General features: G+C 31.9%; 8 protein-coding genes, 1 long non-coding RNA gene and 1 other non-coding gene across 14 annotated transcripts in view; 5 read left to right on the plus strand and 5 right to left on the minus strand.

The window, feature by feature from the left end:
- Positions 1–6,656: 6,656 nt before the first annotated feature.
- LOC117920694 lies at positions 6,657–9,648 on the plus strand (the record flags this gene model as incomplete). The annotated part of the gene is made up of 2 exons (XM_034838287.1): positions 6,657–7,109; positions 9,424–9,648. Coding segments are annotated over 2 exons (498 nt in total), but the record flags the coding sequence as incomplete, so codon positions are not given.
- Positions 9,649–9,871: 223 nt separating this feature from the next.
- On the plus strand, positions 9,872–13,463 carry LOC117920850 (protein WHAT'S THIS FACTOR 9, mitochondrial). 2 transcript variants are annotated; one of them, XM_034838512.1, is made up of 2 exons: positions 9,872–10,047; positions 10,506–12,707. In XM_034838512.1, the coding sequence occupies exon 2, from the start codon at positions 10,571–10,573 to the stop codon at positions 11,846–11,848; it is 1,278 nt and encodes a 425-aa protein (XP_034694403.1). In that variant the 5' UTR covers positions 9,872–10,047; positions 10,506–10,570; the 3' UTR covers positions 11,849–12,707. The 2 variants fall into 2 exon arrangements, with proteins under 2 accessions (XP_034694403.1, XP_034694404.1); XM_034838513.1 differs by lacking the exon at positions 9,872–10,047 and adding an exon at positions 10,297–10,441 and having other exon boundaries at positions 10,506–13,463.
- A 1,246-nt stretch (positions 13,464–14,709) lies between these two features.
- LOC117920849 (DEAD-box ATP-dependent RNA helicase 37-like) lies at positions 14,710–21,702 on the minus strand. 2 transcript variants are annotated; one of them, XM_034838511.1, is made up of 7 exons: positions 21,424–21,702; positions 20,195–20,983; positions 20,007–20,090; positions 17,044–17,286; positions 16,264–16,431; positions 15,948–16,061; positions 14,710–15,745 (listed from the first exon to the last, which is right to left on the minus strand). In XM_034838511.1, the coding sequence occupies exons 2-7, from the start codon at positions 20,960–20,962 to the stop codon at positions 15,254–15,256; spliced, it is 1,869 nt and encodes a 622-aa protein (XP_034694402.1). In that variant the 5' UTR covers positions 20,963–20,983; positions 21,424–21,702; the 3' UTR covers positions 14,710–15,253. The 2 variants fall into 2 exon arrangements, with proteins under 2 accessions (XP_034694402.1, XP_034694401.1); XM_034838510.1 differs by having other exon boundaries at positions 20,195–21,108.
- A 1,371-nt stretch (positions 21,703–23,073) lies between these two features.
- On the plus strand, positions 23,074–26,443 carry LOC117919987. Its single transcript, XR_004652162.1, has 2 exons — positions 23,074–23,252; positions 25,803–26,443. It is a non-coding gene; the product is annotated as an uncharacterized LOC117919987 (long non-coding RNA).
- An 809-nt stretch (positions 26,444–27,252) lies between these two features.
- On the minus strand, positions 27,253–32,315 carry LOC117920753 (lipid phosphate phosphatase delta). Of its 2 annotated transcripts, XM_034838362.1 has the most exons (8): positions 32,002–32,314; positions 31,806–31,901; positions 31,600–31,674; positions 31,268–31,398; positions 30,146–30,249; positions 29,908–30,036; positions 29,087–29,202; positions 27,253–27,934 (listed from the first exon to the last, which is right to left on the minus strand). In XM_034838362.1, the coding sequence occupies exons 1-8, from the start codon at positions 32,161–32,163 to the stop codon at positions 27,524–27,526; spliced, it is 1,224 nt and encodes a 407-aa protein (XP_034694253.1). In that variant the 5' UTR covers positions 32,164–32,314; the 3' UTR covers positions 27,253–27,523. The 2 variants fall into 2 exon arrangements, with proteins under 2 accessions (XP_034694253.1, XP_034694254.1); XM_034838363.1 differs by lacking the exon at positions 31,600–31,674 and having other exon boundaries at positions 32,002–32,315.
- A 4,815-nt stretch (positions 32,316–37,130) lies between these two features.
- On the minus strand, positions 37,131–40,144 carry LOC117920130 (fatty acyl-CoA reductase 2). Its single transcript, XM_034837489.1, has 9 exons — positions 39,636–40,144; positions 39,420–39,523; positions 39,144–39,343; positions 38,945–39,045; positions 38,639–38,849; positions 38,073–38,234; positions 37,905–37,986; positions 37,432–37,829; positions 37,131–37,350 (listed from the first exon to the last, which is right to left on the minus strand). The coding sequence occupies exons 1-9, from the start codon at positions 39,988–39,990 to the stop codon at positions 37,185–37,187; spliced, it is 1,779 nt and encodes a 592-aa protein (XP_034693380.1). The 5' UTR covers positions 39,991–40,144; the 3' UTR covers positions 37,131–37,184.
- A 404-nt stretch (positions 40,145–40,548) lies between these two features.
- Positions 40,549–40,620, plus strand: TRNAG-UCC. Its single transcript has one exon. It is a non-coding gene; the product is annotated as a tRNA-Gly (tRNA).
- A 3,478-nt stretch (positions 40,621–44,098) lies between these two features.
- On the minus strand, positions 44,099–48,463 carry LOC117919646 (histone-lysine N-methyltransferase ATXR4). Of its 2 annotated transcripts, XM_034836853.1 has the most exons (8): positions 48,021–48,463; positions 47,860–47,915; positions 46,169–46,295; positions 45,793–45,862; positions 45,514–45,693; positions 44,836–44,904; positions 44,671–44,742; positions 44,099–44,525 (listed from the first exon to the last, which is right to left on the minus strand). In XM_034836853.1, exons 1-8 carry the CDS (start codon positions 48,378–48,380, stop codon positions 44,407–44,409), a joined length of 1,053 nt encoding a protein of 350 aa, XP_034692744.1. In that variant the 5' UTR covers positions 48,381–48,463; the 3' UTR covers positions 44,099–44,406. The 2 variants fall into 2 exon arrangements, with proteins under 2 accessions (XP_034692744.1, XP_034692745.1); XM_034836854.1 differs by lacking the exon at positions 44,836–44,904.
- Positions 48,464–48,543: 80 nt separating this feature from the next.
- Positions 48,544–51,076, minus strand: LOC117919645. Its single transcript, XM_034836852.1, has 3 exons — positions 50,797–51,076; positions 50,335–50,682; positions 48,544–49,272 (listed from the first exon to the last, which is right to left on the minus strand). The coding sequence occupies exons 1-3, from the start codon at positions 51,007–51,009 to the stop codon at positions 48,745–48,747; spliced, it is 1,089 nt and encodes a 362-aa protein (XP_034692743.1). The 5' UTR covers positions 51,010–51,076; the 3' UTR covers positions 48,544–48,744.
- A 19,180-nt stretch (positions 51,077–70,256) lies between these two features.
- The window catches only part of LOC117921129 (F-box/kelch-repeat protein At2g44130-like), a 1,259-nt gene continuing 1,109 nt past the window's right edge, over positions 70,257–70,406 (plus strand). Inside the window, exon 1 of the mRNA XM_034838924.1 lies at positions 70,257–70,406. This exon is cut by the window's right edge and continues 1,109 nt beyond it. Coding sequence (XP_034694815.1) covers positions 70,273–70,406 — 134 coding nt within the window. The 5' untranslated portion in view covers positions 70,257–70,272.

A 70,406-nucleotide genomic window follows, 5' to 3' on the forward strand; every position in this document is an offset into this window, starting at 1 on the left:
AGTATGGAAATTACATTTTTTACAATTAAATCCCTAAATAATAAAGCTTGTTTTAAAACACTATTTTTCATAAAATTGAACTTTAGTTTTATTTTTTTATATTGACTTAATTGAATTATTGCATAAATCAAAATAAATTTTTTACTAAAATTTTTTTTTTTTGTTAGCTTCTTTCATTTTATTTATCTTTTAATGAATAAAGTTTGAAATTATTTGTCCAACAAATTTAATGATGGAAAACTATAAATATTTGTGTATACTACAACTTTATTTAAATAACATAATATTAATCTTTGATATTCAAGGGTGGAAAGTGGTGGAGAGGGAGAAGATAGGGTAAATACCTCATTTCCCTGAACTATTAAGTCCTATTGGATGACTATTTTTAAAAAAAAAAAAAAAATTGACCATAAATTTTGAAAATCATTGTTTGATATTTTTATTATTTTATTTTAAATCATTTTCGTATTCCTGTCATTATTTTTCAAAACATCCATTGTAAAATAAGTGATAATTTTGAAAACAATCAAAATTTTTTTTCTAAAAACACTATGTTTTCTATTTTCTATATACGAGGACATAAAATCGTAATTGATAAATGTATTTTTCTATTTTGTATAATATAATTTTATTTTAAAAAACAGTTACTAATCATATCCTAAACATCCTATTTCCATTTTCATGTCAGATTGATCTTAGAAACCTCACTATGTGTAAGAGAGGGTTTCAACAAGACAATTAACCAATTAATTGACCAAATAAATTAACAATAATGCTAATACTAGGGATTAAAAAATACGTTTCAAAACTAAAAAGGAAAAGAAGATAAAAACTAAACATGTTTGATAATTATTTTTTAAAACAATCATAAAAATTTGTTTTTAATAACAATTTTTAAAAACTGTTATTTGATATTTTGTAAAATAAATATTTGTTTAAAAACCTTAAATATTTTTAACTTGTTTTTAATGTTATTAGATGTGTTTTAAAATGTGTTTTTTTTATATCTAGTGTTTTATTTTTAATGATTTTTCAATATAATTATTTTTTAAAACGATTATTGAAAACAATACAAAACAATTAAAAAATATATTTTTTTTTAAACATTGTGTTTTTTGTTCTTTAAAATAGAACACATAAAACAATTTTTTGGTTACCTAACTTATTTTTTTATTTACAAAAAAAAAACCATATTCGAAAATAATCGTCAAGCATATTGTTAGCCCAAAAGTTCTCTTTAAGTATGTTTTAATGATAACAAATCATGATTAAATCACTAATAGTTTAAAATCAAGTTTAATTTTAGGTTTTAATTGATAAAATCAAATGCAAAATCAAGCTAATTATAAAATGATCCATGGAGAGCAAAATCCATGATGCATAAAAACCTCTAAAGTTCAAGAACACGATGTAAATGAATACTTTGGTGCATATAGGATTTTTACTTAAGCATGTAATTTTTTAGTGTCAAATATTGAAAACCTATAAATAGAATTCTCTCATTCATTTACTGACAAGAAAAATATTTGCTAACTCACTAGTTACTTGTTTCTCACATTAAAACTCATTATTGATGCATTAATTCCATAATTTTCAAATCATTTTTAATACACCCTTATTATTCATCATAACCTTCTTTTGTACTTGTTTATTTATTGCGCTATGATTTAGTGATTTAAAACTCCTATTTGTTGTGCAAGGATTGAGTGTTAAGACTTCAAGTTGGAAGATAAACTCAAAGAGAGACTATAGTGTCGATTGGAGTCGATGAATTCAATTAATTGAAACAACTTCGAAGTTTCATTATAGTGAAAAACTGTAAGTGGAAATTATTTGGAGAATTATATGTATATATATATCACCTGTAAAACAATATTAAGCTTTGATATCCCAGAGAGAGAGAGAGAATATCTGAAACCTCCCCAGGTAGGAGAAGGAGAAGAATTCAATAAGAAAATTAACCAATTCACTTAGCAAAAAAATTACATTTTAAATCCCTAAAAAAAATATAAAAAAATCGAGGGAAAAGAAAATGTAAAACGTTGTCTTTGCCTGGCTCTTCCCATGTATGCCACGGGAGAGATGTTCTTCCACCTCACGTCATCTCCTTCACTTGATCGGCAACGTGATAATGCAGTACCATCACCCACAGAGAAACCTTGCCTTTGCCCACAAGAGATCTGCAACATCATCTAATTTTTATAGTAGAACGCACCATCGCCCTCCTCTCCTCGCTTCAGAAAAAGGACCAACTCTTGAATGTTTCTGCCACGTCGATAAGGAGTGGGTTCAAATGGGTCAAATGTGAGTCTGAATGCATGCATGCAACTCTGAATCGAAGACTCGAAATAATTCTAAGTGGGTGAATGGGGAGTCAGATTGATGAAGCTGGTGGCAGCTGGAGCACCATTATTGCAGCTGTCGTTGTAACATTTGAACAGTACTGGTTTCCGATATGAGAATACTGAGAAAAGGATGGTTTGGGGGAGCACTGAGTCAGTGACTCAGTGAAAGGATGTATTTTGCTTTGGGTTGCGTTCTTGTTTCTTTCGTTGGCGAACTTGTAAGGAATGGGTAAGGTTCTGTGCGGCTGTGCCCGGAACAAGACTTTTTTGAATCCTACCAACAGTACGGTTATGGGAAAATTAGGGTGAAGACTCGGTCCTTTCCATATTCGAATCTAACCTTGATTTGTTATATGTTACATGCCCACGATACCTTTAAAGTGGTCCAACACCTTGACCAAGTCCTCCACGCATCTTCCACCTTCCCTGCAGTCTAGAAACCTGACCCACAACCGGTGTGTAATGGTGGCAAATGGCAACGACCTGGTTTTGATGGGAAGCCATAGCTCTAAGGTCCCGGAACTCGTCTCTCTATTGTTATCTTCTTCAGTGATACATCATCTCACATTAGAGATCATAGTTTGAACTTTGAAATAATCAAAGACTTGCAGCAACTAGTAAGTACAAAATTCAAATACCAATGGTCGGAGGTAAATAGCTGATCCTAAACTTGTTTTAGTTTTAATTCGTATGACAGTGTTTTCATGCACTTTTTGATTGTATGTATTATTACATGATTAACAATCATTTGAGAGTGTTTTTATTTAAAACATTTTTAATAAAAATATTTTTTTACAAATATTTTTAGGATAATCATTTATCAAATATTTATAAAAATTATTATAAGATTATATTTGATTTTTAAAAATAAAAAAATATATATTTATAGTTAATAAATTATTTTAATATACCACTTCTCATTTCATTTATTTAATTATCCTATATAAATATTAAATAATATTAAAATATATAAATTTCTTAATAATTTAATTATATTTAACATATATTTACAATAAAATCAAATATAAAAAAATGATATCCCTTAATATATTTTTATTTATTTAATATTTTTTTTAAACCAAACATAGGTTAAATGATTTTTCATTTCTCTTAAAAGCATTTTCTAAATTTTATACTTTTAACAATGATTTTAAGTAGTGTTTATAATGTTTATATATATATATATATATATATATATATATATATATATATATATTAAGTATTCAAATAGTATTATCAAATACAGTATAAGAGTGTGTTTTATGATTTTTTATTTGAAGTATTTTTTAATTGAAGAGTCCATTTAGTAGTGATTTTATAGAGTGTTTTTAATATTTTTAATACTTAAACTTTTTTATATTTTAAGTATCAGAAAGGTTACAAGCACTTTTTAACATTACTATCAAATGCACTCGAAGTATTTTATCTAAAAGTGTTTTTAAGAAAATCACTTACAAAATGTTTATTTAATAAACGCTAAAGAGTGCGTTTAATAATGATTTTATAAAATGTTTTTAAAGTGTGTTTGGTAACGATTTTATAAAATATATTTAATTATTTTAACACTTGAATAATAAAAATTTTCAAATATTTAGGATATTAGAAGTGTTTCCTAAAATCATTATCAAATGAGCTCTTAGTATTCATAACACATGAAATTTTTTATCTTTAAAGTATTAGAAAATTTAAAAACGTTTTATAGAATCATTGTCAAATGGACTTTAATAGTTCATTGGGCAATGATTTCAAAAAACACTTTTAATATTTTGAACACTTCAAATTTTTTATCTTTTTAAGTTTAGAAATGTTAGTAACGTTTTTTATTATCACTTTCAAATGCACTTTACGAGTTTATTTGAGAATTGTTTTCCATAGCATTTTTCTATTCTTCAAAAAAAAAAACATTTGATAACAAAAAATTGTTTTTTGTTTTATATTTTTAAAAATAAAAAATAAAGTATTTTTAGAAAACATATTTTAATTATTTTATATTATTTTCACTTATTTTTAATATTGTTTTAAAAAATAATAATATAAACATGTAAAATGATTAAAAATAAAACACTATACATAAAAAAAAATTAAAAAATTAAAAAATATTCAAAATAAATTAAAAACATTTTAAGTTTCCAAACATACTTTTATTTTATAAAACACTATATAACATTTTTCAAAAACTATTATTAAAAACTATTTTTCAAATTTGTTTTAAAAAACAATTTCCAAACAAACACTAAGTGATTTTTCAACATTATAAATAAAATTTCATATTCTTAAAAATGTTTCATGAAATTTATCAAATATCTTTTTTTTTTTCTTAAAAGAAACATTTTTTATATTAAAAACAATTTCTATGACCACTACCAATTCAAAAAGGTAGTTTAATTTTCAATAATCATAACAAAAATTTAATGATATTTAAAACAATAATGTCACACTTCAAAACAAAAATTGAGTATTAATTAAAATATTAGTAAGTAATGGATGGCTTATCATTATTTCGATATTAACAACATTAGTTTATAAGATATTTAATATTAAGTATGTTTAAAAATATACATTATTAAATACTTTATATAGAATTGTATTTCATATTTGGATAGAGAAGTAATTTGTTATATTTGGAAAACAGTTGGATGCAATGATGCAATTCGTTGGTATTAATATAGTAGAATGATTGTGGTTAGGTGCAACATGTTGCCTACACCCCACCACTAAAACTAAAAGAAGAAAAAACATTATATTGAGCTTAATTACATTTAGCCTTTTTTTTTTAAATTATTTTTTGGTATCACCTGTCAATTTTTTATTTTATTTTATTAAAAATGGGCAAAAACCGAATTTAAGTAATAAGTATAAATAATTAAGTTATTATTAAATCTACATCTTTATTACTTTTTTACCCTCATTTGCTCTATAATCTCTTTTGTTATTTGACTTCATTTGTTGTAATTATAATTCATGATAATAAATATATTAATTTGACTATTTATATTAAATTTTAATTTATTTTTATCAAACAATTTTAATATTTAAAGTAAAAATCAAATAATAAGTTTTAAATCAACAACTTAAATATAATTTAACTTTAAATTAATTTAATTGCTAAGTAATAAATGTTGGATTTTATTAAACACCCCTTTAATATTATACCTTTTTTATTTTTTATTTATCTCTATCAAGCATTTCCCATGTATTACATTACAAATTATGTATTATTAAGTTATTAAGTAATAAGTATTAAGTTTTATTAAATACCTTATTAGATTTATACTTAAAAATGATAATTTATTTATGTTTATGATGAAGTAGAAAGTCTTATGTACTCGATTTTAAAATGACTTTTTTTAAATGAATGATGTGATGGAAGGTATACTTTTTTGAAACCGAAATTTATTTGTTTTTTAAGTAGTGGCGTGATTTAACAAGAAATTTCCTTATTCCCCCAAATTCTAAAATGACTCAAGATAGTAATAATGTTAAAATTCAGTCTTAGGATTTGTTTGTTATGTCATGAAAGATTGAATTGCTTGATTGTACCAATTAATACTTTTATCTGATCCCAAAATGACATATTTCAAAAATTATTTCAAACCATATTATAAAAATAATAAATATTTGAATCATTAAAAATAATTATTCTATCATGCATTAAATTATAAAATATTATAAACAATGAATTATTTCCAAAAGCACTATAAAATTAATAAGTAGTTTTAATTCAATCACTTTCAATAATTTTTCAGTCATGCATTGGTTGGTATAATAGGATAGAACTAATTATTTTTTAAATAATATTCATTAATTTTATAATCCACGTGGCCACTTTGCAATAAAAAAAATATTTTTGTACACTAAAAAACAATAAATGTTTTAATAGTTGAAAATATAAATTTCATACATTCATTGATGATGCAACACGAGTCAATAAATTATTTTTCAAATATAATCAAATTAATTTTCATTTACACGTGTTATTTTAAAAAAATAAAAAATATAAATTCAAATATTAAAACATGAATTTTAAAAGAATATTAGGAATTAAATAGTTTGAAAAAAATAATAAATTTGGTTCAATTAAATAATTTTAAAATAAATACTTATTCTTTTGATACTCTGATATTAAGATGTTAAAAAAAAAAAAGAAAAGAAAAAAAGAAGGAAAGAAGGAAAATTCAGTGGCGTCGATAAAACGACGTGTTTGATCAAATTCATTCTTTACATCCAAACGATCCATAGAAAATCTCCATCCAACCTTCTCTCTTTCTCTGAACATTCTTCTCCGAAACCCTAGAATCGATAAAGCCCTAATATGTCTCGCTGTTCAGAAACCCTAGCATTCACCCTCTTCCTTTCATCTCTTCTTTTCTCTTTTCCGCCGCCAACGACGAAGTCCACAAGCTCCTGTTGGACCACGGCCTTCCGGCGGGAATCTTGCCGGACGCGGTAAGCTCCTTCAATATATCCGCAGGCGGCGACTTCTCTGTCGAGTTGTACGGTCCCTGCTACATCAAGTTTGACTACATGGTCTACTACGATCGCGTCATCTCTGGTAATCTCAAGTACGGCTCCATCACGAGTCTGAAGGGCGTTCAGGTGCAGAAGTTCTTGCTGTGGCTCAATGTTGATGAGATCAGGGTTGATTTGCCACCGTCTGATTATATCTACTTCCACGTGGGTATGATTAACAAGAAGCTCGACGTTAAGCAGTTCAAGAAGGCTCGATCTTGCAGGAAGCCGGCTTCGTTTCAAGAAATTTGGGAGGTATTTACTCTTTTGACTTTTTGTTTTTCTAGTTATCTTCTTGCTCCATGTTTTATTGCTGGTTGAAATTATTTTTCTGTTATTTTCTTGATTATATTTATAGTTTTGTTTGGGATTCTATGTTATTCGGTTAGGAAGCATTATGTTTTGTTTGGCTGCTGAGAAAATCAAGGCCAAGAAGAGAAATGTCGATTTCGTATTTTCTTTTCTTGGTTTCTGAAGTGTAAAAATTTAATGAAGCCAATTGAATAATAAAGAATGAACTGGTCTAGTTCGGTAGCAGAAATGAAAGTGGTTCTTTTCAGCAGCAATTTTTTGGGAACGTTCTGCACGTGTTTTTGGAGTTATTCGCATTTTCTTTTTTCTGTTTTTGTTACAGAAAGCAGTTTTCTTTTGGGTTACAAACAAGCTCATAATTTTAAAATTTGTAGTTTCTTTTCTTTTCTCATGTTTTTCTTGTTGATCCCTATGTTAAGTGGGATCGCGTATGGGCATCGGGTGTGCTGCTACTTGCCTAGGCATGGGATTACTTTGTATATCCACTTTTAGGATAGGATGTGGGACTCAGCTGAAAAATGATCTTAAATGGTACTTGGATAGAAAAATCAATTAAGTGCAGAGGATTAGCATATCCTTGAACAAAACAAAATTCTCTTTCTGTTTGCTGATCCTTATTCTTAGAAAAGACAGAGAAAATCAAAATACGTACACTTGTCATATCTTGTTGATATGAGTATGTTGAGTGAAGTTGAAGAGTCCAATTATCACATGATCTAGATGTGAACAAGAGGTCAAACACAAAATTTAACATCTACCCACCATGAACAAATGCAGATCTCCCCACCCACCTCTTATTCTTCAAGGTGTACATTGAGCTTAGAGCTGCTCTTTTTTCTTCTATGTGCATGTTGAGATAAATGGTTTTTGGGAACGAGTCTTGTGGCCAAGGCTGCAATAACTCAGCATTATCATGGTTCTCCCAGTAAAATAATATCTTGCAATAGCTATTCACTTATTCCCATAACATTCAGCTTCCTGGGGTGACCCCAATTGTTCAGAGCTATTGAATAAACACGCGCCACTGTTACAAACTCACAATTTCAAACTTCATTTTATAAAAGATATACACAATTAAATTTTTAGGTTTCTGCCAACAAAAAGTGTGTTTTTTAATGTTAGCAAATCCTCATTACTTCTAAAACATTTAATTTTTCTTCTTTTATGTGGGTTTGGGCAACCAAATTAATGCTCTTTTTGGCATCTTATCTTTCACATTGCTTGCTCTCAGCTTGAAGAAAGGGGAGATGTCTGTGTTTGGCACATGACTGACCAGTGTAAAATCTTTAGTCATAATTGCATAAACATGGATCCTAAATTTGTACTCTTATGGTAGTCAAATTACTTTTTCTAATGACTAAAGTAGGAAATTCGAAGGAAAGGATCGATGGTTATTAGGGAAGATCCCACATTTTGTAGTGATTGCATTCATATTATGTCATTGTCCATTTGACTATGCGTTCCAGTGAGACTCCTTTCTTATTTGGAGTTGTAATTGCCAAGGCAAAGGCTTAAGGTTATAAAAAATTATGGTGGTCTTTCACTAGAAAGACCATTACATAGCTCCAAAGTGATGCTCTTACATTGACTACCGCAAAATGAAAAGATATTTATCAAAGATGAGCTTGTAAGGATCATATAAGCCCTATTTGGGACGGTGGTTGACTTTGTGTTTGAATTATTATTGCTATATATTAAAGGCTGCACTGTATTTTAAAATTACTTTTAAAGTTAAAATCTGATTCCATTATTACTTCTCAAGGAAAAACATGTGTCTCTGTATATATTCAGAAGATGGATCATTTTTTTTTATAACCGTGGATGTCCGGGCCAGCTTACGCGCACCTCGACTAATCCCACGGGGCCCCGAAGTTAAAGACCGGGTAAACCTCCAGTGGCCCTGAGGGGACTTGAACTGATGACCATTGGGGAGTAAACCCAAGGCTGGACCAACTGAGCTACCCCTCAGGGTTCAAAACATGGAACATTTTTTGGGAAGCGTAAGACCCGTGATTGGGAGTTTTATCCAAACACTCTTAAAAGTTGCACTTGACTGTCATACATTGCTTTTAGCAATTGAGAAACTCTCCTAAACAAGGCTATAGTCTGTTTTTGAGTAATGCTTTTTACAGTTTATTCCAAATGCATGGTTGTTATTCCTCTTATTCATCTAAGCAGTTTGGCTGGTGAGTAATTATGATCTGAGAGCTTGTGTTTTTTTGCTGACCTGGGTTTTGTAACATTTGTGGATTTGCAGGTTCCAGCTTCTGTGAATGAAATCCCAATGCTACTTACTGAGTAGATGCGATGAAACAATAAGGGCTTGGCTGTCATTTGTGGATTCTCAACCATTGATCAGCATTACCTTGTTAGATTTGTACTTGAAAATCAAGACTTTGATAAATTTCAAAGACTGAGATATGTAATCAAATGATACTGCAAGTGTGGTATATGTACATAGCCAAAAAAAAATTTACCAGCATCCTCATGCCATGTTTTAGGTTTACGTACAAAAAATACCAGGAGAACCTGCCCAAGTTCAATATAATGAATGTAGTTTTAGAGTATGCTTTTCTGCGCTTGGTTATAGACTTTTGGATATTTGACAATTATATAACGGAGATATCCACCCGGGTAATTGTTCCTTGAATGGAAATACAACTGGCTTTTATCAGCGCCAAGCTGTAGCTGGATTCGTGAATTTCAGAGATGGATCCTTGTGTAACAGGAGATCAAGCAATATCGAGCTCATGGAGCACGCTACTAGCATCTGGTTGTGAAGGACCCTTCACGACAGCTGAATTTGATAATTTTATCTCCTCATTTCGATGTTGAAATCATCTGGGAAAACCACTAACCAAATTAGGGGATTGGGAAAAAGGTAAATTTGATTATAAAATGAGTTCAGATAAATGTAAAAGATATTGACCATTAATGTATAGTAATCTACATTACTGATAATGTACGATGGTCAGGATTATTTTGATTTTTGATAGCTTTAAGGTATAGATGATGGGCTAATTTTAATAAGTTATGCTAATAATTTTTTTAGTTCGTATTTCATTTTTAATAAATAATAAAAAATATTAATGAATAAAATGGCGTAGACCTGCCATTTTCATCCCCTGTTTCAGGGTTTTCACTCTTAAGAAGGCCTTAGACCTTGCAGAAACGTATAGCTTTGTGGAAGGGTTTAAGAGTGGAAAAAGAAGAAAGCCAAGAAAAGAAAGGGTTTTAGGAGTGGCCAGAATTTTCAAAGAATTACAAATTATAAGGCAAGAAATTTACTACATCTCCATAATTAAGGGTTTTAGTAATGGGTTATTCTTATTCTTTCAGGGAATCAAGGGTTTTAGCGATGGGATCCTCTTTCGGAGAATTATAAGGTGGAAATCTGCATCTCCATGAACCTGAGAAGCGCCATCCACTATGGTTTCTCCTCCATCGTCCCAAAATTCCTCCACCACCACCACCTCCAATGTCGAGGCATCGTCAGGGTTCGTCTCAAATGGGTGAAGAACCGAAGCCTCGACCATATCATCGACACCGAGACCGACCTCAAAGCCGTATGCCTCCTCAAAGACGCCATCAAACGCTCCTCCAGCGGCTTCCTCGCTTCAAACTCCGTCGCCAACTGGCAGAAGCTTCTGGGTCTCACCGTCCCTGTTCTTCGCTTCATGCGCAGGTACCCAACTCTCTTTCACGAATTCCCTCACCCCAAATACCCTAGTCTTCCATGTTTTCGCCTCACTGACACTGCACTGATGCTTCACTCACAAGAAGAGAGCATACATCAGACCCACGAGGCTGACACCGTTGAGAGGCTTTGTAAGGTTCTTATGATGATGAAAACTAGTATGGTTCCCTTGCAATCGCTTTCCCCTTTGAAATGGGATCTGGGTTTGCCTGATGATTATCATAGAACCTTAATCCCCAAATACCCAGATCATTTCCGGGTAATCAAGGCCTCGAATGGGGTTCCCTGTCTGAGACTTGGTGAATGGCGTGAGGAATTTGCGGTTTCAGCTTTGCAGAAAAGCCATGAGAGAGGTGAATTGGATGGGGGTGAATATAGGGAGTTTAAGAGGGGAAAATCCGCATTGGCATTCCCAATGAGTTTTCCGCGGGGTTATGGGGCACAGAAGAAGGTGAAGGCTTGGATGGAGGAGTTTCAGAAGTTGCCTTACATTTCACCATATGAGGATTCCAGGCTGATTGATCCAAACAGCGAACTAATGGAGAAAAGAGTTGTTGGGGTTTTGCATGAGTTTCTCAGCTTAACCATTCACAAGAAGACCAAGAGGAACTATTTGAGAAGCTTGAGGGAGGAGTTGAATCTTCCCCATAAGTTTACACGAATTTTTACGAGGTACCCTGGGATCTTTTATCTCTCCTTGAAGTGTAAAACAACAACAGTAGCGATTAGAGAAGGGTACAGGCGGGGTAAGTTAGCAAGCCCGCATCCCCTTGCTCGCATTAGGGAAAAGTATAATTATGTGATGAGAACAGGTGTTCTTTATCGGGGCAAAGGAACCAATATGATGCCTCAGGAAGATGTTTTGCTTGATGATGGAGAGGATACAACAGAACAAGAAGAATCTGTTGAAGAAGACCCTGACATTGATGATGAATGCAATAAGGAGGACACCTCAGAGGAGGACCTGGACTCTGATGAGGACTAATGTTCTTATCCAACAAAAGTGGAGAAGAAACAATTGTCATCATTACTTGAGGTGAGAAAATTTCACAAGGACCCTTGGATTTACATATTGGTCTTCTATCTGAATAAGTTGTGTAGGATAGGTTTCATGCCTTTCCATTGATTCCATCTTGTGTTTTTTTTAAATTGTTTGCTAGTAAGAATAGGATGAGATTCTAAGAGATGCCCCTTGCAAATTCCAAAATCAAATCTTCCAAATCATCATACAGAAGTTTTCTTTGTATCAATATGCATTTTCTTTTTCATTCTGTATGGGAAATTCTTGGTTAAGCTACATTCCTCTCATTAGATAAATAGAAAAATCAAGTTGTAGCCCTGCTTATATTGCTGTTGGATTTGCTCGATTCATTTTCTTATATACATTCAATAAAAGGTTTCTATTCTCTCCCTTCTAGTATCTGGTGGCACTTTCATTCATTTTTCGCATTGCTCTAGGAGCTGGCCTCAGAAGTTATTCATGCCCCATTGCTGTATGCCTGTTTTGCTTCTTCCATATGGTATGGTTTAATTTTCTGTATTCTGCTAAACCAACTTAGAGCAACCGAGAAGGCTTTTAAGTCAGTACCCTTGGTAGAAATGGCTTCCATCTATTATATTAGAAATTGCCAGTGTCAAACCTTGCCATCGCCAACTTCTCTATTGCTTTGTTTGGGATGTTCGACCTGGTTTGAAACTAAAGATCGATTCCAATGTCCTCTTTTATTCCAGTGTTGATCCTGAGTTCAACATGTAGTCATCCATTTAGCTCCAGTTTATTGTAAGTTACATTCAAAGGCAAGGACTGAAAACAGGTAGGCAGGCATGCTTGCTTTGCTGATTTAGCATTTCCTATTTCAGGTGCAGTTATATTTGTAGTGATATATGGGTTTGTGCTCCTCTTTTTGGTGCTCATAGTACAAAATTTTACTTATCAAAAATTGACAAAAAAAAATAAAAATGGAAGTGTTATATCTCACATGTGACCAGAGGATTCTTCATTCTTCTGTGTGGTGCAATTCGATATTGGTGATCAAACAACAGAGATCCTTGGTGCTGCTCTTAGAAGCAATTAAGCTAATGTTAGATTGGGTACTGAGATTCTCGCGGGCAAGGAAAAGAGTTTATCGAGTTGAGTTTACTAGCTTTTATCGGAATATAATTCCCCATAAAAAAGCCCATGACCAGATCAACAACATGGACCAATCCTTTTTTCTATGTTTTTGATATATATATATTATTATTTTTTTCTTTTTTCTTTTTTGTCATTACAATCACTAAGAAGAGTTAAGTTATAAGAATAGATCCTTGATGCAGAAAAAGTAGGAAACACCATAGTATTTGCTTGATTTACTTTATTGTTGCTGCTTAAGCTGATTGTAGTTGGATCACACAGATCAGATGCTGAAAGACTTATTCTTCAAAAAGATTTTTTGACTGGGCTAAGGGTACACCAAGAGTTTGACCACACCCTGACGGATTACACTTGGGGTTTGGGATTGTTTTTGGGTTTGTTTTTTCTTTCTCCCTCTCTATATATATTTTGTAATCCCTAGGTTGTGCCCCCTACTTTTGCCATGGGCTCTTCTTTCATTTGCCTATAAAAAACCAAAATCATTTTACATCAATATTAGTATAGTTATATCGGTAGAAAGAAAAAATTGGGAGTCTTGAAAATTACATGCAAAAGTCTCTATCTCATGAGATGTAAGCACTTAAAAAGTATATTGTTAAATTTGGATAATTGAATGAAATTATAAAAATATGGGGTAAATTCAAGAGTACCCATGGGTACCTGCCGAATTATGTTCTCACCAGATGCAGCAGCTACTGCCTCAGCCCCCAGGCGACCCTATTTTACAACAACAATCACACCAACCAATTGCCTTCGATCAGATCTGGACAGTGATCAAAATATCATAATATGAAAGATGAGATATTCAGGAGAAATGGGCTGGCTAATCAGTATTTGAGTGGGGTGTGGATTGTGGTAGAATATTCCCAGAGAATTTTGGAGATCAAATGATATCATGAGCAAGGAGTGCATAGATGCACTGAATGGATTGTGGCCAGTGAAACTTAAAAGAGTACCAGGCGAGTGCAGCAATCAGGCCGAAGTCTGGAGATATCTGCGTCTTTGAGCTTCATCCCACCTCAATACAAACTCTAAAGACTCTACTGGATGTTCGGACCTTTCCTTTACGGGGTAGATGCTACTAAGCAGTTTTGAAGCATTTTTGGATGTTCACTTTGTGCTGTGGAAACAGAGTGGAGTTGGGAATCTGATGGCAAACCTCAATTTTATTTTGGTTTTTTTCATTTGATGCCGTTGAAAGCCAGAGGTTAAAGAAGGGGATGAATTTTGCATATATTTTTAATTTCTGTTTAATTTTGTTTGCATTTGACTACGATTTTACAATTCAAAACATGAATGTGGAATGGATATAAGTTGATGTAACTGATAAAAACTTCTTTCCCACTGGTAATAAAAATAAAAATAATTCCATCTAATAAAAGGCAAGTCCTTCAATTCCTGTTTAAGTTAATTTTCTCGTACTCTCTCTAATCAAATTTCCACTTCTTTTTCATGTAGAAGGAGAATTCACTATCTTTACGTTTCCTGTTAAGTTACAACGGTAAGTCAATACACGAGACGAATACATACTTGCATTCAAGCTCCCACTAAACTCTTACTGTTTGAGAAGCACGTCATCCAATTAAACAACTCCGTGTTCCGTGCCCCATTTGTAAGGTTGTTCACGGAAAAAGCTCCAATAATCATTCCCGTGTTTCCAAGACTGCAAAGAAACTCGGAACATATTTTCTGTAACACATTCTAACTTCTCGTTACAACCATGCCTCACAAAAGGCTCATGAATTTAAGCACTTGAGTTACCAAGAGGTTTGTGGATTCATTTAAGTTAGCAGTGTACCATTACAACACCCAAAAAAATAAACGATAAGGAATAAATTTACCCCCTCACCCTTAAAAGAAAGAAAGCAAAAGGGGAGACCGACCAGCAGAGAGCATGACTACCAAAAAAAATGGCAGGGGAGAACCTCCCACCATGTCTCATCCCGTCCAGTAAAATATTCTAAGACCCACCAAAGATGGTATAATAGACACATTCACAGCCCTAGAATCTTTGTGTTTCACCACCAACCTATCTAGCATTGTACAAATATTCCCTGTTGTACATATAAACTAGGTGGTGCTAATATCAAACCTAGGTGCCTTTCTATGCCACTTCAAGAGGCAAAGCCCTATATGTATCCCGGAGGATCTCGCCAAGAGTGAAAATAAGGGCAAAAGACGAATATAATCCTTGAATACTGAAGAGAAAAAAATAATATATACCAAGTGAGAACAAATCCAGTATTTGGCTGGAAACTAATCCCAGGCACTGGTCACACCAGGACCATATCCCCCACCGTAACTTCCAGGAATTCCATATCCACTGCTAGTGTTCCCTCCATAATAGTCTGTAGCACCACCACCCCTATTGAAGGACGTATCCTTTCTAAAGTCACGGCCTCCAAAACGACCTCCCCCAGACCGCCGGTTTTTACCCCCTCCATAAGAAGCCCGTGATGCATACCGAGTGAGCCAAGCGGGTACCTCTTGGTTTGCTTCCTGCATCAGATCTGCTAATGGCCTTGCCAGTGAAGAATTGTTCTCATTGAAGAAGGCGGTGGCTAATCCTGTTTTGCCAGCTCTTCCTGTGCGTCCTATCCGGTGGACATAATCATCAATGTCATTGGGAAGGTCAAAGTTCACCACATGAGCTACATGGGGAATGTCAAGACCACGGGCTGCGACATCAGTTGCCACTAAAATTGGTGTGTTTCCGCTCTTAAATGATCTCAATGCGTGTTCTCTTTCCTGCATAAAAATGGATGATAGTTATTTTGGAAATAGTCTCCTTTCTCATAACGGAAGTTGAAACAGAGTCAGGCAAGACGAATTGTGAAATAAACTAAGTCAATAACGAAGACCTATAAAATGCATAGACATGATTCAAAAACCATGGTTTTAACAATGTAAAAGCAATCGCATTAATCAAATATGCTTCAAACCAGCTCACCTGCTGTGTTCTATCACCATGAATAGTAGTTGCAGGAAAACCATTCATACACAACCAGTGTTCCAATGAGTCGGCACCCTTTTTTGTCTCCACGAAAACTAAAGTCAGAGATTGCTGCAAATTGAGTGACAAGCAATAATCAACTATATTACTAAATATATAAACAACTTATTAAAATGCATCATAATAAATATCCTTTAAAGTAGCCATTTGAATTCTAAATACCTAGTTACAAGATAAAACCAGCAGTAAGTTCGCACCTACTTTCATATGCAAGTAAAAATTGCAAAATACAATTAAAGCATGCTGATATTACCTTGCCATGAGCTCCATTGGCTCTCTGGGCATGAAGAAGGTCCATGAGGTGGCTTCTCTTGTCAGACTCGTGAACAAATTCAACTCTTTGAACAATCAAATCAGTACTTGAACCAACCCTTCCAACAGCCAAAAATATGTAACTTGAAAGAAAATCAGACGCCAGTCTCTGCATACCAACCACAAATTGATAAAAACCATCAAGGTACATCTTTAGAAACCATAGGCCACTTAAGTTTCAAAAAATTAAAAAGAAAAATATGCTCTTCGTTACACATGAGAAATGGCACCCCTTCCTCCTCCACGCTGTCTCTCTAACAAAGACCATAAATATGAAAAGAAACAATGAAACAACAATCCCTATTTTTGTGTGCTTAAAATAAAAACAACTAGCAAACAAGGAATCCAAACCAATCCACATTTGGATATAACAATGATATCAAAACTAGTACCAAAAAATGCAACATAATTTGACCAGTCAAAACACTCCATAACTTGACCAATCAAGATACCTGATATCATAAATATAACAATGATATTGAAACTAGTATCAAAACACAACACAACTTGACCAATAAAAACACTTCATTTCATAACTCAGCAAATCAAGATACCCCAATCATAAGAAGAACAAAAACCATAACCTTTTAATCACATAATAACATTAATCATCCAATAAAGAATGTAAAATATCAAAAAGATATAAATGGCCACTAATAATGATGGATATAACAAGTTAATGGAAACTAATAAGAGGCTTTACAAACAAATAAAAACAAACCTGTATCTCTTTGGGAAAGGTGGCACTGAACAGCATTGTCTGTCTTACACCTGGCGGAGGCATGTCCATTTGTTCTACTATCTTTCTAATTTGAGGCTCAAAACCCATATCAAGCATCCGGTCTGCCTCATCAAGAGCTAAGTATCTGATCATCTGCAATGATACTCTAGCCCTCTCAAGCAAATCTACCAATCGCCCTGGAGTTGCCACAAGAATGTCAACTCCTCTCTCAAGCTCTCGCAACTGACCACATATGTGAAATAACACACCATGAGTAATCAATAACACCAATAAAAGAATTTTCACAAAATGCCATTATTATAGTTTATCAGGATGCACAAAGGAAAACACTAATTAAGAACTAAGATCAATATGTCAATACAACCAATCTGATACTATTTAAAAAAAAAGTCAATATAACCAGTAGGCATATATCTGATGAAACATAAAGATATTGACCCAAACCCAAAGTAAACTAGATGAGAAGAAAATGGTTGAGTTTTCAGGATAAGAAAGCATTAAATCTTGCATTGTTTCCATTTTCTGAATTTCTTATTGCTTTATTGCTTCATTACAAGGCATAGTGTCATGGAACTTCTTGGGAATACTGGGTTCCTTCATCAAGTTCAAGAATGTTGCTCTAGAACTTTTATTGTTCCGGAGCCTCCTAGAGTTCCTTAATAGGATTCATTTTTTAACCTTTTGGACTTTTGTCTCTTGGCACTCATCACTTGCAATTTTGTCTACTTTGTATACCCGCAAGTTTACCTTCTTTCCTATCTTTAATGAATTTTATAAAACAAATTATCAAGCAACTAGGTATGAAAAGAAATCAATCTAGAACCAAAACCAGCATCCTCCTTCTTCAGAGATTGATGCAACCAACAAGGTGATGTGAACTCGACCTAGAAACTGCTCCCCAAGATATCTCTTTGTAAGTGTTCCAGCTTTTTCATAACCAAGTTTAAGATAAGGAAAAGAGAGAAGGTAGGGGAATTATAGAAGACCCTAAGTAAGATTAGGTCTAGCCCATGAAAAGAACCTTTATTCCAGAAGGTAAGTTTCTTCTCACATCAACCACTTGCCCCCATTATAAACTAAATATGATAATAAAGATGGCCAGAGAAGCAAGCAGATAGTGGACTCCTAACCCCTACAACTCAAATTGGAGACTGCCACAGATAAGTGATTCACCTTTAAGACAATCAACATTCAGCATTACAAGACAGCAAAGTACCATTTATAAACTAGACATAAAATGATTAGATCCCATTTCCATGCTGGAAACACTTAAGCAGCTCCTGGCTCTACTCACCTACAACAAGATTAAGCACAAAAAAGAGGGGTGCAGGGATCTTCCTTCCTCAAGCAAAAGGACTATAAAAGTAGGTTGGCTTACCAAGACTTAGAAACTATGCACATACAATTGTCCCTCAGCACCCCTGTGCTCTGTAACACATAAAGGAGAAGCTACCAATTCAAATGGTGATGCTTCTTCTCCAGGTCTATCTTACAAGTAATGCAAGGGCTATGGTGCTTTGCCTTTTGCTCAAATTCATATCAACTAGCACAAGGTACACATGCCATGAGTGCTAATAATTTTTAAATAATATAATCAATTTTACATTTAAAATAACATTAAAAGTGACATATGAAAACTTAAAAACTGTTAGATAAGTAGAAAAACTTAAAAACTGTTAAATAATGATTGAATTTATCCTTTTTAATATTAAAACAGGTATTAAGAGACCCAAAAAAAAAAGGAGAGAGAATCCCTGAGAATGAGAAAAATACAGAACTTGCCGTTTTCAAATTCTCTGGAAATTCCATTTTTTGATAGGCAAGTTCTCTGACAATTCCCGTAAAACATATTTGTAGACACTCATGATTCACAAAGTTAAGGCCAGGAAGGCATCTCTACCACCTTAGATACATGTGTGACAGACATAAAAGTTGCATGGGACCCATGCCCCAGTCATCCATGCATGTAGAGTCCAGCACTTCCAATATAATTCCAAGGGACCCCCAATCATCCACAAATAATCCCAATCTGATGAATAATCCTCCCAGTGCGAGAAATAGCACCACAAGTCAACCTATCTAGGAAAAGTTTAATGATTAAAATCTTCTTAGAGTAATCCAAAGACATTTATGGTGTTCTCCATATTATAACCCTTCCCACTTACTACCCCTGCTCAAACACCCCACTCACAAGATAAACCCTACATACAATGTCTAAAATGTCATACAATAGTGATGCATACAGGAATGTGGATTCCTGCCACATTCTAACCTTCTCACAAAAACCTCCCCAAGCAAAACAGGATTCCTGCCACATTCCAAACCCCTCTACGGAAATCTCCCCAAACAAAACAGCCTATCCAACCTTTTGCATAACAACCATTAGGAGAATGGAATTGTAATTAAGCATATGAGGCCATAAAACCTGGAAAATATTGGGGAGGAAAACCATTTAGTCAATGAAATGGCAACCAATGAGCAATTGAATATAAAGAGTAAAAATGGAATAAATATATAAATAAACAGTTCATTTGAACTGTTGGTCCGAGTCCAGAAATCCCTAAGAATATGCATGCTGCTATAGATATAACCCCAAAAAGAGCATCATCCTAATAGTGATTCAAACCTGCCACCGAGATACCAGCTAGAATAACAAACCAGATAAAATTCAACCCCAATAAATTGAAGGAGGTGGCAAATAAAAACATAAAATAACAATAAAATCTATGTAACACAGTTCTTATATCTCTCACGCATACCAAATACAACAGATTGCACCCACCACAAATTACTAGCAACATGGAGAACTGCATGAAGGGCACTATCACCTTTTGGTTATTAATTTCTATGTCAAGCAATGTATGATTTAACAAAATGACAAACCAAATATTTAGGTGAAAGAAGAAAATTGACAAGCACAACCAATGCTAGATAATAAAAACCTGTTGGTTGATTGGTGCTCCTCCGTAAGCAACTACCACCTTAACACCGGTTTGATAGGAGAACTTTCTAGCTTCATCATGTATCTGCAAGTCGAATGCAATGGCAGTAACATAAGTAGACATGGTCCACATAGAAAATTGCGCAACCTAAGATGCATAGCATGCAATGGTATAAACCAAAATCCCACCTGACATGAGAGTTCCCTTGTGGGAGAGAGAATAAGAGCAAGTGGATACACAGTCCGTGCTCCACGTGGTCTTTGCGCAAACTGCCCCGTCATTATTCCGCTGATAATTGGGAAGCAAAAGGCTGCAGTTTTGCCTGATCCTGTCTGAGCACAAGCCATCAAATCCTTCCCACTAAGAGAAATTGGAATCGCATGACGCTGAACAGGAGTTGGCTTCACATACTTACACCGCCTGATGTTTTGATTCAATGCCTCCCCCAAGTCAATCTCGGCAAATGTATTAACTGGGGGTGGCACATTATCCCCACTTGTCTCCACCGGTATATCTTCATACGCATCAAAGTTGATACCTGTATTTTCCTGCTCACTGAATGCAGGCTCTGCATTATCATCATCACCAAAGGGGTTCACCTCGCGATCCCTCCCACGGTCCCACCCCCCACTTCTAGTGTTCCAACCACTGCTACCACCAACTCGACCACCACTGGTCACACCTGTGGTCACACCTGACCGCCCGAAATCGGCCCGAGAACCACCACCCCAGCGGGTTCCACCTGAAGGGCCACCATAACCAGCTGATGCCTGGGAGGTGTATGAGGGCGCAGGCGGATCTGATGATGGTGGCCTGTTACGAAGATGCGGTGGTACGTAAGAGGATCGGCCCGATCGTGACGGGGCACCGGCGCCAAACCCACTATTATCGGAAGAACCAGGAACTAAGTTGTCAGATGTAGAATTAGCGACAGAATCAGCCCAAGAAGTTCTCATTATGGCAAATCTGGTTCCTTCCTGGATCCACAATCACAACCAAAACCCTAACACCCCTCAAAAAGAATTTATTTAATCAAAATTCAAATTCGCCTGAGCCCTTGTCGAGTACACAATTTTTATCTAAAAATCAGCAGATCGAGACCCTAACAAATCAAAAACAAAAATAATTAAAAAAATCGCAAATAACAAAGAAAAAAATTTACGCTTGAAAAACAATGAGATCAGACGAAAGAATTGATTATCAACAACTAACAACCACGATGATTGCCACTCAATACAAAATATAACAAAAATAAATAAATTAAAAAAATTCAACAAATAAAATGCTAAAACAATCAAAATCGCGGTAATGCTTCCTTACGAGGCAGAATGATTCAATTCAGAACATCGGGCCAGATACAGAAATGCAAACAGTTTGAGAAAGCGGTAGATAGCTTCCAATAAGAGAAGAAAGAAACCTGGGATAGACGATGAGAGAGAAACGGGGTGCGATTGTGATGCGAGTTGCCCGGAATTCAGAAACCCTAGCTTTAGGGCGAAGAGTTAGATCGGACAAGGAGCGAAAATAATGGTGATTTTTTTTTTTTTTTTTTCCTTTTGGGAGTGTTAGATTTGGATTTGGATGTTCTCGAGTCTCGCCTGATTCAATAGGAGAAAAAGGGAAATTCCTCTTCTTTTCTTTTCTTTTCTTTTCTTTTGTACCAAACAGCAGAAATCTATGGAATGGCTGTCCGTACGACTTGGCCTTACACAATAATAAGAGGGCCGTGTTAAGTGCGTCCTCTCAAAACGCTGGATCGTAAAAACTTAATTTTCAAATTTCCTTTTATTATATTTATATACACCTTATACTAAAAATAATATTTTTAGAATTGTCTAAGAGAAAAATTATTTAATTCCGATTTAATTTAATTCAATTTCTTAAACTTTTTTTCTAGTTTTATTTTATTTCCATAAATATTTTAAGATTTATATAAATAAATAAATATATGTATTTTATTTCTATAAATATTCTTTCTATAAAAAATTATAAATATGACCTTTAGATACATAACTTAATTTTTGAAAATGAATTATTCAAAATATTAATTATAATATTTATTTAATGATATAAGCATCAAACCAATTCCCTCCTTAATTCTTTGTAGATACTATATTTTATATTAAATTTGAAAATAATTTAATCATTATAAAATATTTAAAGTTAATAATTTTTTTTTAAATATTGAGCATATATTTGAATAAGTTTTAAATTTTATTTTTTAAGATAAAAATAAATTTATTTATTTATTTGAAAAAAATTATTATAATATATAATTTTTACATAATTGTACATATCATTTTACTTTTTTATTTATTTATACCATGATGATCTTTTTATTCTTTTAAAAACCTATATCCAACCGTATATATATTTTTCATATTATAAATTTTATACAAACAAAATGTTATTTTTTTTATTTATTTATATCATAATGATTTTTTTAATTTTTTTAAAACCTATATCCAACCGTATAGATATTTTTCATATTAAAAATTTTCCTTCCTATACTATTACGCAGACACAATGTTCTTATTGTGTCTTATATAATTACGAAGTTAAATATATAGGTTAAGCAAACCACTATATAAAAGTTGAGAATCAACTCTAATACAATTTGTAATGATCTACACTTAATTGTATAAATATCTTTTACTTTGAATTCAAGTGGACTCTCGTAATCTTAAAATGCATCTATAAAGTTAAAAAGAAGTTTATACATATATAGAAGTAATAATTTTTTCAAAAGTAGGACATCACAATGTTAATGATTTCAAATAAAATAAAATAGTAATATTTATATTTTTTTATAATATTAATTATTTTAAAAATATATTATTGAAAATAAAATTAAAAATAATAATTTTGTATTTTAAATATGAAAAATATTTTTCTCTAATGAAAATTCTGAAATGTTATATTATATTATAATATAAGTAAAAAGGTTGTGTTTAAATTAAAAGGGTTGAGATTTATTTTAAATTTTAGCCGTTTAAGAAAGAAGTCCGTAAAAAAATTCAAAATTTCACGTATTAAATATTAACTCTTTAAACTCGAAGTCTTCAAGACCAATCCCTGATTCTCTCGCGCGCTCCACAAAGAAACGAGCAAGAGGAGATCTAGGGTTAGGGTTTTCACCTTACTGAAGAAGAAAATGGGCTCATCCGTTTGTGTCCGAGTCCAATTGCGAACCTCAACGACCTTATCTCAAAGCTCATGCAGTGCAAGCCATTCGCAGAGCACCAGGTTCTACTTTCTCCCCGATTTGCTGTTTTGGTTGCGGAAAGTATTTAGGAAAAGAAAAGAAATTAAAATTTGAATATTACGTTGTTTGAGAAAGGGCAGGACAAAGACATAAAAGAGAAGATATTAGAGTTGTATACATTTTGATTTCCATGGAAGCGCATTCGTTGGTCTAGGCGATTAGTGTCCTTTCATCTACGTCTTGTGTATCTCAATTTTCTTGATTTCTCATTACAATAGATTAGTACATTCCATACATGATACGGGATAGAAAGGACTTGAATTATTAATCATATAAGTCAAGAAAAGAACAAAAGAAACGAAATTTGGGATGCTATCTATCTGCCTTTGTTTTTAATGGAAGAAAGCAACGTCCAGATAAGTCCTTTCTCCATGCTTTTACTGTGGGTTAGCTTCTAATAAATATCCATTTTAGAGCTAGATCTGGTCACTTTCTGGAACTTCCCAAACAAGCACCTTTCCCATGTATTGTGGAACCATTTTTTTCCTTCAAAAATTATTCATTATTGGGGATCATTAGTTTAGGCATTACTAGTTGCTAATTGGTCTATTGCATGTTGCTGAAATTTCCGGATCACTATCTGTGTATGGAAAAACTTGGTGTTCGTGGGCCCTGCTGACTACCCACAGATGTCGACTTTTCAACTTTGCTATACTTGTCTCCTCACCACTAGATTTAGTCAACTTATTTTCCCACCTTGGGTGTGACTAACCTTTAATGTGATATTTAAATAGGACTCAACTTGAAGGAAAATTGATCTTTTCATTGCTCACTTGTAGTTCTCAAATTGAAAATTCAATGTGATTGTAGGTGGCTCTTAGATAAGCTTTCTTCCTTTGTTTGTGTGTTGGTTTTTTATTTTTTATTATTTTCATGCATGCCACATATTCATGGACAGTTTCATGATCTTATAGAGCTTTTTCTAATTGGTGGAAGGTGTCAGTTCTGTTTATGGCTTGTGTTCAACTCTTTTGTTTGAGCTTTGGAAAAGTCCAAAAATACTCATGGAGTCCCGCCAAATGGATTATTTTGAAGATCTTCCCATCTAGTATAGTTGAGTCCAATTGTGCATTTTCCTTTTGACTATTCTTTCACGTGAAGTTCAAACATTTTCTTATTTGAAAAAGAAGTTCAGATTTTGGAACTTATATTTTATTCTTCTTCTTCTTCCTTTTTCTCCCTTCGGGTTCCAGATACCTATTACTTATTTATGGGAGATTTTTTGGACCATGGAGATTATTCGTCTTATGATTAATCTACAGGTATGGCAGTGCTAATATTTGGAAGCTGTCACTGACCCCTTTGACTACTTCCCATTAACAGCCTTGGTTTGTAATATTTTGCCAATTGGGGCTTGCATGCTATATGATGCTTGCTAGTAACTGAAACATTGATACAAGGAGGAAAAAATTATGGACAGATTTATGCATCTACATTGGTTAATAAATTTGAAAATAAGAAGTTTGTTTTATGATTTGAGTATCAAGAGGCTGTTGCTAGCTGTTTTCTTTTTCGTTTTCCCTTTGGCATATCATTAGGTACATTTATTTATTTTTTGGGAGGTTCATGATGTGTGAAGAAGTTTTTCTGTTGATTTCCACTCATTCATACTCCATTGAGACCCTTGATGTCATTAGGAATTCCAATCATGGTCAAGAGGTTCCTCACAAAGGGCCCATGTCTAATCTGTTATGGAATGATCCAGACCATGACGTGATTGGGGTATTTCACCTCATAGTGCTGGATATTCCTTTGGCCAGGTAGCTCGAATCTTTTTATTACTCCCTTCCCTTTATATTTATTATTTTTTTTGTGGGCAATAAATATTTATAGATACAGCAAATAAGCAGGACACCAAAGTACAAAGTATGTATACAATGGGTACCAGCAAGCTATGCCAATAGAGAGGACACAAAAAGCAATTCCCTCCCTCAGCAAGATCCCTATCAATTAAAGGCATCAAGCCTTCTTTTATATACAACTTAATCCATAATAAAATGTTACTTAGGAGTTAGGAATGAACATTTCAGCTATTGATTTGATTTTCCTTTTTCCTGTCAATTTTTCAAATTATTAAAAAACTGTAGACAAGTGGCTCTTTATACCTTTTCACATCTTATTCCCCACAAAACAAACATGAACTTAAAGGAATGTTTATGAGTGTGGAAGGAAACACCCAGATTATACCGAATATAGAGAAGAATAATTGTCATAAAAAACCCTTTTTTTTGACACAGGGAAGGAGAATCTACTACATCCTTATTACTTAACATCCAAACCCATTGAAGTTTGTATGGATGCCTTCCTCCTTTTTCCCTTAATTTAAATTTAATTTTATTCTGTTCTTTGGATATATTTGAGCAATTTAGTTGTGCAAACAACTTATAGTTTATTGCTAGAGCTCACTGGCTGGTTATCGGATACGGAATTACTTATTTCTGAAAACTTGTCAGCCTCCATATGCACTTTAAAAGGGCCTTTTTTTTTGAGATGTGCATGCATGAATTTGGATGTGTATTTTGTTGTTGCAGTTGAGCCAGCCACTAGGAGAGGAGAACCAGATGTGATCCTGTAGGATGACTGATTATTTTCTATGAAGCAGCTGCTCGTCATGTGCTTTCCCAGTGACTTCAGATCATTTTCTTTGAAGCAGCTGCTCGCCATGTGCTTTCCCAGCAACTTCATCTCTCTTGCTCACACATGATGGTTGCGAAATTAAATTCCTCTGATGGTTGTGGGAGCTGAGACCATGTAAAAAAAAAAATGTTCATAGCTTGATCTATCTTACATGTCTTCTTGCATGACTCCTTTCTGGGGGAGTTCATTTAGCTGGTCTTCATTTTGCTCTCCCACCCTCCTTTTTGGAACTATGGAAGGATGTATATGATCTTACATTTAAGAATCAGAATAGATGATTTCATACAATCTCTGATTCTATATTTTGTAGGCATTTTTCTACTTCTTCCTCATTACCCTCAAACAAGACTAGGTTCCGATGAGTATTTGTAGTTGGAATGTACTCATCTTCAGATCCGGGGGCAAGATCATTGGGTTCCACAGCCGATATTTGATTCCATAATGCAATTGGAGTTTACTCGACTGCATCCTACCTCATATACTACGTCGCCTTATAAGTTCCAAAGGCTAAATACATGAGAGAAGTTATTTCAAATGTTTCCCCTATTGGTTTGTCTCCCATATTTGGTCTCAGTTTCTAGCTTCCATTTGAAGTAACAGATATCTTTGTGATGAAAATATCGATAATTATACATATATTAGTATTTTGATTTTATGGATGTATTGATCGATATTTTGATACAAAATATTGATGAACCTAAAATTAATCAAAACTTATAAAAACATAAGAAAAAATTTTTAGAAATAAAATTAGAAGTATAATAAATATTTTAAGAAATTGATGTATGTATAATATAATTTATTATATTTGATAATAATATTGTATGCATCCATAAAAAATATGAATTTTATAAATATAAGTTTATTATTAAATTATATCAAATATTATTTGACAAAAATATTATTATATTTAATTATAATATATTTATTTAATTCAATCGTATTAAATGATATAAAATAAATTATGATATATGTATAATTTTTTAATATTTAGTTAATATGTTAATGATGTTAAAAACATTATGAAAAAAATTATCATGTTAATTTCTATATTTTTTATAATCAATTAAATGATTTTTTTATTTAATTATAAAATAATTATAATTAATTTGCTTTTTAAAATATTCTTTTAATATTTTGTTTATATGATAACTTTTAATATATATATATATATATATAGTTAATGTAATATATTTTAAAAAGGGCAAACTTTTCAAGTTAACCTTTTTGTTAGGGGTTCAAGTCCCCTCATTTATAGAAAGTTCAAAATTTTGAGTTTTGACCCCCAAAATATTGGTGAAAAATCGGTAAAAAATAGATGAAAATTCCGATAAATTACCAAAATATCAGTACCTTAATATTTCTACCTTATATATCATGTTGAGGTCCACCAATACTTAATATTTCAGCAGTATATCGCTGAAATATCAAGATATTTTAATTGTTGGTTTGCATACATTACAAAAGAATTTACACAAGAAATGGAGACAAACAGATAGTTTCCTGTTGCTAGGCAACAACGTATGATCTACAAAATGAAGATGGAGCATATTCCAGCTAGGACTTATAAAATCCTGGAAATCTATATACCATATATTTTAGTACTATCAAGCCACTACAGGCTCAGTTGAGAGAACATGGAAGGAACAAGATCAACCACCGACCATGCAAGGCCTGCATATTGAAGGAACCTAATACCTGTATCCACATCAAATGAGTCTTGGTGGGAGAAAAATAAGAGTTTCTGGATATACCCCAATTGCTTGCTTTCATCTGATTTTTTACCGGAGACTGATCCCTTCAGGGATGGGACATAGATGGTTGATCTTATTGGGATGCCCAAAGTATTGGAGACTACAGGAAGAATCCATTTAGCAAGGGCCTTGCTGCAGAACTTCACAAGAAGGATAGTTGGAATTCCTATGAGCATTCTTCCAATAAAGGCAGGGATTGAGAGTTGTGGGGTAAAGATGCGTGAGACGTCTTCATGGTGAAACTGGTGGTAGGTTTGCTGGATCCCGGAAACCTGAATAGCATTGTCTAGCAGTTTATTCAAATCCACAAGATATGAGATACAGGCATATATTTCAATTCTATGAACCAAGCAATGTTTCAGATGCAGGCAGCAAAGCAAGTTTTTGTCATGACAAGGCATTCATGTTAGTTAATGCGCTAGAAATCATAAGCTTAACATGAGATAACTAAAGAAAATATTGAGCAAGAGTGACCCATTCAAACCCCACACACCCCCATATCCTGCCTGTCTAATCGAATGTATTCTAAAAAGTAAGCAAGACAAAGACAAAATAAGTTCAACATAGAAAAAGGAAAGGCCTGCATATTTGGATACCAAATTCCACCCCAACCTGCCCAGAAAGCCTGAGATAACTTAACCAGAGACAGAATGATGGGAAGACATGCAATGAGGTTGCTGGAATTGGAACCTTCCATATGCAGGGTGAAGCTATGAGACACATGACATGCCTATAGAAAACCACTGAAAGTTAATTGTTTTTTCCTTTTGGCTAAACGATACAAGAAACCAAATCCTAAGAAGCATGGTTGAAGTAGTTTTGTTATTGAAAAGGAAAAGATCAATGCCTTTAGCATCGAGAAATAAATCTCTTTCTCTTTCTCTCTCTCTCTCTCTCTCTCTCTCTCTCTCTCTCTCTCTCTCTCTTTGTGCATTGTTGTTAGCTCCTAACATTAAGAGTGCAATGAAGAGATATATAAGGGAAGTATTCAAGTAACACTACTAAGAGCAAAAGACTCTCTTTCTCTCTCTTGGGCCTTGGCATTGTTGTGGGTTTTAATATTGTAAGTACAATGAAGAGATAAAGGGGGCATATTCAAGCAACACCACTAAAAGCAAAGGACTCTCTCTCGGCATTGTTGTCAAATAAAGCCCATGATTTTCATCTCTCTATCTCTTGGCATTGTTTTCTGGTTTTAACATAGTAAGTGCAATGAAGTGATATAGGGGAAGCTTTCAAGAAACACCTCTAAAAGCAAAGGACTCATTTTCTCTCTCTGTCTACTTCTAGCATTGCGAATGCAATAGGTACATAGGGGAAGTATTCAATTAATTTTGCACCACTAAAAGCAAGGGACTTTCAGAAATTAAACTAAGCAATAATTCAAATTTTAAACTGAGAAAAAATCGGGGATCCATGCTTACAATTCCCAATGCAACACCATTGAAAGCCGTATGGAACTCATAGCTTGGAGTTGGAAACTCAGGTGTTGGATAAGCGAAGAGCAAAACTAAGCTCAGGGCAGCCCAAAAGGGAGTAACTGCAATAGAAGCAGAGTGGGCACTTGGTTAAAAAAACAAATAGAAAACGTAACCAGTTCCAAAACACAACATGTAAGAAGTTGAAGAATAGATGCCAACTGTATTAACTTGAAGTATACACAAAAATGGGTTTTATAATGTCAATTTTTCCCTTGTTGGGAATTGAACCCGGCAACTTTGATATCCCCACCCAAACCCCTTGCCACTTGAGCCAGGCCTCAAGGGTGGGTTTCACCAATATCTAACCCTCAATTTTTTTTTCCTTTTTGTGGAAATAGACTATGAAGCAGAGCATTTACAAATTTTATTGAAAGATGAACCATAATAATCTTCAAATCCAAACTTTGTAACATATAAGAAAATTTGACCTCCAAATGATAGACTCTATATTACAAATGTCTTTCTTAATTAAACAATTTGTTGTTCTATTTGTTTCCCTAGAAATATGACAATAATTGTAAATATTTAGATCCTCGGTTGTCTTCCAAATATCCTCAATTAATAACACAATAGAACTATAAATGTTAACACTTTTTATTACAACAATCTATCACTATTTTTGAATCACCTTCAATTTCTAGGGTTAAGAACCCATTGTTCTTAGTAGCTAACACACCATCTCTTAAAACCATACATTCCGCAATTATTATTGATGCATCACCTACAATTTGAAACCATGAAAGCACTACTAGAAGCATACTTACCATTTTGCCCTGAGACTATAAAATTGTCAACATATTCATGCATTGTAAGCCAAAATGCAAGGATCGCCAATCCAATAGCAAGACCACCTATGATGTCGACCAAGCTGTGCATTCCAAGGTAAATTCTTCCTAACAAAAGAACCAAATTTCAGTTTGGGAGTGAAAGGAGAGGAAAACTCATAAGCAAGCTCAAGGGCTAGCACGAAGGGCAAGACTTAGGAAAGAAATTGAAATATACCCGTGCCAATGAGGGCCACAAGCAAGCACACCATGCCAACCCCAGCCAATATCATAACAGCATCTCTATTGTGGGCATAAGAAAGGACATAGTGCAAAAGGTATCTGGAGCAGGCCAAAGCCAAGAGAAAATAATCACTACATTTAATCATGATTTTATATTGACAATTTGTGAGGTGAAGCATTTCATTTGCTTGAGCCTTGATATTATAAACAGATAAACATATATAGCCTAGTATTTTTATATTTCAATATATACAAATTAGCAATATAAAAAGCATATTTGTGTCTTTCGGGAGCCAATGACTAACATTGATGGTGGCTTCTGTGCATTGTATACCATGATCCACTATTGCGCAAATAGCATTCCCTACCGCAGGTGGAATTTTTCCTCGTTTTATGAAGGACATTGTTAATCCATTGTTAAAACCTCAGTTAATCTAAAAGCATTATGAGTTTCATATAATTTGAACAAATTTTCTGACAACACTTATAGCTTCTCTGTTGACCCTTCAGACATAGACCTCTCCATGTTTCATGAATCATGACATAAATCCAATGCCCATATGCAAACATACCTTTATTATCTTTAGGCATTTTTACAATAAAATCATGCCTCAAGGCTTATGCTTCAAGAGGCCAAATGCTGTGTTATTGAACCCTCCTAAATCACATGCAGCCCACCTCAAGTCCCATAATCTTCTAGTTCGTTTAGTTTTGCATTAAAGACGTATCACTTTGGTAATAAAGGGATAGGATCCAACTATTATGTGGTTTTACTTAGTACCTAGAAGGTAAAGAAAAAAAAAAAAGAATCAATTCTATCATATGATTTAAACCATGCAACTCCAATAACGCTTTTCTCCAAAACAGTCATAACAATTCTCCAACCACTCAAAATATAAACTAATGCTAATCAAAAGGATTGATGATCATAGAAAGATCGAGACCCATCAAATGGTAGTTGTTGATCATCTTATTACTCACATAGCATGACTTTAATACAGAACTTGCAAAACTATGACTGCAATGGGATGTGATTTGAGCCAAATCACATTAAATCCATCTTTGCTTCAAGAAATCATGAAAAAAAACTAGACATGTATGGAAAAAATATCAATACCCGGATAAGCAAACTGTGTTAAGAGTGTGGGAAGAAGGCAATCCATATTCCATTGCATTCTCCTTCTCATCTTTTGTGGCAGTCACCCTTCTAACAGGTGGGCAACTTGGTCTAGGAGCTGATACCGAATCCTACAACATATGAACACCCATACAAATAGCTTCATTACTACATTTCTTAGGCATCTTTTGCTTATCATTTTCAAAGTGCTTTTATTGCGTCCCAGAGCAAACATTGCATTGATTTCACCCCTAAAAAGTAACCAAAGTACTTCCAAAATGCTAACCAACCAATACCAAACTATCTACAAACAACACAATATTGAAAATTACCTTTATACAGTTCCCTAAATAATCACAGAAAGCCATCAACAGGGTCATCTGCCTTGCTAATCTGACATGACCACTCTACAATATTTCCACCAACACATAAAATAAAACATTGAATCCAATCCTTGAATTGTTGATACAAAAGATTTTCTTAAAACCCCATGTGCACATGAACAATTATCACAAAGATTGAGTGGTGAGTAACATACCCAGAAAAGAAGGGGAAGAAAAGCAGTGTAGAAAGGCACGGAAACGACACAAGACAACCCAGAAAACAAGGCATCCAAGAATCCATGCTGAAATTTCTGCAAAACCCATCAAACCAAAGCCCCAAAAAAAATCAAACAAAATAAAAATAAACAGCCAAAATTAGACAAAATTTCAAATTAAGAAAAATGATCAAACCTGGATCTGAAGGATGAGAGGAGTGCCCGTGAGGACATGGCGAGATACCCATGGTTGTATGAAAGATCTAAGCTTCTGGGTCACATTCAATGTTGAAGATATTACAATCCAGGAAACTATAACACAAATAGAAACTCCCTGCCACATGGGTATGCTCTCCATTCCCTCCTCCCCTCTTGAAACCCACCAAAAAATGGAATTCAACAAACAATGAGACACACAGAAATAAAAAGGGTAAAGAAAAACTATTTGACCTTTGGAGGATAGGTTTGGTTCTTCAATTTCTTTCAGTTAAGAATTTTCTATTTTTTTAAAAAAATTATTATTTTTAATTATGATAATTTTGACGGCCGCACATAGCCTTGTTGGATTTGGCTGGCAGAGAGAAGAACATTCAGCAAATAAATAATTAAAAATATAATTAAATTAAAAACCCAAAACGTGGGTTGAAATGTCGTCCGACTTCCAAAAGGAAAAACCATAATATTGTTTTAAATCATATAATATAAAATTTATATATATATATATATATATATATATATATATATATATATCCAATTTATAATAATTTATATTATTGAAATTAATTAATAAATTAAAGTCGTGTGTACTGAAGTGGGTGGAGAGAGCTGTCAGAGTCTTTGCTTGGAAGAGTCCTGATTCCTTCGTGAGAGTTGTGCAAATTGGACCATTTTCAATTTTTCTTTAAAGTAGAAAAATCAAAAGCCTGCCTTTTATTAATTATTCGGTCATTGTTGGGATTGACCTTTTCTTAAGCCAAAGAACGGTATGTTTTAAGGATATCTATATTTTATTAAAATATAAATAATTCAATATATAATATTATTTTTTTCAACCACTTCCATTATATTTCTTATTTACAAATAATTGACAATTAAATATATTAATAAATGATTAATGATTAATATTATTTAGTCGATTAAAAAGTATGTTATGTATATTAAGTCTGAATTATTGAGATATGAACTCACATATTTGACAATGATATATGACTAAACTATTCGCTTATTGATATTTATTTTGTATCAGTTTTTCATAGTATGGCCCACCTTATGTGTAGAGTCCATTGCCATCACAGACCTTAAATGATGGGCCCAAGACTCGTGAGGCCCAATAGTCAAAGGGTATGGTCCCTAAGGCAGGAGGGTATAAAACCAAAAGTTAAGTGTCTGTTCAGTTTAATCACATCATTTGAAATAAGAATAGACTCGTTTTCTCTCCCGCTTCCATCGTCTGAGAGAATCTAGAAAGAGGTGGTGCCCACCACAGTCTTAGAAAATCCATACCTTATTCAAACGAAAAGCAAAATGGACTCAGGTATGATTTACTCAAAACAAAGACATATTTCTTCATATGATTTGGCATGAGATTCCTGTGTAGACATTCTTGGATTTATGATGGTTTTGTAAACACGAATCCCACAAACTTAAACTTTTAACAAAATTGATAATTCAATATGATATTAGAGTTTGATTTAACGAATGAGTTCAATCATCCATGCAATTTACATATTGAGTTCAAATCTTATAAATTTAAACATTTAAGAAAATTGTTAATTCAACATAATCTATATGAGTTAATTTTATTCATTTTTCTTGAGGTTTTAACTAAATATAATTTTAGTATATATATTTTTAGCATCTCTTTTACATAATCTTATTTATTCTACTTTACAATATTTAGATTTAATTAATTCATTTGCCAAAAAAAATCCTAAGAGATTTTTTTGAGATAAAATAATAAATAAAGTATATGATTAGTCATATAATCATATGGTTACATAGATGTTTTTTATGAAACATCCTCAAGTAAGGATATAAGATGATTACCGAAACTAACTCATTTTGAGTAATTGATAGAATTACAAATGGCATTAATGTTACGAGTTTAAGAAAATATCAAGAGGTGGACGCATCTCCTCTTATCTTTATTATTATTATTATTTATCTTCTGTACCAATCTTATCACGTAAACAAAGAATCACGGGTTTTTCAAACCACCATTTTATTATTATTACTATCTTCATATTTTTAAGTATTTTAAAATTACGGTTCAAAGTTCAAGTTGCCTAAAATATAAATTTTGTCCAAGTAATGTTATTTGAATGGAAAATAGTGGTTAGGGTATGAAAAGTAAAACTAAAATATGGAACAATGTGACTAAGACTAAAAAACTTTTTTACTTTTCTCTAAACTTTTTCTTTTTTAAATCACGAGAGTTTTCATGTTATAAAGTGTGTGATTTAGGTTTGAAGTTTTAAGCACAACACTAAAAGTTATATTTCAACTTCAAGATAGCAAAATGCCAAACAAGGTCTTAATTCTATATAAAATACTAAATAGGATGTTTCCTAACCACAAGATTCGGTATTCGGCCAACAACAACGTCGGTGAAAACTAATTACATGGGCCCAACTGTAGGGCCCACTTTGGAGCCTGGTTGTCTCCATGGCAAACGACCAAGGAAAAGCCAATAAGTACGAGTACATTATCCCCTACTTTTTATTTTATTTTTGTTATTTCATTAAAAAAAAATCAATCGGGATGAAAATTCCAAAATTTGTAAATCTCACCCTTTCCATTTTTTAACCTGAAAAGAATTCCATTTGCATTATTTGTATATATATTAAAAAAAAAAAAGATTATTTTTATGATAAAATAATAAGGATATTTTTGTTCAAAATTAATAAATTTTAAGATAAAAAAATAATTAAAATTACAAATTAGGTTGGTTTCATGTTTTTTATTTATTGTATCCGTATCTTATCATGAGTTCCCTTGTTTCGTGGAGTATTTTACGTTCTTTTATGTATTTTTCCTATCGATCTAAAATATTTAGATAATATTTACAATAATTTTTTTTATTTAATAAATAAATTTAATATCATAATAATATATCAACTTCAAAAATATTTTATAAAAAAATTAAAAATTTCGAAAACTTCCCAAGAAAGTTAGACTCAACACTATCATCAATCATGTTGTTGAAAATTAATAAATGGTCCAAAAATCAGATGTGAAATGATGAAGTATTCAAAAATATTAATTATGGTGTAGTGGAATAATGTCAGATCCCACCCAATTCACAATCAAAGCGCAATTAATATATATATATATATATATATATATATATATATATATATATTAATTTTAATTGTAACAAGGCAACACCGTTTCAATTTGGGTTTTTCACTCTCCTGTACGTAAACCCCAAGCGAAACACTTTCTTCGGATAAACCATCCATTTACAGTCTATATATTATGTTATGCTATAAGAATCAATTCACTATAAAGTTTAATAAAATAATGGTGAATTACATTTCATTTATGACTGACATTTTTTTTTAAATATATTTAACGTCAATTAATTTAAAATTTTATCAAATATCTCTATTATTATTTTTATTTGTTAATTTCACTCATTTGTCATTTTATTCAAAATCATCGAGATGTTTTATAAAATTTCAAACTAACACTGTCAATGTCTAAACAAATCTTTAAAATGATAAATAAAATTAACCCCTAAAATGATAAATGATGAACTATGTTAGAAGTGAATAGATTACATGCTTTATCAACCCACAAACACATATTAATAGAAATTAATACAAACTATTTTGTGTTGTAATCATTGAAATAGCCATCATTTTAGCTTAGAAAGAAAATCATATTACATGTTAAACAAAAAGAGCAACCTATTTTTTTTTTTTTAAAAAAAAAATTAATTATTACAAATATATATTTTCTTTTAGCTACACACTTCTCTACCCTTCATAACATATCTCCTCAAGTCGGGAATGTGGATATTTGAGTTATAATCCTTTCAGTTTTTGGTGTCGATGTTAAGGACATATGAAAATGTATTTTTGTGTTGATACAATGTCTTACGTAAACATGATTGAGTAGTGTTGATTTATATGCACGTAACTTTGCATTAATTAACTTGTTGGGAAAGTGTTAGCATTGTTGCTTGTGATTTTATGTGTTGGTTGATAGAATTAAATAATAATAAAAAAAAAACTAAAGCATGAAGCATGTGTCTAAGAGTAAAAAACTTTTTTACTTTTCTCTAAACTTTTTCTTTTTAAATCACAAGAGTTTTCATGTTATAAAGTGTGGGATTTAGGTTTGAAGTTTTATGCACATCACTAAAAGTTATATTTCAACTTCAAAATACTTCATTTTAGTGTGTAGCAAATGCCAAACAAGGTCTTAATTTTGTAGAAAATAGGATGTTTCCTAAATCCTAGCCACACGATTTGATATCGGGCCAACAACAATGTCGGTGAAAACTAATTACATGGGCCCAATTGTAGGGCCCACTTTGGAGCCTGGTTGCCTCCATGACAAACAACCAAGAAAAAGCCAAGTACCAGTGCATTATTGCCTAGTCTTTATTTTATTTTTATTATTTCGTTAAAAAAAAATTAATGGATTAAAAGGGATAAAAAAAAATTATAAAATTTGTAAATTTAATCCCTTCCATTTTTTAACTTGAAAAAAAAATCTATTTTTGATATAAATACCCATTAATATTTTGATTATTTATATATATTAAAAAAAAAAGGTTATTTTTATAAGAAAATTTTAATTATTTTTATTCAAAATTAATATTTTATTTTTTTAAAAAAAGTGAAGAATTAAAATTACAAATTGTGTTCGTTTCATCTCTTTTAATCAAATAACCTTTAGAAAGGAAGAGAGTGACTTTTTCTTTTTCTTTTTTAAAGGCATGCAAAGTTGAAGTTACACTCAACACCATTATCAATGGTGTTGTTGGAATTAATAAATGGGTCTCCAAGACAAAATCCAAAAATCACAAGTGTGATGAGGCAAATGTTCAAAAATTATAATTTTGGTGTAGTGGAACAATGTGTGAGATCCCACCCAATTCACAATGAAAGCACAATTAATATATATTTATGAGTTCTGATCTTTTGAATAAATATATTTAACCTCAATTGATTTAAAATTTTAGCAAATATCTCTACTATCATTTTTATTTGTTATTTTCATTCATCCGTCATTTTATTTAAAATGAACGAGATATTTGATAAAATTTCAAATTAATAAAACCAAATGCATTTTAAATAAAAAGAGCAACCCTATATTTAAAAAAGAAAAAAAAGTAGTAATTTAATTATTACAAATATATATTTTCTTTTAGGTACACATTCCTCTGCCCTTCATAACATGTCTCCTCAAGCCAGGAATGTGGACATTTGAGATATAGTCCTTCCAATCAATGCTTCCAACGTCAAATCCAAACTTGCTCTTCTCTTCTTCAGACATGCAGTCCATCAATCTCTGTGTGTTGCTGTTATCAAATCTGAAAGTTTATATTCATTAGCCAAAAGCATTGTCTTCAACACGAGGACATAGCTATAGAAAAAATCAGGATGGTAATTACCTTCCCCCATAGAATGTGTATGGCTGATATATGTCGGCCAAGTACTTGGCTTGCTTCACAGTTTTTTTGCAAATGTTTTCTAGTTTTCGCAACAGCTTTCCATTTTGGGAGGGCATAGCAGACAACCCACTTCTAAGAATGGCATCTCTCCAGAGGTGGGAGGAGAAATCTTCTATGGAGCTGAAGAGCTTCATGATGGGAACATGGATTGGGTTCCCCTTATTGTCCAGGAATGGCGATGACTTGAAGTGCTCATAGAAATGGCTGGCCAGGTCTTGGAAAATTAACGGATTTACTACAGATGAAGCAATCTGGTAGATGTTGGTTTCTGCTTTTCCAGACCCTCCATGCCTTGCCATGGCTGCCAGTGTCGCGTTCACAACCATGTCTGCCGGTACCTGCAGCAGAGTATCGCTCAAAATTTCTGGTTTGTTTTTAAACTTTGCGGCTCTGTGTTTAGTAATGATACTTACTACATCCAGGACGCCATTGGGGTCTGCTACAAAACCAGTGAGCTGACCTTTTCCATAGTAGAGAACTATGGGATCCATCATCCTGATAGAGGAAGAAAATTAAAGAGGTGGTAATTGGATTCCACTAGTGGATGGTAATGGATTCGGGATTGATAAGATATGAAGAACCTGTTGCCTTCCATCCAGCCCGGGAATGGTTCTCTGCAAGTGCTTTCAATGACACTGGGACGAATTATGACTACTGGTATTTCACCTCTCATTTGATCAATCACCATTTCTCCCATGGCTTTTGTGAACACGTAAGTGTCTTGCCATCCATGCTTCTTTGCCCTGATTGAATCAGAATCTTCATCAATTAAAATATTACATATCAGAAGTTCCAATCCATGAAAACAAATGGGGTTTATTTGTTTGGTTGGTGAGAAAGCAGGGGAGGTTCAAGAAATGAAAATTAGGAATCCTATATGTACATCCATTTGGGGTTTAGATTTTTCGTACATTTTCTCTGCAACCAAACAAAGGATTGAAGGAAAAGAAATGGGGTTTGAAGTTCCAATCCATGAAGACAAATGGGGTTTGTTTTGTTTGGTTGGGGAGAAAGCAGGGGAGGTTCAAGAACTGAAAATTAGGACTGCTACAAGAACCTCCATTTGGGGTTCAGATTCTTCCTGTATCTTCTCTGCAACCAAATGAAGGATTGAAGGAAAAGAAGCACCAAAACGCAGACTTATTACCTCTCTAAACCTAGTTCTTTCATTTTTTGAGCCAATGTACTGCCTTTAAAAGCTTCCTTTGAATCCAAAGCCAACTTGATTTCTGCTTCAATGTTCAGTGTAGGAAGGAGCCTTGGTGGTGCTTCAGAGATAAAACTCTCTCTTGCTATGCTATCTCCTATGCAGAATGGCTTCTCCATGATTCTTCCTTGTCTTTGTCCATTAACATAAGCTGCAAACACGGTCCCCCAAATCAGCCATGGCCACACAGGGAGGAAACCAATGAGGATAGTCTACAACTACATATATATATATATATATAGATACCTGTTGATACTTGTAGGAAGAGCTTAAGTTTCTTGCAGTTCTTGGCAAAGTTCATGAGGTGACAAGGTCCTTTCGTATTAATGTCGATTGCAATGTCATATCTACAAAATGAAGAAGCCGATTGATGTATTGGACTGGAATTATAATCATAGTAGACATGAGGGCATGTATTCATGGTGGAGAGACTGCCATCACTAACCTTTCATCAAAAGTAGTATTAGCTGCAGAGTTTACAATTACATCGACTTCTTTGGCAATGGCTTCAGCAAAGTCTTTCTCCAATCCAAGACTAGATCCGCATACGTCTCCCGCTACAGGAACCAGCTTGCTCAGCATGAAAGCTTGATAAGATTTTCCATAGGCTTGTTGGAGACAGTCGAAGACCTCTGCATTTATGATCTAAACACAACCATATCTACTTAAGACCAAGAATGCAACTGAACAAAAGACGAGAATACTCTGATATGAAACATACTTCATTTTTTAGTCTTTCCATTGCAGCTTCCTGGTTTTTGGCCTTGATTAGGAGATATATTTTACCAACATCCGGTTCTGTCCTCAGAATCTTCTCAATGAGAACTGAACAAGAAATTTTTTTCCATTGAGTTAATCTCAGAATTTTGATTTGGCAAAAAAAAAAAAAAAAAACCTCCAATTTGAGCTGAAAAGGAAAGAAGATGAGTGGAACCACCTTTTGCTAGAAACCCAGTTGCCCCAGTGATGAGAAAACTTTTTCCTCTAAGAAAATTGTCAATTCCAATACCATCATTCATTTCCACAAATGGAGTAGTACTTGGACTTGGTGGACCATAAGTCACCAAGTCCTTCCCATTTGGAGACAAAACCAAGCTTCCAGCACTATGATCTTTGCTGGCCAACATTGATCTCTCTGATAAAACAGAAGAAACCCCACTTGATCTAACCCCATTCCCACTTGTTTGGCAATGCACCACACTCTTCCTCCTCTTCAAATGATCGCACCAACCTGAAAACTTGACTACCCTTTTGGTTGCAAATGAGGGAGAACTGAAGAACAAGGCTCCCATCACTGCTAAGAGGAAGTATGAGAAGAAGAGGTTGGAAAAGAGAAACGGACAAGAGGTTTGAGAAAGGTGTGCAGGTGGAAATGGCGAAGGGGGTGTGTTGGAGCTTTAACTAAACACTTCCTAAACAAAAAAGAAAGAGAGAGAGGAAGAAAAAAGGCCAGTAAACAAACAAAACCAAGGTGTGTGAGTATAAGGTAAAGAGATGGGGATTGGGTTTGGGTTGGTTTTATAGAGGGTGGGGGTGGTTTTGAGATGAGAGTTAGGTTAAAAAAAAAAAAAATCATTTTTTTTGGTTTGAAGGGGGGTGTCTTTGTGAGAAAAGGCTCTCTTTTTGCCACCCCTACTCACACACGCTCTTGACCAATAACGGCTAAGACGGCGGAGTTCTCTTTTGTTGCGTTGTTTGATTAGTGGATTTTGGATAAATTAGTATAATTTCCTTTTCTTTCTTTTCCTTTTTAGAAGGTTGCGGGAAGTAAAGGGTGTGGCAGAGAGTATCTATTTTGGGAGCAGAGCAACTCTAATTCTTCAGTTTACATAGAAATCCCAAAGCATCAAGCGTTTGTAGTCCAACGGTTAGGATAATTGCCTTCCAAGCAATAGACCCGGGTTCGACTCCCGGCAAACGCAATGGAAAATATATGTTGAACTCAGGTGAGGAGTTATCACATAAAAAGGTAAAATTCTACTTGTTAAGATTATATTTTATTTTTAAGGTTGAATAGGGATTATACTTGTTAAGATCATATTTTATTTTCAAGGTTGAATAGGGATGATAGCATCACTAATTTAATTGGGTTACTTGTCCGACCTAACCTATTGAGACGGATATGAGAATATGGTAATCCAGTAAGGAATGAGTTTGACTTTTTCCTACTTGGTTCAAAAAAGTATTGAGAAGAGAGAAAAAATAAAATTCTACTTGTTAAGATCATAATTTATTTTTAAAGTTGAATAAGGATGATAGCTTCCTCATTTAATTGGGTTACTTGTTCAACCTAACCTATTGAGACGGATATGAGAATATGGTAATCCAATAAGGAATGGATTTGACTTTTTCCTACTTGGTTCAAAAAAGTATTGAGGAGAGAAAATAAAATAAAATTCTACTTGTTAAGATCATATTTTATTTTCAAGGTTGAATAGGGATGATAGCTTCACTAATTTAATTGGGTTACTTGTCCAACCTAACTTATTGAGGCGGGTATGAAAATATGGTAATCCCGCCCCTATGCGCATTGGTGTCATCATGTTTTCACCTCATATTATTATGCGTTGGTAGTCAGGTGGTGGATTATCGCCATACTACTACACTTTCACTTGATAGTCATGGTAATCACATTCTCACCTAATAGTTGCATCATCTGATCATTTGAGAGTTTAAGTTTAGTTTGGACTTTGGATCATTTTATTAAATTAGATTAGATTAAATTAAATATTTTATGTTTTTTCAATATTACTACCTAAATAACTGTTGTATGTAGATATGAGTTAATCAAAAAAAGAAAAAAAAAAACTACATGGGGCTAATGATAATAGTATATATTTTATGTTTGTTTTGCATCAGGGAAAATGAATTCAAATCATCAAAGAAAACTTAAGTAATTAGTGAGTTTGCAAAGCAATAAATTTGTTGAAAACAAATTCTATAAGAGTCCAAAGCCAAGATTAACCATTCCTATATATTCTGTTATATGAAGTTGTTTTCCCCGTAAAGGGATTTTTGCTGAACATTCCTTTCTTATTCCTTGAGAATTTTTTTTTTCCTTTTGCTATTACATTGAATTAAACCTGGAATCTCCCTTGAACTTAGAATTGAATTTGGTAAATATTAGGTTGATTTACATTTATTGAAGTCATAATATCATATATTGTGTCATAGATATTATATACGGCGATTTTTATACCTAAAAATTTTGTGAAAAAACTCAACAAATGGAGGAAATACTATCCAAATTTTAGAGGGATTTATCATTTTTAATTTTTTATAATTATTTTTAATTTAAAATGTAAGTTATATATTAATGATAAAAAGGATAATTTTTTTATTCAATGGTGAGTTTGATTCTTAAAACATTGATTAATTTTTTTCGTTTTTTTTACAAGTAGCTAGCCATGTTCATTTCTTGTAATATACGTGTATGTGACACAAAAATTCCTTCAACTTCCCTAAAAAATTATTTTACGAACTGAAAATTCAAAATATGAATTTTGAATTTAAAAGTATATATACACACCATTTGAGAAATAAAAATATAAACAAAAAATAAAGAAAACATAAAATTTTAAATAGAGCTGATCTTAAATTGAGAAGAAAAGATTCCTAATTTTTTAACAAAGTTATTTAAAAAAAATGAATTGAATTAAACAAAGTTATTTAAAATATAGTACTTAAATTTCTAGTGGTTTTTTAATTTGGGCATTTTCTCTTTAATTTTTTTTTTTAATCTAGATTGTAAATAGAAAATGTTAGGAAAGGACAATATATAGTTTATATAGTTTGTAAATTTTTACTTCAGCTTATAGCTAATCAATAAGTTCAATGACTTATTGTGAAGGAAAAAAAAAATTGATTATTTAGGTCATTGTCAGTAAAGAAAACAGTTAGAATCTAGTTGGAGTCGATTTTCTCCGTAGCATCCACCTTGTGGTGCTCATATTGTATTATAGACGATGCAAGATCATGCACTAGATCATGCATTTTAAAGGAAACACAAAATCAATCATCTTCAACATCTTAAAAGAAATATATTAAGCCCAATTCAATAATATACTAATTACCAATATCTTTCGATTTTGGGGTATTTAGTAAAACTTAATAATTATTATTTAATAATTTAAATTGATTTTAAATTAAATTATACTTAAATTATTAATTTAAAATATGAATCAAAAAATAAGTTAATTATTTTTACTTATTAAATTATTTTACCAAATATATCTAATTATTTAAGTTAAATTATTAACACGTTTATATTATTAAATTGATCTACTGATCATCTGTTTGGTTTTGATTGAATGGTTGAATGAGACCATGTGTCAGCCAAAATTGAATAAAGTTCATGTTGTTGAACTCATAATCTTTTGGAAATGTTGAACAGGAAGCAAAGCTCATCATAGTTCAGTTTCAATGTAAGCAAAATTCCGCCTTCTGCTAATTGCGCTATTATCTCTAACGAATAACCCAAACACGTTCATCTACCTTTGCATAAAGCCAATAAAAATATTGAAAATTACGGATATTTTGGAAAAATTTATAAAAATATAAGAAAAACTTTATAAAAATGTTGTTTTATTAAAGAATTTGATATATGTATAATATGATTTATCATATTTGATAATAATATCGTATGCATTGATAAAAATATAAAATTTATAAGTGTACTTTTATTATTAAATTACATCAAATATTATTTTATAATAATATTATAATATATATATATATATATATATATATATATATATAAAATTTTAAAATATATATTAATATTAAAATTATGATTCATTTGATTCAATTGTATTAAATGATATAAAATAAATTATAATATATGTACAATTTTTAATATTTAATTAATTTATTAATGATATTAAAAACACTATAAAGAAAATTATTATGATAATTTTTATATTTTTAGTAATCAATTAAAAAAAATTTATATTTAATTATAAAACAATTATATAATTTGTTCTCTAAAATATTCTCTTCAAGTTTTCTTTATAAGATGACTTTGAATGTATATTTTTAGTGCATTACATTTCACAAGGGGCAAACTTATCCCGGTGATAATATGAGTTGAATCCCAAAACTTTGAATCCTGCCAAAAAAAATAGAGGCATTTTTTAGTTGGTGTACTGTAGTGGACACTGTAGCGCGTTGACCATCCGATGTATTGGGAAACATCGCCCATTTTTAGAGATTTCTCCCCAAATTTCGCCTTGACCATCCAATGTATTGGGAAACATCGCCGATTTTTAGAGATTTCTCCCAAATTTCGCCTGAATGATATTTCTCCACCAAATATAATATTCATACCCTCTGACACACGATATTAAAATAATGGCTGCCTAAGAATGGTTTCTGCAAAGTTCGTGGGATGGATGAAGTGTATGCATGAATCTGGTCGACTCTTTTTACTTGATATTAAAATAACAAGTGGGTGCAGTTGATACATCATACATCCATTCGGTTATGCCTGATTCTCCTGGGCCAAATATTGGGATATTTTCTGCAATATCTTTTCGTTATAATTTGGTTGATGATTCCCACAATTATTTCTTTAATTCTAGCATGTAATACTAAATATAATCTCTTTTTACGTTAAAGGAAAGAATTCCAATTCTCTGATTTGATTTACCATGATATTATGATAGGGGTGGCGATTCGTCTCGGTGGGTTTTGTAAATCAAGATGCATTTTTAATCACCAAAAGAACAACGAAGGCAACTGCACCTAAAACCAAACCCTTGGAACAAGATGGTTTGACGAGCATCATGATCCATACTTGCGTCGATGTAGCAGATTCGGAGTTCTTCACCTGCATCATACCCACACAAAAGTTTATAATGTAGTATTCTATAATTACTAAACTCAGCTCAAAAGACTTTCGATATGGAAGAGAAACAGATGTAAACAGAAAGAAAAGAAACTGTGCTGTTACTGCTGTATGAGCATGAGATCACCTGCTTCAATTTCACGGAGAGCTTTCAATCTTGCATTCACGTTATCTATCCATATGATATGTGCATTCGGATCTGTAATAAAGAATCTGTTCAGTCAGTTCTTTTGGAGTATGGGAATGATACCTGTGGCTGGGGTGTATAAAAGAAAGTATCTGGATTACCCACCCATGAGAGATGGGTCTGGTTCTGCAAAGATAATAGTCATTTCATTTTGTTTCTCATTGCATGGATCCACTTCCAGAAGAGAGTTTAAAGTTAGAAATTCTGCAGGTTTTTTTAGAGCAAGTAATGATGCAGCAACTGAATTTGTTCTAAAGGACCGGTTGGACTCCTCTGGCTGATGCTCCAGACTATTTAGCAGAGGTTCTATGACTCAAAGGAAAGGCCAAAGCTATGTTTGGTTCATGGAAAATCTGTGGGAAAATGTAAGGAAAATAAAAATTAGGTTTAAAGTCAATAAATTATTTTTATATACTTATTCAAACCCACACTTATTTCTCTTCCTTATATAAAGATTAAATAGTTTAAAAATATATAAATTTTAACTAATTTTAATTATATTTGATAGTCTTTTCTATTTTCTATAGTAAAACCAAACATAAAAAAATCATTTTTTCTTAGCCCTTTTTTCTTTTCTTAATACTTTTTGGAGCCAAACATAACGTAAGGGATGACGCCCTATACTATAGTAGGAGATTCCAAAATTCCGACTGGGGAATCAAAATAAATTATACAGTGAGATGAAGTATCTAGATGCTTGAAACTGGAATCAAATGCATTATAGGTACCTTAGGAAAAGATTAACAAGCATGCACTAATTTAAGCAGTAGAATCAGAACTTACCACAGTCATGATTATAGAAAGATGGAAGCATATAGACAGCATTGCCAACAGCAGCTTCGGTTTCTACAGAAGCTGCTGCTAATGAATGAAGATCTTCATATGACCCTCCAGCCAATTCAATGCGAAATGCATTAATACGAAACCGTGCCAGCACGTTAATGTACCATTGCTCGGTCAGAACTAGTGATGTCAAAGAAAGTGTTATTCTTGACGAATGCTAGATACAGAACAAGTAGAATCAGGAAGAACTTGGATGAAAGATTAGGATAAATAGGATACATGCCATGCATTCATCTCTGGCTTTTGCCTTCATGAAGGCACTCTGCAACAAGCTAAACCCCTCTCCCATCTGAAAACTTCAGAATATATTAATAGTGGCAAGAAAGAAAGACCAAACAAATGGAATTCAATAGCACCTCAAAATGAATAATTTCTAATTAAGGCATGAAAATCAATTTCCAAGTAAGCATTACATAAGTTTCTACTTTCTGAATCATGTTCTACCTTTAGTGAGTTAGAAGCAATAATAAAAGATTTTCAAGCTTCTCCCACTTACAGAAACCTCCAGAGGAATCAAAGTTTAATACTCTAAAAGCCAATTCTACATTTGCAATTTTTAGCATTCCATTTCGGAAGAACTTCTTGAGTTCCTTACCTCTGAAATCATCTCAGATGATAAACTTGCAGGTTGAAGTATGTCAAGACAGTCTGCTGATGCCACTCCTGATACAACCATACAAGCCAAGCGCTTCACAAGAAGTGGGTATTTCAAACCTCGAGTTCTACAGAGGCAAAAAAATTTGAAGTATGGGATGTGCTCAGTCGTTTACAGACTAAATATTGTTAGATATATAAATAATAGAAATTATTACATCCCAGAAGTTTTGGCTGTTAAGCCCACAACTGATGTAAAACAATTACTGAGATCCTCTCAACATGAAAGCATGATTGTTATAAATCTTTCACACAAGAATTCAAACTCTGTAATTGCATGCTATCAATAGACATTTGTGTTCTAGCTTTGTCCGTGTTTCTTGCTTTGAAAATGCTGAACCAGAATCTGATAATATGAATTGTAATTGCAGTATTTATCATATGCAAGGATAAGTTGAAGTATAAAGTTGTTTTCTTAGCCTATGTTTGGGGTTCTAGAAAGTATTAAGGAAATGAAAAAAAATTTCTAGAAAATGATTTGCTTATATTTGGATATGATGGAAAAAGGAAACAAATACACACACAGAGGCTACATTTGGATCTAGTACTAAGGAAAGGAAAAAAATGGTAAAAAAAAATTATTTTGTTATGTTTAGATGTCATACAAAAATATGAGAAAAAAATACTAAAAGGAAAAAATAAAGGAAAATGTTAAAAGATTTTTCTCAAACAAAGGTGGAGGAAAGTTTAGAAGAAGTGTGTTCTTCAACAATTTAATTTTCTTTCCCTCAACTTTTCCATAATATGCACATGGAAAATTTTATAAAATTTTCATACATTTTTTTTCTTATATTTTTTCTCTCTATTTTCTTTCCCTCAAACTTTGTAGGAACCAAAACACAGCCTAAGGAAAATGTTAAAGATTCTTCTCCCCATTTTCCTTAAGAAAAAGGTGAGAAAAGTTTGAGGAAAATGTATTTCTCGACAATTTGACTTTTTTTCCTCAACTTTTCCATATATAGTTAGACCAAAAAATTACAAATTCTCTTTATCTTTTTCTTTCCTTTTTTGATAGGCAAAAGAGGAACAGATTAAAGATCCAAAAAAAGGCTACACAGGAAATATATTAGTGCACTCTGAAGCAAAGGTTTCGTTATAATTTTCCTCCATATTTTCCTTCGCTTAAACTTTCCAAAAAAAACAAACAAAGCCTTAGGCTCAATTGCATTTTAGAGAGTTTACAAAGAAGTACATGGAACAGATGATGAAGGGAAAAATTAAAAGGAAAGACAAAGCAAAGGAAGGCCTTTTTTACTACATGTTTTTTTTTCTATGTAAAAGAAGGAATAATTATAAAATATATAAATTTTCAAATATTTTTCACCATATTTCATTTTTCTTCATATTTTCCACAGTAAACCAAAATTTCCTCCTAACTTTTTTTCCCTTTTCCTAAAAATTTCCTTTATTCAGACAGAGGCTTCATGTTGCATAGTGGAGCGCTTATTTGGATCCAAACATGTGAATATACTTTTCATACAAATATCTAAATACTTCTTTCTAAATTCTTTTTTTTTTTTTTATTGTCAGTGTAATTACTTTCATCATACATATTGCCACAAATCTCACTGTTTCTTGCCTTGAGAGCGACACCAACAACTATAAGCAAAGGAGAAAACAGAAATTCATTACCTACAGTAGTCATCATAAGCTGACCAATCTGCTTTCCTCTCGACTGCGACAAAAACCTAAGGAAAAAAAAAAGGAAAATTTTACAAATGACGGATAGCATAATTACACTTCTCAGTTTCTCAGGAGTCAAATTTCAAACATGTGGCGTGCATCTTATTTACCTTGGATTGTTCTTCGCATTCGTAGCTACAAAATCGAACATTGCAATCTTCAGAAGAGGTTACAGGTTTGAGTTTTCTGAGGCAAAAGTAACAGACGCTATGAATACTGGAGAGCGAAGGATGAGATACGAGAGGCTTCGCTGTGTGGATGAGATCTCCGCTTCCGATCCTCCGAGTCGCGAACACGCCTCGCCCTGCCATTTCGGTGATCGAGACTCGAATCGGAGGAGGTCCCGGTGAGGCCGGTTTCTCATTCTCCGGCGACGTGGGAGTGCTGTAGCAGAAGGGAAATCCCAAAAGCAGCTTCCTCTCGGAATGCCTTCTTTTCAGTTGCCATCCCCAACGGCTATATCGATACATTCCCCCTCTGTTTTTTCTGTGTCTTTTTGGGCTCGCATAACTCAGCTCATTTTTGTTCTAAAATTTTACGGGCCTTTTAACTACAAAATAAAAATATAAAATCTATTTATTTAAATTATATTTTTCTTATTCATACGGTAAATTTTCAGCTTCGCCACGAATCTCCAAAATTCATCGTTTATTAAAATCCTAGCTGGATTGAAAAAATATATTTTAATGCAAAACATTACACGATACATGTTACATATATTTCATAACATGTTGTTTAGCAAAATCATAACCAATAATCTATATGTACATACACAACAGTCTCCCTATCAGGTCAAAGTCAACTTAAATCAACCTCGTAACCGCCCCACGATTATCACCGGTGCAGTGGCGATCTCCAATCAAGGTTCTCCTCGGGGTAATCTTTCTGTACTTCTTCAGGCGGGATGAAGCAATCCATGGACAACCCTGGGACGTTGAACGCCAGATCGTCAATGGTCCAGGTCTCCTCCATCCTCGTGATCGCGGGCCCCACCTTCAAATTGTCTCCGAAGCGTGTGATGATGGCGCTTGATTGACCGCCGTGAGCGATCATCACGCCCTCGACCGTCCGATAGTCCTCGATCTTGGTGGCCATGGTGGTCTCCCAGTACGTGGGGCGGGACCCAGGTGATTGTATGCGCGTTAAATAGGAATCTTCTAGGTACACCAGCAGTCCACTCCGTTGACTGAAGTAGCCGAAGATCACGTGCTTGATCATCTCCGCTGTGTTGTCGCTGCGATCAGCGAGGTCCGTGTGATCGGCTGACAATTTCAAGACGAAGCAGTCGACGCCCATGATTCGCTTCTCCCCCATGTATTGGGCTGAGGAGAACACAGCTGATACCGCCAGTGGGTCCAATCCCTGTATTAAGAATGAATATTATGAAAAAATATGGTTGGAATATTCATGAATTCTGGTTTACATATTATGAATTACTCTTTTTATTTTATTTTTTTATAATAGGAAACAAATACTCATATTTTATATAAAATAATATGACGTGTTATTAAATTGACATTATTTATGAAGTTTATGTTTGATTTTTGAAAATTTTGAAAGGAATTAAAAGAGTATATATATATATATCAAAAGCAAATGACGATGACATCTTCTCGATTTTTGAAAGTCGAGAGCCTAGATTGGCCTATTCCCAAAGTCAATGTTTTTATAGATGCAATCTCAAATCACTCACCCATTACCATTTCATTCAACTATTTTCAATTGCAAATATTTTTGAAATGACAACCGTCTAAGAAATCACAAAGAGAAAAAGTATAAGTAAAGAAAGAGAAAAAAATATATATATGAATAAATTTGATGTGAATTTCAAACATTTCATCATGCTGTACTATTTCTGACATTACAAATAAAAAGATTCCAAGACAACTAATTATGGTAAGGCCATAGTCTTGAGAGGAACTACTGTTAAGTGGGACCATGACACAAAAGATGTGGGCCGCCCAGGTGGGGAAAAAGGGTCCGAAAAGTTTGTGAATTTCCTACAAAAGATTAGGAGGCTGATAAGAGCCCACATCACCCGGGGAAATAATACCAGGTATGTTGGGACTTTGGGAGGAAGAATGGTAGTAGGTATCCACTATTCTGAGGTTTAGATTGGATCTGAATTTATCATGCAACCAAACATCAATTAATTCTTATAAAGACAAGTGGACCAACCTTCATAATCCCATATGAAAATATACTTAATTATATCAAAATCACTTTAATTAAGATTTAGTAAAAAAAATTATATAATATCATTACTTAAAAATTAAATCTCAAATATTTCAATTTCAATGATGGTTTATTTTTGGAATATGATGAATATTAATCATTTTTTTTTTCAGAATAAGATGGAACAAAATAAATAAATTAGAATAAATGATATTTTTATATTCTGTGAGTGAGTAAGAGAGCACTGACCTGAAGAACTCGCCGGAGAGGGCGGACGCCGCCTTTGGCGGCGTGGGCGCCGATCCACGGCGTGTGGCGCCAAGCGACGTTACCATCACTACCGGCGACAACCTTGTGGCCACCCACCACCAGCTCAATCAGCCACTTATCAGGAACCATCTGCCACATCACAAAGCAACCCTTTTGCGAAACTCCGGTGGGTCCAACGGCGGTTGATGAGCCGCTCGACCCGAGCTCGTCCACCATCGCCATCCTCACTTTTCCCGTGGCGAACACATTCTTCACCTTGCCCTCCAGTTTCCGGCAACCCGTCGCCGCCGTGAAATGCTGTATTATGTACTCCGCCGACGACGAAACCTACCAACAATGCCACAACCCAAATCAAGAAAAAAGAAGATTTTCTCACCAAAAATAACGGATTTTCTCGGGAGAAATTTTTTTAAAAAGAAAAAAAAAAAGATCAGGACTTACGTGGGTGTTGGGTTGGCCGGCATGGGGTGAGATAGGAAAAAGAGGACAACCCAGAACGCTTAAGAGGATCTTCAGATCAGATTTCTTGTTGAAGAGTAGAGAGAAGTGGCTCTTCAGCCAGTTTCTCCATGAATTTACTTTCTTGGAGCTGTTGTTGTTGTCTTCTTCCTCATCATTTGTGGGTTCTTCTGATAGAGGCGCGAGTCGATTCATCTGAATCTTGATTCTTCTTTTTCTGAGATAGAGAGAGATGAGAGCTCAGAAGCCGAAAGAATGGAAGACTGCTTAAAAGTGAAAAGAGAAGAGTCGCTCCACTGGAGTTTTCTTTTTGTGCACGTGCTCGTCAGGTGCGTGTCGCTCAGTTGGCTTCCAATCCAACAAATTTATTTTTTATTCTTATAAAAAATACATTTTTGATTGCTAATTCCCTTCTTAAAAAGTAACTCAAGCACAATATAAACCAATAAAATTAAATAAATTTCTCATTTTGCATCCCATGTTGCCCTAAATCATACGATGCCAAATAGTTAGCAAATAAAAGTTCACGAGTCATTCTATAATTAAAAAATAATAATAATAATAATGAAAAATAAAATTAAATATCATTCTATAATTAAAGTGGGTGGTCACTTTATGTTAAATGAGCTTTAATTATATCCCATGGTGTTCATAAATTTGTGAGAACAAGCTTTAAAGACGAAAAAAAGATCTAAAGGTACCCTAATTTGGTATTCTTGAATGCCCAAAAGAAATTCAAATTATTTCATATTATATAGTATTTTTAATTTGAGTGTTACATCATATAAATTTTTTTTATAAGATATAGATATTCATATAAGGAATATTAATGTAAAGAACCCAAGATTAACGCTATGTTTGGTTCCTCAAAAGTTTGAAGGAAAATACGTGAAAAGAAAATTGAAAAGAAAAGTAAAAGTAAATAAAAAATAAAGAAAATATTGTTTCAATATTAATTTTTTAATAATTTTAATTATATTTGATTTTTTTATATTTTCGTAATTAAATCTAAGAAATTTTTTTTTTTATTATATTATGTTTGGTTATCGAAAAATTTTGAGGGAAAATACAAAAAAAAAATTAAAAGTAGACAAATTATTTTTATTTGTTACTTTAAACTTATTTTACTTATTTTAATTCATCAATAAAAATATTAAATAATTTAAAAATATATAATTTTTAACTAATTTTAATTATATTTGATTTTTTTATAGGACAATTAAATATGAAAAAAATCATTTTCCTTTATATTTTTTTTATTTTCTTACTATTTTCTACTAATCAAATATAACCTAACTTTTTTATTCCTTTCTTAATATTTTCTAGGCATCAAACATGACCTAACTTTTTTATTTTTTTCTTAGTATTTTATAGGAATCAAACAAGGCCTAAATCTATTGCATTAGGGTTATTTTTTAGTTAATTCGTTTTAACGAAATTTGCAAATAAAAATTAATATAAAGTAGCGCGTGGTGGGAAAATGTTAGGAGAGGATGGTAGAAACGTGAGATAGAGTTGGAAGAGAGGGAGGGAGCTTATAAGGGAGGCAAAGGCAGGCGAGTTGTCTACATCTTTCCCCTCTTGTAATTATGGCATTTCTGGTAGTTTGGTACTAATATTTAGAATTCCTTTCTTTACTGTTTTTTTCTTTCTCTTCATCAATTCCATTTCTCTATAATTTCATGCCCTGTTGCTCTTGCTTTTGTAATGGTTGCATCATTAATGAGTAAGCCCTTTTACATTAACACCTTCATCCAATTATTCCCAGCCTCATCACTTCCATCACCTTCCCCACATTCAATATGGGGATGATCCATTAAACCCAGTGTTTTTTTGGATATTTATTTTTTGGGCTCACGTAGACAGGTCCAATCCATCGTTTATTAGAAATATAAGTCTCTATAAAGTTGTAACGCTATGTATGGGACCGATACCTGTATAGTGTTAGTAACCTGATAATAAATGAGCCGACGATCGAACCCCATGAATGGTGATTATAACTATAACGGTTTTATGGTAACGAAATTTATTATTGAGCAAGTTTCGACCTGTGTGAAAGACGTAACAATTTGGGCACTATATTAAAAAGAAGTTCATCTGATCTAATATGATATTTTTAAAATAAAAGAAATAAAATTAAAAAAGTAAAAAAAAATGTAATTTTGTCTTAAAAAAAAATCATATTTAGAAGTTTTTATTAGTTTTTTATATTAAAATAAAGATTAAAGTTTTCATGTTATGAAATTTTTTGAATGATTCTTGTATTCGTATTTCTATTTACCATTTGAGATTAAAAAAAGAAAAAAAAACACTTACCAATGAAACAATTAAATTAGGATTTAGAGAACTTAGAAAGAAATTCCATTTTTTTTTTATCAACATCAATTTATAAATGGTAAATGAGTTTCATCATTATTAATGTGTGTATATATATATCAACTAGTATCGTACGTGTCACAATTCCATTGGTTTTTAAATTAATATGTCCCACTCAAAGGAATCATTCGTTAAACCAGGGGTGTGGTTGTACGGATAAGTTTTTGACTTTCGGGTGTCCGTTAGCTGGAAGTTATTGGATGGTTGGTGTGGGATCCTTTAAGGGGTGACCTACAAATAAATAATTACAACATTTATTTATTTCAAAATTTCTGACAAGTGAATTATTTTTGTTAAATTCAAATAAAAAATTTTAAATTATTTGCCTGACAGTTCACACACAAATAATGCTGGCATGTACAAAAGTAAAATAAGTGAAATTCAGGAAAGTAATTATTAAATATTTGTCAGACAATTTTTTTTTAGCATAATTCATCATACACAATACAGTGTCTCCCACTTATTTTTCACATTTTCAATTATTTATTATTTTAAAAAATCATTCATATTTTAAAAAATAACTATCACTTTAAAACCAGCACTTTATGGATCAAACAAATTCTTATATTATAATCAAAATTCAGGTTTGATATAATTTGTAACGGTTTATATTAAATTATATAGATATTATAAATCTTAAATTTAAAGGGATCGTCACGACTTTAAAATATATTTATAAAATTAAAGAAGAATTTTTACATATACAACATCAATAACTTTTTTCACGTATTCAAAAAAGTTATTAAATACTTGTTAGACAATTTTTTTTTTAACATAATTCATTGATATATAATACAATGTCTCCTCATATTTTTCATTCATATTTTAAAATATTAAAAAAAATTAATTATGACTTTAAAACGAACACTTTTTAAGATTAAACAAGTTTTTATATTGTGATTGAGAATCGAGTTTGGTATCATTTGTCATTACTTATATCAAATTATGTAGATAATATCAATTTTAAATCTAAAGGAATCGTCGTGACTTTAAAACATATTTACAAAGTTAAGAACAATTTATACATATATAATGTGAAACATCATAATTTGATTCCAATAAACTTACTAGGTTTGAAGGACTCCAAAAGCAATCAAAGTTTTTTGTTTGTAGTTTATATGTTATCGTGGGTAAAATGGTTATGGAAGCTACATGGTTGCTTTCCAGCTAAACATGCCCTAACTGACATAAAACTGTAGAGAGCTATCCTTATCATGGATAACAGTAGTCCAATAATGGAATATGGAGAATGACTAGACTTGGACCGTCCAAAAAAGAAAACGTGGGGCCTCTAATATTGAATATGACATATCCTGCCTTTCGATGGACAAGCCCAAACCACCTCCCAAATATTCTGCATTATTTCTCCCCCATGAGGTAAACAATTGTGCCTTTTTCCATGTGCAATCCTTCATTTTCGGTTAAGGTGCGTTTGCCTACTGAGGTTCGAGTTCTAAGAATGCGTTAATCGCCTAGCCTACCCTTGTTCCTTTTCCAAGTTCTGACCCTGGATTGTATGGTGACGGTCCTGGGCTTGACCTGGGCCTTTGTTTCAAGATCATAAAGAACGCAAACGCATGAATGATTGAAGGGCCCATCATTATACTCATTCGGCAACTATGTGGCTTCTTTGGGCCTACTATGACTCTAGAACAAGAGCCTGTTTGGGCTTTAGAGCCATTTTGAGAGGGAAGTTATATACTTATATATACATCCATCTAAACTTTCTTTGTATGTAATTAGAGTTTACAATTAAGAAAAAACGAGTTGATGGATAAATAAAAATAAATAAAAAAATGAGTTAAAGATGCTTTGATGTTTAAAAGTTTTTTTGTTTTTCAAGAAATTACGGGTTTATTTAATAATTATTTTCGAAAACAGTTGTAAAAATTTGTTTTTAAAAATAGCTTTTGAAAAATGTTCTCTAATATTTTGTAGAATAAAAGTTTGTTTGAAAATCTGAAATTGTTTTTAACACGTTTTAAATATTTTTAAATATGTTTTAAAAATAATTTTTATATATAAAGCTATTTTTTTTAATCAATATACATGTTTATATATTTATATATTAAAAACAACTCTAAAAAAAATGAAAACAACTAAAAGATGTTTTTTGAAAATATCTTGTTTTCTGTTATTGAAAACAAAAAATAAAAAATAATTTTCTAATTACCAAACATATTTTTCAATTTTTTTATTTAAAAAAAAAACAGAAAATTTGTATAAAAAACAATTTCGAAACAGATGTTATAAATCTAACAGTTTACATGAAGTCTACTATTTGGGATTCAAAAACTATTTATTAACGTTGAAAAACGCATTTAAATAAAGCTTAAACGTATAAAAAATTAAAGTAAAAACTTCATTTTACTTCACAGTATTATACAATTAATAACGCTCTAAAGCTCTTTAAACATTAGAGGCTATACGAAACGAGGCCGAAATAGTTTTGAGAATTTGGGCCGGGCCTATGAATTGGGCCTAACTTTTTGAACCATAAGAAAGCAAGAACTAGAGGACTACATAGAATGGTCAATTATGCTATATGGGCCGGAAATGATCCAACACACTAAGTGGGCTAGATGAATGTATATCCAAGTTGATCTTCCATTGAACAATAATTCATATAAAATTAAAATTTAGTCCCATTGTCCATTGAAAATTAAAATTATGGTATAGACAGTGACGCCAAAATCCCATTCATTAGTTAGTAATGTTAATTTACTATAGCCTATAAAGTTTTTAGTGTTAATTATGGTTCGGATCATGTAAAGTTTACAAGCAAATACGAGGAAAAGAAAACTAACATCATGTTTGGTTCTAAAAAATATTATTAAAATAAAAAAAAATGTTAAATAAATGATTTCTTTTATATTTAGTTGTATTACGACAAATATTATTAAAATTAGACCAAAACTTATATATTTTTAAATAATTTAACTTTTATATACAAAGGTTAAAATAAGTAAAATAAATTTGAAGGAGAATATAAAAACAATCTATTACCTTAAAATTTATTTTTATTTTCCTTAACTTTTTTTCTTTATACTTTTGCTCTCTATTTTATTTTATTTTTACGCATTTTTCCTCAAAAAAAAAAAATAACGAGTGAAAAGAAATAATAATAGGTTATGACAGGTGGTGTTTATTTTTTAAATAATTTGGTTAAAAGTAATCTATTAATATCAACCAACATAATTAAATTGAACATATTGATAGTAAATTCACTTTATTTATATTAGTCGATATCAACGGGATATTTTTAGTTTTTTTTAATTTTTTATATTCAGCCAAAAAATAAAATACCACTTAATTAATTCCATCGTGATTCAAACAAAGTTCGTAAGTGTATATAATGTGTAAAATACATTATATATAGAAAATTTTTGGTTAGAAAAATAGTTTCCAAGGAACCCTTTATAGAAAGTGAAGTGGTGCCAAACCAACACTTGGACGGATATTTGAATAAATTGGGTGGGCGAGTAAGGTGCATATTTTGGTGCAAACTTAATGAAGGCAGAACAAATATCCCTTTCTTGTTGTTTGATATTTTTACTTGTAGGGCATATTGCATGAAACAAGTGTGCCCACTCCAAAGTAGAAAGTAGGAACAAAACTACAGGGAAGCCCTATCCATTTTCTCTAAGGTCAACTTCTTCACAGCCCTCCCATACTTTCCATGATTTCATCAAGTAGATTCCCAATGGATAGAGAAGTAACAATTCACCTTCAACTTTTGAGAAGCTTTTAAGGGAACTCTAAAATTATGGTTGAAAAATCAAAAATTCCTAAAATTTTTTTATATATATATAAAAAAAAAGAAAATTCCTCAAGGTATATATTTAAAAAAAAATTCCTTAAAAAAAAAAAAAAAATCCACAAGGGAAATTCAAGAGACGAGTTTCCCATGGGAAAATTTTTTTTTTTTAAATATATATATTTTTAAAAATTCCCAAATTAAAAAAAAAAACAATTCCACAAGGAGAACTCGTCTCTTCAAGAGACGAGTTTCCCATTGGGAAATTTAAAAAAAAAAAAAAAAAAATTCTTAAATTAAAAAAAAAAAAAAAAAAAAAAACAATTCCACAAGGGGAACTCGTCTCTTCAAGAGACGAGTTTCCCATGGGAATTTTTTTTTTTTTTTAAAAAAAACTATTTAAAAAAAAAAACAAAAAAAAAAAAAAAAAAAAAACAATTCCACAAGGGGAACTCGTAAAGAGACGAGTTCCCCATGGGAAATTTTTTTTTTTTAAATATTTTAAAAAAATTCCTAAATTATAAAATAAATAAAAAAAATAAAAAAATAAAATCCCACAAGGGGAACTCGTCTCTTCATGGGAAATTCTTTTTTTTTTTAAATATTTTTTTTAAAAAAATTCCTAAATTAAAAAAAAAAAAAAACAATTCCACAAAGGGAACTCGTCTCTTCCCCATGGGATTTTTTTTTTTTTTTTTTTTTAAATTCCTAAATTATAAAATAAAAAAAAAAATCCCACGAGGGGAACTCCTCTCTTCAAGAGACGAGTTCCCCATGGGAAATTTTTTTTTTTTTAAATATTTTTTTAAAAAAATTCCTAAATTATAAAATAAAAAAAAAAAAAAAAAAAAAACAAACAAAGAATTCCATAAGGGGAACTCGTCTCTTCAAGAGACGAGTTTCCCCATGGGAAATTTTTTTTAAAAAAAAAAACTATTTTTTAAAAAAAAAATTCCCAAATTAAAAAAAAAAAAAAAAACAATTCCACAAGGGGAACTCGTCTCTAGAAGAGACGAGTTCCCCATGGGAATTTTTTTTTTTTTTTAAAAATTCCTAAATTATAAAAAAAAAAAAAAAAAAAAAAAAAAACAATTCCTCAAGGGGAACTCGTCTCTTCAAGAGACGAGTTTCCCATGGGAATTTTTTTTTTTAAATATTTAAAAAAATAATAATTCCCAAATTAAAAAAAAAAAAAACAAACAAACAAAGAATTCCATAAGGGGAACTCGTCTCTCCAAGAGACGAGTTTCCCATGGGAGATTTTTTTTTTTTTAAAAAAAACTATTTTTAAAAAAAAAAAACTATTTTTTTTTTTAAAAAAATCCCAAATTAAAAAAATATTAAAAAAAAAAAAAATTTCCCATGGGGAACTCGTCTCTTTTAATTTGGGTATTTTTTAAAAAAAAATTAAAAAAAAAAAATTTCCCAGAATTTCTTAGTTCCCTCGTGGAATTTTTTTTTTTTTTTAATTTGGGAATTTTTTTATAAAAAACAAAATTTAAAAAAAAAAATTTTTCCCCATGGGAACTCAAGAGACGAGTTCCCTTGAAGAATTTTTTTTTTTTTTTAATTTGGGTATTAAAAAAAAAAAAATAAATTTCCATGGGAACTTGTCTTTTGAAGAGACGAATTCCCTTGTGGAATTGTTTTTTTTTTTTTTTTTGGGAATTTTTTTATAAAAAAAATAAAAAAAAAATTTCCCATGGGAACTCGTCTCTTCACTTGTGGAATTGGTTTTTTTTTTTTTTTTTTTTTTAATTTGGGAACTTTTTTATAAAAAAAAAATTTATAAAAAAAAAAAAAAAAAATTTCCTATGGGATCTCGTCTCTTCAAGAGACGAGTTCCCTTGTGGAATTGTTTTTTTTTTTTTTAATTTGGGAATTTTTAAAAAAATATATATTTTTTTTTTCCATGGGAACTCGTCTCTTCAACAGACGAGTTCCCTCGAGGAATTGTTTTTTTTTTTTTTTTTTAAATAATAATTTGGGAATTTTAAAAAAAAAAATATTTTTTTTTCAAGGAACTCGTCTCTTCAAAAGACGAGTTCCCTTGTAAATGGGGAATTTTTTTAAATACTAATTTTTTTTCATGGAACTCGTCTTTTGAAAAGACGATTTCCCTTAAAGATGATTTTGGTTTAAAAAAAAAATTATCCGCTGAACCTCTCTCCTCTCTCCTCTCTCCTAATTGGCAAATCATCTTTCCTAGGTGGCAGAAACTACCGTATATTTGTAATAACTTCTTCTACTACAGTAATTTAAGCATAACTTTTTTAAATTACCGTACTATTGAGAAAAATCCGAGACGAACCCTAGCCCCAATTCTTGTGAACCATACAATAAAAGACACTATGAAAGTAACCCATTTTCCAAGTTTCCAAACATCACCCTTAACCTCTTTTCTCAGCACATGCTCCACGTCAAAGGCAATTACCATGAGCTATGACCCTTTTGGCATTTTTGCTCTCGATTTTATTTTCCACGTGTTTTTTTGTCAAATTTTCTTTGGTACCAAACATAGTCTAAGGGATGGAAAGAAAACAAAAAAATAGCAAAAAATAATAATTGATTAAGATTAACAAATTTTATTGTTACAAAATTCAACAAAGACTATGTAAAATACTTTATATATGATTTTTTTTTATAAGAAAAACGTGTTTTCACATATTTATTTAAAAATAACATAAAATAAAAATCATTTAAAAATAATTGGAATTTCATGTATTTATCTGTTAAAATTTAATTTTTATTTTGCGGTTTTTTTAACGAGTGCGTGAAAAACGCTTTTTCCAGATATTTTTGCTTTACATAAATAGTTTTCAAGTAACCATTGATGGAAAGTGAAGTGGTGCCAAACCGATTGGATAAATAATTGAAAGAATTGAATGGACAGCTATGGTTGATGTTTTGGGGCAAAGTTGATGAAGACAGAACAAATTACCCTTTCTTTTTGTTTGATATTATTACTTGTAGGGCATAGAGCCTGAATCATGTGTGGCTACTACAAAGTATCAAAAAAGCACACGCAAGAGAATGTAGGGCCACCGTCTACCTTCTCGAAGGTCGACTTCTCCACTGCACTCCCGTGCACCTCATAGATTTCATACTCTCCATGATTTCCTCATGTAGACTTCCAATGGTTGGATAAAGCAACAATTAACCTTCAACTATTGTTTAGAGGAGCTTTCACAACATCTCCGAAAACCATTCTTAAAAATAATTATTAATTATTTTATAAATTTTTTTTTTTGTGCTTATGTGCAATGTAAAAGTTTTTTTTTTTTTTCAAAAAATAAAGATTAAAAATTTTGAAAATGCCTCAAAATTAAATTTTAAAAATAATATATTTCGAAGCAAATTCTAAAAATAACAAAATATATATTTCCCAAAAATATGTCTTCTAAATTAGAAAACAGACGTTATTCTACAAAACAAAAATTGTTTTTAATCTTGTATTTCTATTTCAATGCAATATAATGAAATTATTTTTATTTTTAATTGAATTATTTTTCATAGTAGTAATTTTGCTTTGCCTATTATCAAAATCAAGAGATTAAGATTATTGACCTATGACTCTTATTTTAAAGATGTCTTTCATTAGGTGTAATTATAAGGGTCTCCAATGGGCCAGGCTAGGCCGCCCGGCCCGAAGGAATAAGGCCCATGGCCCAGCCCGGGGCTGGCCATTGAGCCCGTTGATTGATCAACGGGCCGGGCCGGGGCAGACCCTTGATATATCTAAGGCCCGTGGCCCGGCTGTGGGCCCTCAAGCTGGGTGGGCTTGGCGGGCGGGGGTAAAAATTAAAATAATTTTTAATTTTGAAGGGAAGGGGAAATCCCCTTCCCCTTATGGAACCATAAGGGAGCTAGCCACCAATTGAGCTGACCCTCTTTTGTGTAATTATTTTGCATTAATTATATATATATTAAAAATGTTGTATGATTTTTGAAAAAAAATAAAAGTGATTGGCTGTTCAACGGTTACATGACCGTTGAACATGTCACTCATAATTCAATTTCAAATATATGACCGTTGAACGGTCTTGAAATTAAAAAAAAAAAAAATTAAATCCTAATATTTAAATCCCTATAAATATTAAATACCCTCAATTTTTTTTTTATTCTCTCAACTCTTAAGCTCTCTCTCATTCCACAATATTTTCGATTATTGCATTTTGTCTCAAATTATTCAATATTATTGGTGATGAAAAACAAGCATTGGTGGTTCAAAGAGTTCAAATTTGAAGGAATTTCTGCTTCGGTTCTCCAATTTAGTAACATACTTCACCTTTTCTTTTATTTATTTGTTACATTTTAATTTTACATTTATTATTTTTAGTATAATATTTTATCAATAATTATAATTATGGCAAGTGGTTCTTGTTCTTCATCTAATGCATGTGATAGCAAAAAATTTACTTCAAATATATGAAAATTTTTTGATAGAATAGAAATAAATTTAGAAAATAAAAAAAATAAAATAAAAGCAAAATGTAAAATTTGTAACAAACTTCTTAGCGGTGGCTCAAATGTAGGTACAAGTCATTTAAAAAGGCATCATGAAAATTGTAAAACTAAAAATAATGTAGATATTAGAAATTATATGCAATTAGATAAAGATGAAAGTGGAAATTTAAAAACATTTTCTTATGATGAATTTTATTGTCGTGAAGAAATGATTGGTTATATAATAAGAGCAGAACAACCTTTCAATTTCACTAGTTCGCCATCACCGCCAAGAGATAATGATTAAAATATTTTACTAAATGTATGTCATATTTTTATTTTTATTTTTATGGTTGAAAAGTACAAATTATTGACAAATAAGTAGGTGCCAACCTAGTTGGGTTGTATTTATTTTGTAGTAATGTAAACTTTTCCCACATTCAAATGTAATGTATACATTAAATGAATAAAATAGTTAACAATGAATATTTTTATTAATGTAACATTTTCTATTTCTTGAATATTTTTTTTAATATATATATATTTTTTAAAGTGGCGGGCCTATGGGCCGGCCCGGGCCTAATTTGGGGCCCATGGCTCGGCCCATCCAGAAATGGGCTCGGGCCGGGCCGCGGGCTACGGGCTTTTTGGAGACCCTTAGGCGTAAATACAACTTCTAGAAAGGGGTTATCCTAAAAAGTAATATCACCCTCATTTTTCTCGGTAAGGGCTTTCTTAAGTGTGTACCAACATCTCCATACTTATTTTATTGCTAAGGTAGCACCTAGATAACTTAAACAAATTCATTCATCTTTAAAAGTCAATCCAATGAGGATCTTATTTGATTATATAAAACAATAACCAACACAAAAAGACAACTAATTTTCTTGACAAGTATGCGATGCCACCATGCAGCTCAAAAGTTCCAACTTCCAAAGGTCCGTGATTTCAATTGCTCTTGTTGAACCGCAGCTCCAAGTCTCGTGAACAATGCAATAGAATAAGAGACCATGAGAGTGACCCATTTTCCAAGCTTCCAAACATCACCCTTAACCTATTTTATCAGCACATGCTCCACGTCTCGTGAACAATGCAATAGAATAAGTTATTTTTTAAACATATTTAAAAACATAAAAATTAGGTTAAAAATATTTTTAAATTCCAAACAAACTTTTCTTATATGAAATTTTAAAGAACAATTTTCAAAAATTATTTTCAAAAACACTTTATAAATAGTCTTATTTATTTGAAAAATGATTAATTCCTTGAAAAAACAAGAATTATTGAAAATTTTATAGTCATATTTTTAGAACCTTTTTTTTTTCATTCTTTTGAATTATTATGATTATTCATATTCCAACCTTATCCCCTTTGACCAAAATCTCTTATTCCACCTCTACTTTGATCAAAGTAGCACTTATGTGGCTTAAAAAAAAAATTCAATCATCTTCAAAGTCAATCAAGGAGTATCTTATTTGATTAGATAAGAGAATATACCAACCAACAAAAAAAGACACAACTAATTTTATTGACAAGTAATTCATGCCATCATGCAGCTTGAAAGTTCCAACTTCCATGGTCCATACTTTCAAATGCCCTTATTGAACCCTAGCCCCAATTCTTGTGAACCATACAACAGAAGACACTATGAAAGTAACCCATTTTCCAAGTTTCCAAACATCACCCTTAACCTCTTTTCTCAACACATGCTCCACGTCAAAGGCATTAGCACGAGCTATGACCCTTTTGGCATTTTTGCTCTCGATTTTCTTTTTCAAGTGTTTTTTTCTCAAATTTTCTTTGATACCAAACATAGTCTAAGGGATGGAAAGAAAACAAAAAAATAGCAAGAAATAATAATTTATTAAGATTAACAAATTTTATTGTTACAAAATTCAACAAAGACTATGTAAAATACTTTATATATGATTTTTTTTATAAGAAAAACGTGTTTTCACATATTTATTTAAAAATAACATAAAATAAAAATCATTTAAAAATAATTGGAATTTCATGTATTTATCTGTTAAAATTTAATTTTTATTTTGCAGTTTTTTTAACGAGTGCGTGAAAAACACTTTTTCCAAATATTTTTGCTTTACATAAATAGTTTTCAAGTAACCATTGATGGAAAGTGAAGTAGTGCCAAACCGACTGGATAAATAATTGACTGAATTGAATGGACAGCTATGGTTGATGTTTTGGGGCAAAGTTGATGAACCAATTTCCCTTTCTTTTTGTTTGATATTATTACTTGTAGGGCATAGAGCCTGAAACATGTGTGGCTACTACAAAGTATCAAAAAAGTACACGCAAGAGAATGGAGGCCCACCACCGTCTACCTTCTCGAAGGTCGACTTCTCCACTGCACTCCCGTGCACCTCATAGATTTCATATTTCACACTCTCCGTGATTTCCTCATGTAGACTTCCCATGGTTGGATAAAGCAACAATTAACCTTCAACTATCGTTTAGAGGAGCTTTCACAACATCTCCGAAAACAATTCTTAAAAATAATTATTAATTCTTTTATAGATTTTTTTTTTTTTTTTTTGTGCTTATGTGCAATGTAAGTTTTTTTTTTTTTTTTCAAAAGTAAAGATTCAAAATTTTGAATTAATTTTTAAAAATAATATATTTCGAAGCAAATTCTAAAAAATATATATATCCCAAAAATGTATCTTCTAAATTAGAAAACCGATGTTATTCTACAAAACAAAAATTGTTTTTAATCTTGTATTTTTATTTCAATGCAGTATAATGAAATTATTTTTATTTTTAATTGAATTATTTTTCATAGTAGTAATTTTGCTTCGCCTATTATCAAAATTAAGAGATTAAGATTATTGACCTATGACTCTTATTTTAAAGATGTCTTTCATTAGGTGTAAATACAACTTCTAGAAATGAGTTATCCTAAAAAATAATATCACCCTCATTTTTCTTAGTAAGGGCTTTCTTAAGTATGTACCGGCATCTCCATACTTATTTTCTTGCTAAAGTAGCACCTAGATACTTAAACAAATTCATTCCTCTTTAAAAGTCAATCCAAGGAGGATCTTATTTGATTATATAATACAATAACCAACACAAAAATACAACTAATTTTCTTGACAAGTATGCGATGCCACCATGCAGCTCAAAAGTTCCAACTTCCAAGGTCCATGATTTCAATTGCTCTTGTTGAACCGTTGCTCCAGGTCTCGTGAACAATGCAATATAATAAGAGACCATGAGAGTGACCCATTTTCCAAGCTTCCAAACATCACCCTTAACCTCTTTTCTCAGCACATGCTCCACGTCTCGTGAACAATGCAATAGAATAAGTTATTTTTTAAACATATTTAAAAACATAAAATTAGGTTAAAAATATTTTAAAATTCCAAACAAACTTTTCTTGTATGAAATTTTAAAGAACAGTTTTCAAAAACACTTTATAAATAGTCTTATTTATTTGAAAAATGATTAATTCCTTGAAAAAACAAGAATTATTGAAAATTTTATATTTATATTTTTAGAACCTTTTTTTTTTAATTCTTTTGAATTATTATGATTATTCATATTCCAACCTTATCCCCTTTGACCAAAATCTCTTACTCCACCTCTACTTTGATCAAAGTAGCACTTATGTGGCTTAAAAAAAAATTCAATCATCTTCAAATTCAATCAAGGAGGATCTTATTTGATTAGATAAGAGAATATACTAACCAACACAAAAAGACACAACTAATTTTCTTGACAAGTAATTCATGCCATCATGCAGCTTGAAAGTTCCAACTTCCATGGTCCATACTTTTAAGTGCCCTTATTGAACCCTAGCCCCAATTCTTGTGAACCATACAATAGAAGACACTATGAAAGTAACCCATTTTTCAAGTTTTCAAACATCACCCTCAACCTCTTTTCTCAGCACCTGCTCCACGTCAAAGACATTACTACGAGCTATGACCCTTTTGGCATTTTTGCTCTCGATTTTCTTTTTCATGTGTTTTTTTCTCAAATTTTCTTTGGTACCAAACATAGTCTAAGGGATGGAAAGAAAACAAAAAAATAGCAAGAAATAATAATTGATTAAGATTAACAAATTTTATTGTTACAAAATTCAACAAAGACTATGTAAAATACTTTATATATGATTTTTTTTATATATACAAAATTCAACTATTGTTTAGAGGAGCTTTCACAACATCTCTGAAAACAATTCTTAAAAATAATTATTAATTCTTTTATAGATTTTTTTTTTGTGCTTATGTGCAATGTAAAAGTTTTTTTTTAAAAAAAGTAAAGATTAAAAATTTTGAATCATTTTTAAAAAATAATATATTTCAAAGCAAATTCTAATATATATATATATTTCCCAAAAATGTGTCCTCTAAATTAGAAAACAGATGTTATTCTACAAAACAAAAATTGTTTTTAATCTTGTATTTCTATTTCAATGCAGTTTAACAAAATTATTTTTATTTTTAATTGAATTATTTTTCATAGTTATAATTTTGCTTCGCCTATTATCAAAATTAAGAGATTAAGATTATTGACCTATGACTCTTATTTTAAAGATGTCTTTCATTAGGTGTAAATACAATTTCTAGAAAGGGGTTATTCTAAAAAATAATATCACCCTCATTTTTCTTAGTAAGGGCTTTCTTAAGTATGTACCGACATCTCCATACTTATTTTCTTGCTAAAGTAGCACCTGGATAACTTAAACAAATTCATTCCTCTTTAAAAGTCAATCTAAGGAGGATCTTATTTGATTATATAAGACAATAACCAACACAAAAAGACAACTAATTTTCTTGACAAGTATGTGATGCCACCAAGCAGCTCAAAAGTTCCAACTTCCAAAGGTCCATGATTTCAATTGCTCTTGTTGAACCACTGCTCCAAGCCTCGTGAACAATGCAATAGAATAAGAGACCATGAGAGGGACCCATTTTCCAAGCTTCCAAACATCGCCCTTAACCTCTTTTCTCAGCACATGCTCCACGTCAGTAAGGCATTGTTACAAACTACGACCCTTTGGTGAGGGGCAAAGGACATCCATCCACACTTTTTTTCCCAGTCTGGACCATTGAGGGGACCCACGTGAGTGTGATTAGCTTCCAGAACATATCACAAATTGGGCTACTTGCCCCCTTTTTCCTCGCTCGCATCCGAACAAGTCACTATCCCAATCCTCACTTTTCCTCTGTTCCCTTTACCTCTCCATGGGTTCCATCAACAGAAATGTTATTCCACGGCAAACCCTTTTTTTCTCCAAAACCCATTTGGAAGACTCACAAAAAAACTGACACAAACTATTTAGGTCTGATCCATGACCAGTGACCACCCAGAAAAATCAATACCAATTACTTGACTAACTAATGAAATAAATATTAGGGGTCACATCAATCATGATCTCAACTTGATTTGGCATTGATTGGCATTTGGCACCATGGGAATATCAAAAACTTGCGGGATGGGTTTTGTCCTTAATAATTGACCTATAATGCCTTGCGAAGTCACCTTTTTGCGGTCAACCCGTTCGTTTGGAGAAGTGGCTTCACAATTGGAGCAACTTGTTATTGTGCAAATGGTGTTTAAAGAATTCCACTTTAGGAAAAAATGAATCTACCAATTTTTCTAAAAATTTAAATTTATTTGATTTAAACTCAATATGTTCCTTAATACTCTCTCACATGCGGGTTCATCCTTATAAATATATAGAATTTAAATTCATATTTAGTAAACAAATAAAAAATATATAAATCAGAGAGAAAAATGTCAAAACACTGTATGCGGATAAATTTTGTCAAATCAAATTTTAATATTATATCAAATTATTAATTTAAAAAAAATTAAATTTATGAGATTTAAGTTCAATATGATATCATACTTTTTCCAATGAGAATTGTTTTAAAAAATAGTTTTTTAAAATTATTCTTTAATATTTTATAAAACAAAAATTCTATTAAAAACTAAAATGTTTATAACACTTTTTAAAAATAGTTTTTATTTATGATGCTTTATTTTTAATCATTATTCATATAAAAAATAATTAAAAAATATTTTCTAAAAATTATTTTATGTTTTAAGAAAAAAAACTATTTTCCATTTTTAATCATCAAACATTTATCTTGTATTTGTAAATAAAAAATTATTTTCAAAAATACTTATCAAATAAAGTTAAATTCTTTTATTTTATTCACATGATTTTATATCATTAAAATTTAGTAATTTTAAATTTTGAGTTAAATTGACAACTCAATTCCATTTCAGGATTTTGGTTTACAAATGAGATTTTGATTAACCAAATCCCTATCAGGTTTTGGGTTTTTTGAAAGTTTGTTTGTGATATAAATTTGATTTTGATTAAAAATAATAATTAAAACACCATTGTCAAAATTAGCGGCTACGGGTGAGGAGGGCCCACAAAGTGGACCTGAAAATAAAAAAGCGCCATTTAGTGTGAGTCTGTGACCTGGTGTTAACTGGACTCCATGTCGATTCATCAACACGTGGGGCCCACAGAAATGCTAGGAAAATCCCTAATAAAATAATATAGAAAATAAATGGGTTTAATTCTCTCTCTCTCTCTCTCTCTCTCTCTCTCTCTCTCTCTCTCTCTCTCTCTCTCTCTCTCTCTCTCTCTCTCTCTCTCTCTCTCTCTCTCTCTCTCTCTCTCTCTCTCTCTCTCTATATATATATATATATATATATATATATATACTGGGTGACAAAAGCAACATGGTAGAAATTAAGAACAAACATAAAATAAAAAATGCATTGCCCCTAACTGCCACTCTACTCCCATTATTAATTCCAAATACAACAAGCAAGGGCATTTTAAGTTAATATATTTTAAAATATTAAGTTATTAAATTATTTAGTCGTTGTTTTCATATTCTATGAGTATGATATAAAATTTTGTATAATATTAATAGGATATGATATTAAATTACTTGTATCTAATCATAAAAATTACTATTCATCTTTATATCCTAATTAAATTATACGAGACATGATATGATATGATTTTGAAATAGATTTTAATGATAGATAATGATTTGAGAAATTGAAGGTCTCTTTAATCTTTCTATTGATAGTGTGAGTTGGCTTAAAAAAAAAAAAGATTATGCAACATGGACATGATAATGGTAGCCCCACTTTTGCCCTTTATTTGGTTTAAAGTGTTGAAAAGAACGAACCTTCGTTGAAATTAAGAAAATGACAAATCAAGCTTTTGAGATAAGAATAAGGTGGATTGCAATTTGCACCCATGAGAGTGCATGCATGTCACCCAATTTCTTTCCTTTTTTTGACTTAAAAAAAAAAGAGAGAAAGAAATGATGGCAAATAGGGAAGATTCTTTTTATTTTTTTAGTAATTAAAAATATTTATTTCATTTCATATGTCTTAAATAAGTCCACAAAGTGGTTTTGTAAATCAAAATTATTAATTCTATTGTTTTTAAGAATTTAGCAATTTATAGTAAATATTAATTTTTATTTTATCATGTGATATCGATGTATATGAGATAAAGTTTTTATATCATACAAGTTTGAATTTTTTTAATTATATAAATATGTTTTAAAATTATAAAAGTTTTTATAATTGAGAACGGATGATATTTACGGTAAATAAAATGAGATGTGAGTAATATAATCAAATAAAGAAAGTGAGATGGGATAAAAAGAACGGCTAGGATAGAAATAGTGTTCAGCATTAAAAGAAGAAAAAATACAATAAATAAAGAGTTGAAAAATAATATAAGTAGGGTTCAATCTCATCCATAGGATAGGAGGATGTGGGAATGGGTGGGCCCACTAAAGGTGTCCACCTATCATAACCGATAACACCAAGGTTCCATCATGTGCAAAAGTTGGGCCCCACTCCAACTCAGTATAAGATATATGTTTGAGTCATGACCTCTCAGGGCTTATCATATTATCCATGTTGGCTTCGTCGTCTTCCCTCTGATGACCGGATGACCCACACTCAGCAATTTATGAAAGTCTCCATCACATGACTTGTTTTTCATTTGTTTTTTTGAAGTTTCTTACTCACTCTTATCTCCTTCCTCGATCCTCCTCCTCCTTCTAACTATCAGTCAAACCGCCCTTTTCCCCATTCCATTGTCTATTGTTTGTTTCTCTTTCTTATTGCTGTCCTTCTAGATGCTTGATTCTCTTTCTTATTGCTATCCTTCTAGATGCTTGAGCTATGGACCTTGGTCCCCCGCTTTAACGGCCCATGGACTCCTGGCTTTATTTTCAATATCGACTTAGATCATTGTGAAAATTTGTCTGGCAATTACCAATTCTATTTAGTAATGGTAATTTCATTTCACTCTTATAAAATTTGATATTTTAAGAAAAAAGTAAAATAAATGAAAATAATAAAAAAAATTGTTTGATAAAATCTTAAATTAACGGGATCTAAATGTATTTAATCAAAATCGAGTAAAAATAAACAAAATTAATATTATTTTATAGATAAATGATGACATGGATGCCATGTAATGATCTAATCTTTAAATAACCGATAATTTAATATGATATAAGAATCTTAATTTCCAATGATCATGGGTTTAAATGTCAATTTAAAATGGATGATTTGTGATGGTGTTAAAATTATATAGCAAATGTCAATTTTACTCGTGGGCTCATTTTTAGTCATATGATTGCAATTGTTTTAATTTATAAATGGAAGTTAATGTATATAAAAGTAAAACCCCGGCTGCTAAACCCAAGTGGAAACATAAAAACCAAGGCAGGAGCAAGAAAGACGAAGCCGGTTGAAATTGTGTTCTTACACGTGGCGGATTTAGATTGCTTCGCTGTCCTCAAACTGCTACTATAAGTAAGGGTGAGAAACCGGAAGATTTCATACATCTTATGGAAGCTTTTCGAAAACTGAGTTCACCGAAAGATATGGCCCAGTTCACTGAGTTGATTCCGGGTTTGCCTGAAGAAATCGCTCTCGAGTGCTTCACTCGGTTGCCTTACACATCTCACCGAGTCGCCGCCCA

Source organism: Vitis riparia, chromosome 8, assembly GCF_004353265.1.
Source record: "Vitis riparia cultivar Riparia Gloire de Montpellier isolate 1030 chromosome 8, EGFV_Vit.rip_1.0, whole genome shotgun sequence".
In the NCBI taxonomy this organism is placed as follows: Eukaryota; Viridiplantae; Streptophyta; class Magnoliopsida; order Vitales; family Vitaceae; genus Vitis; species Vitis riparia.

Excerpts from the sequence above, each read along its gene's own strand:
- LOC117920850 (XM_034838512.1), top strand. The coding sequence starts at position 10,571 with ATGAACCTGAGAAGCGCCATCCACTATGGTTTCTCCTCCATCGTCCCA.
- LOC117920849 (XM_034838511.1), bottom strand. The coding sequence starts at position 20,962 with ATGAGAACTTCTTGGGCTGATTCTGTCGCTAATTCTACATCTGACAAC. Across the intron at positions 16,432-17,043 it reads CCTTTCCCAAAGAGATACAG|AGACTGGCGTCTGATTTTCT; the intron begins GTTTGTTTTTAT and ends GTTGGTATGCAG. Across the intron at positions 16,062-16,263 it reads CCAATGGAGCTCATGGCAAG|CAATCTCTGACTTTAGTTTT; the intron begins GTAATATCAGCA and ends CTCAATTTGCAG.
- LOC117920753 (XM_034838362.1), bottom strand. The coding sequence starts at position 32,163 with ATGGAGAGCATACCCATGTGGCAGGGAGTTTCTATTTGTGTTATAGTT. Across the intron at positions 30,250-31,267 it reads AACACAGTTTGCTTATCCGG|ATACCTTTTGCACTATGTCC; the intron begins GTATTGATATTT and ends GGCCTGCTCCAG. Across the intron at positions 30,037-30,145 it reads TGTGGCCCTCATTGGCACGG|GAAGAATTTACCTTGGAATG; the intron begins GTATATTTCAAT and ends TTCTTTTGTTAG.
- LOC117920130 (XM_034837489.1), bottom strand. The coding sequence starts at position 39,990 with ATGGGAGCCTTGTTCTTCAGTTCTCCCTCATTTGCAACCAAAAGGGTA. Across the intron at positions 39,524-39,635 it reads AACTGGGTTTCTAGCAAAAG|TTCTCATTGAGAAGATTCTG; the intron begins GTGGTTCCACTC and ends TTTCTTGTTCAG. Across the intron at positions 38,235-38,638 it reads AAAGAACTAGGTTTAGAGAG|GGCAAAGAAGCATGGATGGC; the intron begins GTAATAAGTCTG and ends TGATTCAATCAG.
- LOC117919646 (XM_034836853.1), bottom strand. The coding sequence starts at position 48,380 with ATGTATCGATATAGCCGTTGGGGATGGCAACTGAAAAGAAGGCATTCC. Across the intron at positions 45,863-46,168 it reads CATCTGAGATGATTTCAGAG|ATGGGAGAGGGGTTTAGCTT; the intron begins GTAAGGAACTCA and ends TGAAGTTTTCAG. Across the intron at positions 44,743-44,835 it reads ACCAGACCCATCTCTCATGG|ATCCGAATGCACATATCATA; the intron begins GTGGGTAATCCA and ends TCTTTATTACAG.
- LOC117919645 (XM_034836852.1), bottom strand. The coding sequence starts at position 51,009 with ATGAATCGACTCGCGCCTCTATCAGAAGAACCCACAAATGATGAGGAA. Across the intron at positions 50,683-50,796 it reads CCGGCCAACCCAACACCCAC|GTTTCGTCGTCGGCGGAGTA; the intron begins GTAAGTCCTGAT and ends CATTGTTGGTAG. Across the intron at positions 49,273-50,334 it reads CTCTCCGGCGAGTTCTTCAG|GGATTGGACCCACTGGCGGT; the intron begins GTCAGTGCTCTC and ends TTCTTAATACAG.